Source organism: Pipistrellus hanaki (genome assembly GCF_964339955.1).
Source record: "Pipistrellus hanaki genome assembly, chromosome: 1".
NCBI lineage: Eukaryota > Metazoa > Chordata > Mammalia > Chiroptera > Vespertilionidae > Pipistrellus > Pipistrellus hanaki.
In genome coordinates this window covers 208,909,234-208,978,063 of record NC_140503.1, presented here as the reverse complement: position 1 = coordinate 208,978,063, position 68,830 = coordinate 208,909,234, and the positions used below count along the sequence as shown (strand labels likewise).

Below are 68,830 nucleotides of genomic sequence, written 5' to 3'. Positions count from 1 at the left end.
GATGTGCTAAGACCACTCAACCGCTCCCTATGTCATGCACTGACCACCAGGGGCAGACAGTCGCCCTGTAGGTTAGCTTGCTGCTGCGGCCGGCAGATCAGGACTGAGTGAGACGGGCTGAACACACCCTGGAACCCTCCTTCGTCCCTCCCCAACCCCATCCTGCAGCAGTGGGGTCCCTCGGCCTGGCCTGTTGCCTCTTGCTATCCGGGACCCCTCGGGGATGTTAGAGAGCCAGTTTTGGCCTGATCCCGAAGGCCATGTCGCGGGACCCTACTGGTGCACAAATTTGTGCACTGGGCCTCTAGTTTTACAATAAAACCACAAAACACTACATCAGGACGGGGATCAGAGTGGGGGGCAGAAACACACATGTGAGGTAAGGATTGCTTTTTACTTTTGTCAAATCCTACCCTCCGACTTCATTTGTCACAGAATCTGCTGCTGGTTCTGACCCTGCGCTGGCTGGGATCCCGGCGCTGAGGGTCCCCAGAGCTCAGCAGCATGTGCCCTGCAGCCCAGCCATCCTGCGAGGCAGTCCCTGTCCCCATCCCCTCGGGGAGGAGGCACCAGGGCTCCGTGTAACAGTCCAGAGCGGAGGGTGGAGGTGCCAGGCGGGGCCAGCAGTGCAGAGGCCTGGGCCCTGGGCCCGGGCTTCCTGGGGGAGGTGCACAGAGGCCCCCGGCTCTGATGTAAGTCAGGCCAACATGAACTCCAGGTGCTTCTCGCCTCTCATCACCGCCCAGACGCTGCTGGTCCATCTGTGCAGACGATCCAGGCTGTTAGTGGCCGTGGCCCACAGTGTGGGGGTCAGCCCCTGGGCCAGGGGGTGCAGGCAGGACCTGGGGTGCTCTCAGTGCCTGTCTGCATGCCCCGTTGTCACCATGAGCAATCACGGGTGCCTTACTCACTGAGGAAAGAAGGTCCGTGTGGAGTGGCGAGCTGTGTCCCCTGTGCCGCCCGCCTTGGAGCCAAGGCCCTCTCATCCTCACAGCTCACGCCGGCATCTTACAGGTGGGGAGACCGCCAGGTGAGGAAGCCTGCCTCTGAGGGGGCGGGCCGAGCTCAGGGGAGCCCTGGTCACGGGGCTGCCTCCATCCCACTGCACCGCCCACTGCAGACACCGTCCCCGGAATCACCTCCTCTTTGCTGGACCCACAAACACAGGTGACGAGGGCCCCGCTGCACCCCAGCTCCCCTCTCTGCTCCCAGGCCCTGCCTTCCGCCCTGTATCTGCACCTCCTCTGCCTCGGAGCCCCCCTCGGCTTCTGCCCCCACCGTCCCCGGGCGTGGTCCCCCCACCCCCCCCAGGCTCCTGGCTGAGGCCGGTAACCTGACCTGCCCACTTCTCGTCACATTTAGCAAATGACTGTATTGACCTCTGCCTGGCTGCCGCTGGGGAGGGGCTTAATGGGGACAATTATAGGATTTCCGTCATCTCGTCACCCTGGGTGAGGCCTGGGGGCCTCAGGGGCGGCTCCCAGCCTCCCAGGCAGGAAGGGCACCGAGCCCCACATCAGCTCACAGGGGGACGTCAGGCCCGATGCCCAGCTCCTCATCACCAGGTTCCGGTCAGGCAGGCGGGACGGCCTCAGGGGGAGGGAGGCGGGACTCCCGAATCCCACTGCCCACTGTGGCGGCGGCGGTGGTGAGCCAGCCTTGCTCTGTCCAGGCCCCGGGGCTGTGAGGGGCGCAGGGACCCGGTTCAGGGCTGCTGCTGTGTGTCTGCCTGGGATGGGTGGCTGTTACAAGCTGGCCCTCAGGCCCGGGACCACGGGGCCCGGGCTGCCCCTGGGTCCAGCTGGGCCTGGCCATGGAGGTGGTCACTGCCCCTCCCATCCCCCCGGGTCTCCATGTGGCCATGGCCTCTGCTGACTGGCCGCGGCTAGTGGAGGCCTCCCCACCTTCTCTTGCGCCCCAAGGGGCGGAGGGCTCTGGAAGCCCTCCAGGATTGGGGGTGCGGAGGTGGTGGGACTCCCCGAAGGCCCGCAGGAGAGCCGCCACTCTGGGCGCCTGCAGAGCCACGCCTGGACAATGGCCATGAAGTGCTCTCTTCCCTGCGGGCTGGGGTGGGGGTGGGGGGTGTAGAGGCTGCGGACCCTGCGGGAGGCCCCAGGCCGCCCTTGGCCTTGGTGGTTACAGATCTGGAGTCCTTGGCTCCTGGAGGCGGCCTCTCCTCCATCCGGGTCCCAGGTCGGCCTTGGACTGGCCCCTGTAAGAGCGGGACATCTGCCAGAAGGAGAGAGGGAGGCGGGGGATGGAGGAGCCGTGGGCTGCTGCTGCGGGCCGGGTTTGCGTGGGAGGAACACGGCCCACGTGGTCACAGGGGCCTGCGAAAGGTCTGGAGGCCCTGGGACGTCCCACAGGAGCAGGTGCGGTGTGGGGGGGGCAGGGGGCCTGGCTCCCACCCCGATGGGCGGGTGGTCCAGCGCAAGGGGGCGTGACCGCTGTCCGTTGGGGGCGGGACCTTTGGCCTCTGGGGGCGGGGCCTCTGGCCGCTGGGGGTGTAACTGCTGTCCGCTGGGGCGGGGCCTCCGGTCGCTGGGGGCAGGGCTGCTGTCCGCTGGGGGGCGCTGTCCGCTGGGGGCGTGGCCGATGGCCATTGGGGGGCGTGGCTGTTGTCTGCTGGGGGCGGGGCCTCTGGCCACTGGGGGCGGGGCTGCCTGCCGCAGCTAAGTGGCCTGCCCAGGTCTCCAGGGCTCCGGGGCGGGCGGCGCTGGCTCCCGGCCCGGCTTTGGACCCTGCTGGTGCTGATGGCCTCTCTGAGGGACAGTAATGAAATAATGTTGCGGCGACACGGCTCTTGTCGCCTGAGAGGCTCTAAGTGCTTTATGGGCAATTAATCGCCTGTCGCCCACTCCCGCGGCTGAGCGCAGGCCCAGAGGCCCTGGTGGCCGGAGGGAGGGGAGGGAGGGGGAGGCAGCCTTGGAGATGGGTCGCAGGGGCCTGGCTATCGGGTACAGAACCTTGAATATGTGGCTGTTTAGAATAATAGATACCAAGAGAGAGCCTTGCCGAATAGAGAGGTTTGGGCCTCAGGGTCTCAGAATCTTACATAAACCCTTAGCCCCCAGGGTCGTCCCCACCCAGCTCCTCACCCAGCCCGCCTCCTCCCTTCAGCCCTGGGCCCCTCGCTTATCCTCCCTGAGCCTCAGTTTCCCCATCACCACGCGGGCGCCCTTTACCCAGAGCGAGGGTGGAAGGAGTCAGGGTTCCCAGCCAGCTCAGTGCAGACAGACTTGCGAGTGTGAACTGGGGGGCTGTTAGGGTGAGTCAGAGAGCCGGGCAGGGCAGAGGGTCTCGGGGTCACTGATCCACACCCTGGGCCTGAGGCCAGGAACGGCGGAGACACTGCTGTCCAGCTGGAGCTGAGTGCGGAGAAGGTGGCCCCACACAGGGCAGCCACAGCCAGAGGAGAGACGGGTGTGGACTGAGAGGCCCGGAGCCACGCCGGCTGCAGACCCCACCTGCCCGTCCTGGCCGCCGGGCCCAGGCTCCCTCCCCAGCGGAACCGCGATGGGCCTTCACCCCCCACCCCAGACGGGAGCTCCATGCGGGCAGGGACTGCGGCTGCCCAGGCCCTCTGCGTCCTCCCAGCACCGCCAGTGAATGAATGAAGGAATGGGTGAATGAGTGAGACGGGGAGAAAGGCCCACCCTGCAGGGCTGTCAAGATATGGCTCTGCTGGCGTGGCTCCATGGTTGAGCAGCGACCTATGAACCAGGAGGTCAGGGTTCGATGCCCGGTCAAGCCCGGGTTGCAGGCTCCATCCCCAGTGAGGGGCGTGCAGGAGGCAGTCGATCCATGATTCTCTCTCATGGTTGATGTTTCTTTCTCCCTCTCCCTCGCTCTCTGAGATCAATAAAATGTATTTGCACATAAAGAGTGGGTGGCGTGGATGCCGGCGCTGTACCCACCTGGCGGGGCGCAGCAGCTCTCTCCTCCTTCGGCAGTGCGCCTCCCGGCTCGGCTGGGGCTGCCGAGGAGCCCGAGGAGCAGGGGCAGCCTTGTCTCCGGAAGGCACCTCCTACCCCCCCCCCGCCCCCAGGGAGGGCCCGCGTTGGCGGTGCCCGCTGTGCCCGCCTCTCCTAATGACCACTTTGGCACCCAGCGGAGCCGGCGCGGTGGGACGCTCGCGGCAGGAGACCCGCCCCCGGGCGGCGAGAGCATCCTGAGCCGCCGCTGTCTCCGGGGCCCTGGAGGCCCATCGGCCTGTCACCGGGCACCACACGTCCCCTGGGCCGGCGGGCGGCTGTGGGGCAGGAAGGCTGTGCCCCCTGGGGGCCGCTTCCCCCCCGCCACTGGCAGGAGGGAGGTGACCACGTGGTCACGGATGGAGTGAGATTCCACACACGTGAAGCTCCGTGTGTGGTGTGGGGCACGGACGCCGGCAGCCGCCGGCTGTTCACGGCCCTCCTGGGCCAGCAGCCCGGCTCCTGGGCACGCACCGCACCCGGCACCTCACAGGGGCAGGACACACCGTTCGGCACGGCCATCCGCTCAGGAGGCGCCCTGCAGGCCAGAGCGGGGGACACACCGTGTGGAGCGGTTCACCTCCCGGAGTCCCCGGCCACCACGGCCTCCTGAAGGCGAGCACTAACCCGGCTCCCTCCTCCCCACGGTGACATTCGGGGCCAGGCCCCACCCCTCGGGGCTCCTCCGGGTGTGTGTGGAGGAGCAGCCTGGCCTCCACCCCCCAGTGCCCGCAGCCACCCCGTCTGGACCACCACGAGTGCTTCCGCCTTTCCCCATGTCCCCCGGACGGAGCACCTGCCGGGACCGGCCCCGGAGTGGGAGGACATGGGGGCACCTGGGGGCGGGAGCAGGGGTCCCAGGCAGAGCTGGGTGACGATGGGGCCCCGATGGCAGAGCCCAGCCGCGGCAGGAGGCCGAGTCTAGGGGGCTGGCTGCTCCCAGACAGGAAGGTTCTGGGGGTGTGTGTGGCGGGGGAGACACCCCCTGGCCTGGGTTTCCCTGAGTCGGGGGAGGGCTGCGGGCACCGGAGGCTCCGGAGCCTCCTTATCGGTCCGAGCGGCCCGCCCACCCGCCGCCCGCCGCCGGCCTTGGGATCGAGCGTGCGGCCGGATCGATCGCTCCGGTGGGAGCATTAGCCGCGGCCCCGGCTAAAGTGCCGCTCAGCCCGGCCAGCTGCGGACCGGCCGCGGGGAGGAGCGGGGGGCCGGCCGCCCTCCCGGGAGGCCGCTCTCCGAAGTGCTCAGTGTCCGATGGCTCCCGGGGCCGCTTCCTCCGAGTGTCACCGCCCGGGCCCCGCCGGCAACAGGTCTGCTGCGATGCCCTCCGCGCAGGCTGGGCGTCTCGGCTTCCATCCCGCCATCCCGGAGTCCCGGAGCGGAGGGCCACAGCCACCCCGCCCTGAGACCCCACACCAGCCACTGGGGTCAGCCACCTGGGTCAGCCCCGGGCGCGGGGCAGCCTCACGCCTGCTCCTCAGCCACGTGCTGCAGCCACACCGCCCGTCCACGCCACGCGCACGCAGCCTCCGGCAGGAGCTCATGGCTGGGAAGGGGGAAGGAGGGCGGGAGGGGTCATTTGGCTGCGATTGCACGGCCCTGATTGGCTGCGGCGGTGAGGAGGGGCGGGAGCGAGGTGGCCTGGGAAGAGCTGTGCAGTCAGCAGATGTGGCCCAGTTAATGGGGTGGGTGGGGGGCGGGGTGGGGGAGGGCTATGGGGAAGGTGGCAGCTGTGTCTGAACTGTGAGGCCCCGGCCCAGGCCCGCAGGTTGCCCCGCACAGAGGCAGGCTGAGGGCTCCGGTGTGGGCACCGCCGGCCTGGGCCTGGCCCACAGGGTCCCCTGGTCTGGATGACGCCTGGGGCTGCTCCTCGGCCGCACGTGTGGCCCCCCTCGCCGGCCGCGGCAGGGGGTGCCCGGGGCCCGGGGCCCAGTGGACGTCTGTGGTCGTTGCTCCCTCACCCGCATGTCTGGGACCCCTCTGTTCCGATTCCCGATCCGGCATCTGCTGGACTGCGGGGTGTCGACGGCGGCCATGCTGCTCCGTCTCCTCTCCTTTGTCTGTGGCGGCTCCATAGCCCGTCTCAGCGGCCAGCCTTCCCCTGCGGGCAGCGCCCCCACCCTCCCTCGGAGCGCCGCTCTGCTAGCAGCCTCTGAGGGGTGCGTCTCCGCTGGCCCCCGCCTGGGCCTGGGAGTCAGCTCTCCCCCAGCCATGCCCGCATGCGTAACGCCCCAGGCCGCTCCATGTAAGCATTACCCACCAAACCTGTCCTTTTTCCTGGTCCGTTTGCACCCTCAGGGCTTTTGTTAAAACCCCACATCTTGTGGGGGCCCTTCCCTCATGGAGGAGGCTCCCTCTGGGCCGTGGAGGCTGACAGTCTGGGCCGTGGAGGCTGATGGTCCGGGCCGTGGAGGCTGATGGTCTGGGCTGTGGAGGCTGATGGTCTGGGCTGTGGAGGCTGATGGTCTGGGCCGTGGAGGCTGATGGTCTGGGCTGTGGAGGCTGATGGTCTGGGCTGTGGAGGCTGATGGTCTGGGCCGTGGAGGCTGATGGTCTGGGCCGTGGAGGCTGATGGTCTGTCCCCGTGGAGGCTGATGGTGGGCGTGGAGGCTGATGGTCTGGGCCGTGGAGGCTGATGGTCTGGGCCGTGGAGGCTGATGGTGGGCCCCATGGAGGCTGATGGTCTGTCCCCGTGGAGGCTGATGGTCTGGGCCGTGGAGGCTGATGGTGGGCCCCATGGAGGCTGATGGTCTGTCCCCGTGGAGGCTGATGGTCTGGGCCGTGGAGGCTGATGGTGGGCCCCATGGAGGCTGATGGTCTGTCCCCGTGGAGGCTGATGGTCTGGGCCATGGAGGCTGATGGTCTGGGCCGTGGAGGCTGATGGTCCGGGCCATGGAGGCTGATGGTCTGGGCTGTGGAGGCTGATGGTCTGGGCTGTGGAGGCTGATGGTCCGGGCCATGGAGGCTGATGGTCTGGGCCGTGGAGGCTGATGATCTGGGCAGTGGAGGCTGATGGTCTGGGCCGTGGAGGCTGATGATCTGGGCCGTGGAGGCTGATGGTCTGGGCCGTGGAGGCTGATGGTCTGGGCTGTGGAGGCTGACGGTCTGGGCTGTGGAGGCTGATGGTCGGGGCCGTGGAGGCTGATGGTCTGGCCCCGGGGAGGCTGATGGTCTGGGCCGTGGAGGCTGATGGTCTGTTTCCGTGGAGGCCGATGGTTGGGGCCCTGAGCACCTGCCTCCGCAGCACAGAGGCCGGTCCAAGCGGCCTGCACACCCGCCGCCGGCCGCTGGCCTTGGGATGGAGGGCGGTGAGTGCCTGTGCCCACTGTGCCCCCTGTCAGGGCAGGGGACCAAGCTCTGGGAGGGATGGGGCTCACGCAGGGGCGGGTGGGTGAGCAGATGGAAGGAAGGCCTGGCCCTCCCTCCCCCTGTGCCCACAGCCTGGGGCCAGGGTCAGCTCGGGCGACAGGCCAGCTCCGGGCTCCTCTCCCCGCCCCCGGGCCCGGGCACCCCGAGCTAATCCGTCGGGCGATGACCCGTGGTGGGATCTGCCGGCCGCCAGCCCCGGTGCACCACGTCGCTCCCGGTCCATCACCCCGCCGCCCGGGGCTCTGGCCGTGAGCACACGCCTGCCTTCCCACGGCCGCTCCAGCTGCTTCCCCCCGCGCTGGGCCGGCCTCCGAGGCCCAGGCAGGCTGCCCGGGTCCCCCACGGCCCTGAGGGTGCCCCGCAGACACCCAGCCTCCCACTCCCTCCGGGACGGCGGCTCTTCCTGGGAGCCGGTCCCCCTGCCCGCCCCGCCCGCGGTCACAGGCGCCCCCACGGGCCTCCGCTGCGTCTCGCACGGCCCGGGGCCTGTTCCTCTCGCCTGTCCGCTCTCCTCACATCACGGAGGCTCTCCCGGCGGCTCTGGGCACAGCCGGGCCAGCGCTGGCAGCCGGGCTGCACGGGGCACGTGCCTGGCAGTCCCCGTGGGACCGGGCGCCGGGCACGGCTGGGCCTTTGAGCAGGCGTTTGCCCAGTCGTGCCCTGAGCCTGCGGTGCACCCAGCGGGCCCGGCCCGTCTCCGGGGCTCGGGGGACAGCCTCTGCGCTCCCGGTCCCTCAGGCCGCAGCCCTGGCCCCGCGACGGCGGCTGCACAGTAGGTCCTGCCGGGGTTTCACATCCGCGCCCCTCCCCCACGGAGACCGGTGCCAACCGTCAGGTCCACGCCGCGTGTCATCAGTGGCCTGAGGCGGCGCTCTAATGAAATGCTCACACACATTGGAGTGATTTGCGTGTGAACATTTCATCACGATCGGCACGGCTCAGTCCCCTGCCGACCCCGACTGCACACGGAAGACCACCGCCCCCCCAGCAGCACTGGGCACCCTGGCCGTGGGCATGCAGACGTGGGGAGGTGCTCCGTGGCCGGGTGCTGGGGCGGGGCCGTGGTGTGGGGCATGTGAAGCAGCAGAGCCTGGGCCCTTGGCGGGGGCGGCTTCAGCCGGCTGGCGCTGGCGCAGTGGCCTCGGCGATGAGATGAGCGCTCAGGAGCCAGTACGTCTGCGCACCTGGTGAGGGGTGGGGCCAAGTTAGTTCGGCCTGCCGCAGCCGGCGGGCTCAGTGGGCGAGCGCTACCTGTGAACCAGGAGGTCAGGGTTCGATTCCCGGTCAGGGCACAGGCCCAGGTTGGGGGCTCAGTCCTCAGTGTGGGGGGTGCAGGAGGCAGCCGGTCAGTGATTCTCTCTCATCATGGACGTCTCTCTCTCCCTCTCCCTTCCTCTCTGACATCCCGACTTTGTGCCACTGGCTCTCCTGCCGTATCTGCCCCCCCTCTCCCCCCCCCCCCAGGGAAAGAGCAGAGATCTGTGCTTGTTGTGTTTACGGCTGAGCGCGGTGCCCACATCCGGGCGGGCGCAGCGGGCGCTCTGTCACGTGTTGGTGTGTGAAGATTGCGTGCTGTGCGGCCACGTGACCCTGCCTGCCTCATACAGCCTGCACAGCCACGGCCTCACCCACAGGGAGGGGGCTGCCAGCTTTCCTCTCTGCGGCCTCCCATCCGCCAGCTGCAGGTGCAGGGACTGGACCCCTCGGGGTGCCACCCCCCCCTCCCCCGCCCTCATCTGCTTCCCGGGTCCTTCAGGCCCAGGGCTCAGCACCTGTCCCTGGGGACCCCCGAGGACGCAGCTGCCCAGGTGTCTGGTGGGGGAGGCAGGTGCAGGCAGGGGTGGGCTGATGGAGTCCCCAGGCCCCCCTTTGGGGCAGGGGGCCACTGAGGCTCCAGCCAGGAGAGCAGAGCCAGGAAGCCCAGATGGCAGCCCCGAGCCTGCCCGTCCCCACAGGAGGGGGGATGTGGGCGTGGGCGCCGGGCGGAGGGGGTCAGCCCAGAGGGGCCCGGGCGGCCTGGCCCGGCAGGAAGCCGCCCCTCCCGGGGGCACCTCTGAGACCCCCGGTGAGCGTGGAGGCCGGAGGGCCGGGCCTGCCCGGGAGGGAGGAGGTATTGATCGGCGGCGGCTGCGGTGGGGCCGGTGATGGATGGAGCTCCGGTCCCTCGGCGCAGGCCCAGCGCCCACATTAGGCCGCTGGCGCCAAAACGGTCTGGAGAGCCCATCGCAGACGGCCACGCAGCGCCGCGCGGCAATTACAGAGCCGGCCGGCCGTTAATTAAACACGCCTGCGCTCTCAGCCTCGGCTGGGCACGGGCTTGTCGGGGGGCTGGGGGCCCCACACTGGCTGCTCCTGAGCGGCGTGGCCTGGCTGTGGCCCCTGCGCCTCACTCTCCCGGTGAAGGGCCTCCTGCAGGCGGCTGCGTGGTCAGGGTGCCCAGCGGGGCCGCACACGGAGCTCCCCGGCCCGGTGCACAGGTGCCTCAGGGTGGGGCCGCGGCCGCGTGCAGACGGCACGCACTGTGACCCACACGGAGAAGCTGCCACTCACGCCGGCGTCTGAGGAGGGCCCTGAGCTCCCACCGTCAGAGGCAGGCTGTGCTCAGAACCGGGCCCCTGCTCACAGTGTCCTCCTCCGGCCCGGGACACGGGCTGCTCCTGGGCTCAGGTGAGGAGGCCAGGCAGGAGGGCGGCGGCTGAAGGGAGGGCCACCGCGTCCCAGCGCGGCTCCTCCTGCAAAGCCTCCCTGACCTCCATCTGAGCGGGGCGCCGGCCGCGGGTCACAGGCCAGCCCTCCCCGACCTCCTCTGAGCGGGACACAGGCCGCAGGCCCGCCCTCCGAGGCCTGTCCCCCCGTTCAAGGCCCCGTGGCCGAGCGCCTGCAGCGCCTGGTCTGAGAGCAGCCCCACCTGCTGGGGGCTGGGACGAGACAGTGACACGCCCTTCCTGTCACCGTAGAATGGGCTAACACCTCCCCCCAGGACTGCCAGAAAGACTGAGTCAATATACCCAGAGTTCTCTGCACAGTGTGGGCTCACAGCCATGTCGGCCAACTGGCTGGCTGAGTGAGTGAAGGATGAGTGACTGAGTGAGTGACTGAATGAACGACTGACTGAATGGATGAGTGAGTGAGTGAATGGATGGATGAGTGAGTAAGTAACAGTGAGTGAATGAGTGAATGGGTGAGTGAGTGAATGAATGAGTGAGTGACTGAGTGAATAGATGAATGAGTGAGTGAATGGGTGAGTGAGTGAATGAATGAGTGAGTGAGTGAGTGAATGAGTGAATAGATGAATGAGTGAGTGAATGGGTGAGTGAGTGAATGAATGAGTGAGTGACTGAGTGAATAGATGAATGAGTGAGTGAATGGGTGAGTGAGTGAATGAATGAGTGAGTGAGTGAGTGAATGAGTGAATAGATGAATGAGTGAGTGAATGGGTGAGTGAGTGAATGAATGAGTGAGTGACTGAGTGAATAGATGAATGAGTGAGTGAATGGGTGAGTGAGTGAATGAGTGAATAGATGAGTGAGTGAGTGAATGGGTGAGTGAGTGAATGAATGAGTGAGTGAGTGACTGAGTGAATAGATGAATGAGTGAGTGAATGGGTGAGTGAGTGAATGAATGAGTGAGTGACTGAGTGAATAGATGAATGAGTGAGTGAATGGGTGAGTGAGTGAACGGCCCCTCAGCACCGGTAGGGTGGAGGGCCGAGGGCCTGCTGGCAGCCCAGCCGCTCTCGCAGACGCAGGCCGTGCGGCCCTCCCGCTGGCTCACACCTCCCGCGGAGCGGGCTGCGCTCCCCGAGCACCATTACGGCAATTAGGGGCCGAGTGCTCCCCGAGCGCAGCCAGCGCGGCGCAGGGGAGGCGGCGGTCGGCCGTCTCGCCAGCCTGGAGCCCCCAACTCATCTGGGCCCGAGCGCGGGCAGGCGTCCAGGCGGGGGGCCCTGGGTGTGCACGGCGGCCTGGAGGCCGCGGGCTGCGGCACAGGGGAGGGTGGCAGAGGCCGAGAGCAGCGCGGGCCGGCATGGTGGGCGCACAGCCCGCGTCCCAGGCCCCTCCGGACCCTTCCCGGGCACCATGGCTGGTGGGCCGGCCGGCGGCTCCAGGAGGCCAGGCTGGCCGTGGGCCGCGTCAGCGGAGTTCCGGCCTTAGCCCCGGAGGCTGGGCGTCCCCCGAGAGCCTCGCCGCCCCGGGCATGCACGGCACCTCCTCCGGTCCTCGCGGCCCGGCCTGTGGGGACGCCGTCCTGCTGGGTCAGGGCCGCTCCAGCGACCCCTCCGCCGAGGCACCCCTCTGCGGCCCACCCCACACAGCCACGCTGCGGCCTGAGGCCTCAGCTTCAACGGGTAACTGGGGGAAACTCACCCCAACACCCGGCCTACGGACCCCGGCGGGGTGGGGGGCTCCCTGCGTGTGCCCCTGCCCTCGGCGCCCCCACACGCAGCCTGGTGCGGGCTCAGCACGGCCTGCGGGCACGGCCACGGGGAACACTGGGCAGAGCGTCTGGCGAGAACGCGTGGCTGCCGGCGGCCTGCCCCTCCCTCTCCGCCGGGAACCCCCTCCCGGCCCCCCCTCCCCCACAGCCAGGAAGTCACCTCTTTGGGAAAGGGCGTAATTACGGGCGGATTTACCCCGCTATTAACTCTCCGAAATGTGTCTGGAGGACATGTGAGCGCGCTGACCCGCACTCATTAGCAGCCTGTCATCAGGGGGGTCTGGGCGCGTGAGCCGGTCCCCGGGCCCCCGCAGACAGGTCCTCCTGGTAGAGGCGGCACAGAAACGGGGGGCAGAGCGGCCCGGCTCTTGCACACCCCGGACGGGCGTGCGGGGAGCTCTGAGGGCGCCTGGCACTGAGATGGCCTCTGGCCGCGCCTGGCGGGCAGGGGCCTGTGCCGGACGGAGCGCTTTCTGCACGGCCCGCACCCTGCGCCCACAGGGACCCCCCGGAGCTCTCTGTGGCCACAGCCTGTGGCTCCGCAGGGCACACCGCTGCCGTGTGGCCCGGGTCGGAGCCCAGCACGGTCCCCGAGGACGGCAGGGCCCTGCAGGCCGGGTGCCCCTGAGACCTGGAGTGGGGGCGCCTCGCCCCGCTCGGCCCTCCAGGTGCCCGCTCGCCACCCCCCACGCTGGGCCAGGCTCCGGGTCCCGGCCCTCACGGCGAGGCCTGAGGGTGGGCAGGCTCGCAGGGGGCACCCGGGCCGGCCCCTCCCACACTGCCTCCCCGCCTCCTGGCAGAGGAAGTTGACTCTTAAGCTCCATTGTTTAAATCAAGAAAAAACAAAACAGACAAGGGCAGTGGGAAGGGAGGTGAGAGGGCTGGGGCGGGGGGTAATGCCAGGCTATGTGGGTGCTGTCTGAGTGCCCAGGACTCCAGGGGGTCAGCCCCCAGGAGGCCGGTTTCGGGAAGGCGGCGGGCAGCTCAGCGCGGGTCCGGGCCGTACAGAGGGCCCGTCGGCTGCGTGGATCCCGGCGTCGGGGTGCCTGCCTGCTGGGGCTGGGGGGGGCACAGGAACGGGGCCCCTGGCCGTGCCCGGTGCCTCTGGCTGCCCCGGGACAGCGATGGGGGTGGCTGGGAGGGGAAGTGGTGGCCGGGCCAGGGGAGGGGGAGGCAGGGTCCTGGGAACACTTAGGCCTGACGCTGATCAAAGCCGGGGAGCCGCGACCGGACAGGCGAGGTGTGGCCCCACCTGGCTCTCATTAGGCAGCGGCTCTCCGTTCCCAGCCCGGCTGGCCCGCCAGCCGCACCGGCACTCACCGCCCGGCCTCGCACCGCACGGGCCCCGTTAGCCCCGCCAGCCCGCCCATCGGCCTCTCACTGCACCGCACCGGGGGCCACACTGCACCGGGGGCCGGACCGGCCTCACACCACACCGCACCGGGGCCCACACCGCACCGGGGCCCGCACCGCACCGGGGCCCGCACCGCACCGGGGCCCGCACCGAACCGGGGCCCACACCGCACCGGGGCCCACACCGCACCGGGGCCCACACCGCACCGGGGGCCGGACTGGCCTCGCACCGCACCGGGGCCCACACTGCACTGGGGCCCACACCGCACCGGGGCCCACACCGCACCGGGGGCCACACCGCACCGGGGCCCACACCGCACCGGGGCCCACACCGCACCGGGGCCCACACCGCACCAGGGGCCACACCGCACCGGGGCCCACACCGCACCGGGGCCCACACCGCACCGGGGGCCGGACTGGCCTCGCACCGCACCGGGGCCCACACTGCACTGGGGCCCACACTGCACCGGGGCCGGGCCGAGGCGGAGCCGGGCAAGACTGCGGGCTGAGCCTGCACTCGCCCCGTGGGCCGGGCGCCCGCTCCGCCTGCCTCTCCGGCACCGCCCGCCCGCCCGCCCTGGCACTGGCGGGTCTTCCTGGGAGAGCCCTCCTCTCCCTTTTCCCCGCCTGGGGCGCCCCTCCCTGTGCCCCCCCCCCCCCGCCGCCGCCTGGGGAGGGGCCCACCGCAGGCTGCTCCCAGTGAGAACCCTACCTGCCTGCTCCCCCTGCGGCTCTCAGCTTGGCCTCACCCGCTCACCTCTGTGGTCGCCGGTTACCCTTCTAGAATGATCTGCCAGTCTCCCCACGTCCTGACCCGCAGAGCCCGGCGGACAGGGCCCACCCAGAGGCACACCCGCCTCTCCTCCTCCCCGCCCGTCCCGGGCCCTCCCTCCGCTCCAGCTGGGTGGGAGGCTGGGGTCACCTGCAGAGCCTGGGCCTGGTCCCCCCACCGCAGCCTGCGCTCCCCGTGTCCGCTAGGGGGCACTGCCACAGGCGCCTGGTGGTCGGCCCGGGTCTGAGCCCCAGCCGGGCCTCGGGGTGCCCTGGGCAGGGGCACAGCCGCCCTGGGCGTGGTGCCGGCTGGGCACCTGCCGGGAACGGCGGTCTGGCGGAGTCGCAGGCCCATTGTCACCGCGAGGGGGAGCTGCGTGAGCGCCCCCGGACGGACCGCCTCTCCCGCCCGCAGCCCAGGCCCTCTGGGCGCAGCGCTTCCCCTGGCCTGGGGCCCCAGCTCCTGGGACGTCCTGGGAAAGCACGTGCCCCAGGGCCCAGGGCAGCCGGTTTGCAGAAGCCGGGCGGTGCAGGTGCCGGGCGGGGGGCGGGGGCCACGCGGGCACAGGGCAGGGCCAGGGTGGGCCTTGTTTCAGCAAATGAGAGAGAAGAGCGTAATCTCCACACGGTTCGGGCTGCAGCGGCTCCGCCTGCCCCTGGCACCCCACCCCGGAGCCTGGCTCAGGGCCGCCCCACAGGCGGGCGAACTGTGTCAGCCATTCACCGCGGGGGCTGTCTGCGGGGCGGGGAGGAGGGGCACACAGCCGGGCGGGCAAGGCCACACATCCCGGACACGCCCGGGGCAGAAGGAGGAAGCAATGGCCACTGGGAACGCTTCTACGGAAAATGGATTTCCTTCCAGACCGTTCCTCACAGGGTCTTTTACGATGACCTCGCCACGTGCCCGTGTGCAGCCCGTTGGGTGTTTCACGCTGTTTGTGGTGCCGACGTGGACTCTGGACAGCCGTTCTGGGCGGGGCCGACGGGAAGCAGAGGCACTGCCCGCTGTGCTCACGCCGTGAGGACATCCAAGGCGGAACCTGCTTCCTGCTGTTCAGTACGCGGTTCTGAGCCTGCATGCCAGAGCATGTTCACACATGCCACAGAGCGTGCTCACACGTGCCAGTGAGCATGTTCACAGTGCCACGGGGCATGTTAACACGTGCCACGAAGCGTGTTAACAGTGCCACGGAGCGTGTTAACACGTGCTCACACGTGCCACGGAGCGTGTTCACACGTGCCACGGAGCATGTTCACACGCACAATAGCCGCCAGGGTGAATGAATCCAAATTATACTTTTTTGTGTGTGTCTGACGGCAAAAAAATATATGTTTTGGTGTACCGCGGGGTTTTGGTAATGAGTTTATGTGCCATGAGATGGAAGAAGTGGAAAATCACTGGTTTAGATTACTTTATTTTCTGAAGAATTTATTTTGTTATTATTTTTCTAATAAATGTTTTCATTGATCTCAGAGAGGAAGGGAGAGGGAGAGAAACATCGATGATGAGAGAGTCGTGGATCGGCTGCTCCTGCACGCCCCTCACTGGGGATGGAGCCCAAACCCCGGGCGCGCGCCCTGACCGGGAATCCAGCCGTGACCTCTTGGCTCCCAGGTCGGCGCTCTGCCCCTGAGCCGCCCGGCGGAGCCAGGTTGTTCTGGAGACGGATTCTGCTGGGGGAGCGATGGGTCAGCCTGCGACCCCGGAAAAGAAAGAACACAAGCACACATAAGGCAGCCACCAGGAGGTCACGCGGTGGATGGAGCACACCATCCTCCCTCCCCACGGGATGGACACGGAGCCGGAGGAGGGGCCGCGTGCCCGGCGCCAGGTCAGCCCTCCAGCCGCCCGTGCTCCGGGCCGGACGCCGGCGCCAGGACCCGCTCGGCAGTGGTCCGGTCGGCCAGGCGGGTGCAGGCGGCCTCGCCGGAGCCTCGCGCGCTGGCGGACGGGAACAAATGTTTGGCGTTAGGAGCGGCGTGGGGAGAATCTCATAAGCTATGATTTATGGGTCCGTCATCCCTAAGTAAGAAAAACGCCGGACGAGGGCGCGGAGAGGTGTCTGGTCTCCGCGAGGAAGATAAACGGCGGCCGCGCCGGGGGGCGCTCACACTCCCCATTAGGGAAGCGGCTCCGCGAGATGTAATCGCAGGCCCCACTCTAATGCCTCCGTATCGGCTTCTGTTTTGAATTTGCCTCCGTTCGCGTAACATCCAGAGAGGCTGTCTGTCTTCTCTCCGCGTGGGTAAGCCCGCGCTTCCACCGTAATGTGTGAGAGATAAGAGCCATCCATCAAGCCCGCTCCCGGGCGGCCCAGCCATCGGGCTTTCCCTGGGCCAGAGGACACACACACACACTCACACTCATACACACACTAACTCATATATATACACACACACACTCATACACACACACACACTCATATACACACATACATACACACACACACTCATACACACACACACTCATATACACACATACATACACACACACACTCATACACACACACACTCATATACACACATACATACACACACACACTCATACACACACTCATATACACACATACATACACACACACACTCATACACACACACACTCATATACACACATACATACACACACACTCATACACACACACACTCATATACACACATACATACACACACACTCATACACACACTCATATACACACATACATACACACACACTCATACACACACACACTCATATACACACATACATACACACACACTCATACACACACACACTCATACACACACTCACACACTCATATATACACACACACACTCACACACACACACACTCATATATACACACACACACACTCACACACACTCACACACTCATACACACACACACTCATACACACACATACACACACTCACACTCATATACACATACATACACACACACTCTCATACACACACACATACACACACTCACACTCACACTCATATACATACATACATACACACACTCATACACACACACTCATACACACTCACACATACTCACACACTCATATATACACACACATACACACACACTCATACACACTCACACACACACTCATATACACACACACTCACACACTCATATATACACACACACACTCATACATACACTCACACACTCATATACACACACACACTCATACACACACACACTCACACACACTCACACACTCATATATACATACACACACACTAATATACACACATACTTACACACACACACTCACACTCACACACTCATATATACACACATATGCTTACACACACACTCACACACTCATACACACACTCATACACACTCACACACTCATACACACTCACACACACACTCATATATACACAGACACATACACACACATACACACACTCATACAAACACATACACACTCATACACACACTCATATACACACACATACACACACATACACACACTCACACACTCATATATACACACACACACTCACACACACACACTCATATATACACACATACACACACACTCATACACACACACACACTCACACACACTCACGCACTCATATATATACACACACATACACACACTAATATACACACACATACACACACACACTAATATACACACATACTTACGCACACACACTCACACTCACACACTCATATACACACATATGCTTACACATACACTCACACACTCATATATACACACACACACTCACACACACACACTCATACACACACACACTAATATACACACATATACTCCCACATACACTCCCACACACTCCCACACACACTAATATGCACACATATACTCACACACACACATACACACACTCACACACACACACATACTCACACACTCACATACACACACAAACACATATGCACATAAATACACCCCCACATACATATACACACATACACACACAATCATATACACACACACACACACATACACATAAACACACCCACACTCACACACACTCACACACATACACCCACATACACACCCCCACATACACACACCCATATACACACGCTCATACACACATATACACACACAAATTGGTTATGAACAAATAATGAACTTGTTACGCTCACACATTATGTGATGTATTTGTTGTAGATATGCCCACGGAGTCGGCCGGGCCTCCAGGCCGCAAGGTGCAGGGCAGAGCGGCCGTCCCCGGTGTGGAGCGGCGGGCTGGGCGGTGGCTCCGCCGGTGAGGGCAGGGCCGGGCCCTCAGGGGCCGGGCGGCGGGACCATTCCTGCCGAGGCAGACGTGTGGCTGTGGCCCCAGAGTTTCGGTGTCCTTCGCGGGAGGGCAGCTCCGAAATGCCACCATCGTTTGCCGAGTGTCTCCCTGAGCTGGCGCAGGCCCTCTGGTCCAGAGGGCTCAGGGGGCAGCCAGAGCCCAGCGGTAACGGAGGGTGTGTCCTTGTGGCTGCTGCAGAGGCCCTGGTGCCAGCTACGCTGGGCCCTGTGGATGGGCCGAGGGCTGAGGGCCGAGGGCCGAGGCTGATGGCCGAGGGCTGAGGGCCGAGGCTGATGGCCGAGGCTGAGGGCAGAGGGCTGAGGGCTGAGGGCCAAGGCTGGGGACTGAGGGCTGAGGCTGAGGGCTGATGCTGAGGGCTGAGGGCAGAGGCTGAGGGCCGAGGCTGAGGACTGAGGGCAGAGGCTGAGGGCCAATGCTGAGGACTGAGGGCCGAGGCTGAGGGCTGATGCTGAGGGCTGAGGGCAGAGGCTGAGGGCCGAGGCTGAGGACTGAGGGCTGAGGCTGAGGGCTGATGCTGAGGGCTGAGGGCAGAGGCTGAGGGCCGAGGCTGAAGGCTGAGGGCTGAGGCTGAGGGCTGATGCTGAGGGCTGAGGGCCGAGGCTGAGGGCTGAGGGCCGAGGCTGAGGCGTTCACCTGTCCCTCCCAGTTCGTTCACCGCTGACCCTCCGCCGGGATGGACGGAGATAAAGACGGAGCCGCCCAGTCACTCCCGTTTCCCTGAGTCGGGCGTCTAGACCCCTCTTCTCGGGCTCGGGTCTCAGGCCGGACCCTCGGAGGGTCCTTTCTGGAAACCGCCCAGCGACAGAGACAAATGCGGCCGGTTTCCACGGACAGAGGGTCCTCGCGCGGCGGAGAGGGGGGAGCCCCAGGGGCAGGTCAAAGTGCCGCCCTGAATGTCTCACAAAACCCGGAGCCGCGGACACACAGCGATGGCTCGGCCCCACTGCGAGCAGGACGCGCCCGGCATTCCCTCGGCATCGCCCACGGCACCGCCCACGGCACCGCCACGGCACCGCCCACGGCACCGCCACGGCACCGCCACGGCACCGCCCACGGCACCGCCCACGGCACCGCCACGGCACCGCCCACAGCCTGCCGCAGCAGCTCCGGCGCCTGCCCGGAGGGAGAGGGGCCGTATCACCGGGACCTGGGTCTGGGTTTGGGGAGACACATTTCGCCGTCTCTGCTTGGCCTCTCCCTCCACAGCGGCTTTGCCCCGAGTCCTCGCCCCCGGAAATGCTGAGTCACCGGTGACAGCGGCCCCCTGCTGGGGTCTGCCAGCTTTACGGGGACACCAGCCGTCCCGATCGCTCCTGGGGATCCCGCGTGAGGGGTGCTTTCCCCAAGGACAGCGGAGAGGGGGCCGAGCAGGCGTCGGCATGGACAGCACCAGACTCCGCTGGCCCGGCGGCTCCTCTCCGTCCGCCTGCGCCCTCCGCGCGGCCTCCTGGCTCCGGCCCCGCACACCTGGCAGAGCAGCTGCCGCTCTCCTGGAGGAGAGGTGGGGGACCCCTGTCATGCCCCGTGCTGACCGGGCCTGGAGCTGGGCCTGGCCCCGTGCTGACCGGAGCTGGGCCGGCCCCGTGCTGACCGGGCCTGGAGCTGGGCCGGCCCCGTGCTGACCGGAGCTGGGCCGGCCCCGTGCTGACCGGGCCTGGAGCTGGGCCCGGCCCCGTGCTGACCGGAGCTGGGCCCGGCCCCGTGCTGACCGGGCCTGGAGCTGGGCCCGGCCCCGTGCTGACCGGAGCTGGGCCCGGCCCCGTGCTGACCGGAGCTGGGCCCGGCCCCGTGCTGACCGGAGCTGGGCCCGGCCCCGTGCTGACCGGAGCTGGGCCCCGGCCCCGTGCTGACCGGAGCTGGGCCCGGCCCCGTGCTGACCGGAGCTGGGCCGGCCCCGTGCTGACCGGAGCTGGGCCCGGCCCCGTGCTGACCGGAGCTGGGCCCGGCCCCGTGCTGACCGGAGCTGGGCCGGCCCCGTGCTGACCGGAGCTGGGCCCCAGCCCTGTGCTGACCAGGCCCTGTGCTGACCAGGCCTGTAGCTGGCGGTGAGGCAAGCGGCCAGAGGCTGAGGGACACAGCCTGTCCGCCCGTTGGCTGGCGGCGGCCTCCTGCCAGGAGCAATCAGGGCTGGGTGAGCCGGGTACTAAGCAGAGTCCCCAGGAGGCTGGGCCTGGGAAAGGGGGTGTGGCCAGGGACCGGGCCCCTCTCCCCCTTTCAACTCGGGGAGGCTGTCTGAGCGGAAACGAAGCCGCTAATTGCTGGCCTTTCCCAGAGCCCGGCCCGCCCGCGGCTCAGCGTTTAAAGTGTTTCTCGTGCCCTCTGCCCCCGGCACCCCCGCACCAGCACATCAAAGGGAGCGAGGGAGCCGTGACACCCGCTTCCCGCCCCCACCCGTGGGGACCTGCCCTTCCCAGTAACCCGAGCTCCCCCCCTCACTGCTCTCCCCCTCCCCGTCCTCCCCCGGGACATGCTCTCCTCTTTTCTGACCCGAGCCTGAGCTCAGAGAGGTTAAGCTCCTCGCCCAGGTCATACAGCTGGGGGGGGGGGGCGGGGGGATCAATTGGGAGCCAGACCATTCGCTTGCTAGGGCCACACTGAGCCCACAGACAGGAGCCCCAGACAGCACACACTCCCTCTCCCAGTCCGGCCTCAGTCCTGGGTGCCCACCCCCCGTCCCTGCCTCTGGTCACAGGAGCTGCCGTGTTTGTGTCTGAATCTCCCTCCTCTCACAGGGACGCTGGTCCCTGCACGCCCCCGCCCCCCCCAGGCCGACCTCCTCTGGTGACGTCACAGAGACCCCGTGTCCCCGAGGCACAGCCCCAGCCCCAGCGCCCGGAGGCCGCCCTCTGTCCGCACCCCTCTCATTCTAAGGGGGGCGGGCAGGGGGTGTGTGACCCCAGCCCCTCGGAGCAGCCTGGGGCTCTCCTCTCCCACCCGGGAAACGGGGTGACCCTGGCCCTCGGGACACCCTCCAGGGTCCACCCAGCGCTGAGTGCCAGGTGGGAGGCCTTGGACCCCCTGAGCCACAGGTCACAGCCAGAGGTCAAGTGGCTGCCCCAGGCCCGTCTCAGCGGTGCGGGCGCGGGCCGGGAGGGAACCGGCTGACCCCGGGCCCCGAGCGCTTCCCTGTCTGCACAGCCACGGCCCCAGAGCAGGCTGGGAGAGCTAGGCAGAGGTGGGGAGGGACGGAGGGACTGGGGACGGATGGGGAGGGCACCGAGGGACTGGGGACGGCGGGACGGAGGGTCAGAGGGACGGAGGGACGGAGGGACAGGGGGAGGCCTACAGGGGCGAGGAGGGGGCTGTGGGAGGCGCGGTCGGCTCGGCTGGGGGCATGTTAACCAGCCGGCTGTGAGGGAGGTCCCCGGAGAGGGGTGAGCTCCCGTCACAGCAACACTCCTACAGGCACCGTCTGTCTGCCCTCAGACGCCGGCGGGTCCCTTCCCGCCCGGTGGGCGCTGACCCCGGGGCGGGATGAGCGGACGGCTGAGCTTCCACCTAAAAGCCTTTGCTCAGGAGCCCAGAGCCGAGCTCTGACCCAGCAGGTGAGGGGCCTGCAGGGGGCTCCACCCTCACTCCCTCCCCTCCCCCGGGGGGGAGTGCTCTGTCCTCCACTCGGGCCCCTCGGGGAGCACTGCCCCCACGCGGAGTCCCCTCTGCATCCCGGACCTCTTAGACCCGCCCAGTGACAGCCGCGGCTCTGTCCCAGGCCCGAGCCCGCTCCTCCAGGAGCCCCGCCCGCCCTCCAGGACGCGGCTCCCGATCTGATCCACACGCTGCCCCTCCCGTCCCTCAGCAGGCCACCCAGCTGGAGTCGGACCCTGACCGGCGGGCAGCTGCCTCCCGCTGGCCGAGTGCCGGGGTGGGAGCCAGGCGCGGCCCCTCAAGCGGGACCCGAGGGCCTTCACAGCTCCGGCGGCGGAGATGCCCCTGCGACGGTCCCTCAGGCCCCCCGGATGACGGTCCCTCACGCTCCCCGGACGACCACCAAACAAAGACCAGAGGGACAAGCGGACAAAGCAGCCGCACCCCCGCCAGGCCCAGAGCAGCCCTCCCCGCCGGTGCGGCCCGGCCCGCTGGCTGCGCCTGGCCGCCGTGGCCTGGACCCCGGCCTTGGCCTCCCCTCTCCCCGCCCGGGCCCCGTGGTGGGAGCTGCTGTGCAGGGGGCACGCGGCCACACGCACCACACACACCACACACGTGTCACTGTCATCGGCCGGAGCACAAGGCATCTGCACAGAACCCCCTTCACGAGGCTCTGGAATGGGGGAGCCCGAGGGCCTCAGGGGCTTTGAGAGCACACACACATGCACACAACACACAGTCACAGACACACACAGTCACAGACACACACAGACACACTGACACACACAGACACATGACACACTCACAGACACTCACAGACACATGACACACTCACAGACACTCACAGACACATGACACGCTCACACTCACAGACACACTGACACACTCACAGACACTCACAGACACACTGACACACAGACACATGACACACTCACAGACACTCACAGACACACTGACACACTCACAGACACTCACAGACACACTGACACACTCACACAGACAGACACACTGACACACAGAGACACACTCACACTCACAGACACACTCAAACTCACAGACACACTGACACACACAGATACACCCAGACACACACAGACACACACTCACAGACACACACACACTTACACAGACACACTCACAATCACAGACACACTCACAGACACACTCACACTCACAGACACACTCACAGACACACACTCACAGACACACACACATAGACACACACATAGAGACATACTAACACATACACAAACATACACTCATAGACACACACACTCACACAAACACTCACAGATACACTGACACACACGGACACACTCACACTCACAGACACACACAGACACACACATGCAGGCACGTTTTGCGAGCAAACCAATTCCTAGGAGGTGAACCGTGCGCAGACATGCTGCTGCCGCGTGGAGGACCTCAATCCCCCCGACCCCCAGGGTGGGGTCTGCATCGGGGTGCCGGGAGCCGGGCAGAGGGTGCCGGGAGCCGGGCAGAGGGTGCCGGGAGCCCGGCAGAGGGTGCGGGAGCCCGGGCAGAGGGTGCTGGGAGCCCGGCAGAGGGTGCGGGAGCCCGGCAGAGGGTGCAGGAGCCCGGGCAGAGGGTGCGGGAGCCCGGCAGAGGGTGCAGGAGCCCGGCAGAGGGTGCTGGGAGCCCGGCGGAGGGTGCTGGGAGCCCGGCGGAGGGTGCGGGAGCCGGGCAGAGGGTGCCGGGAGCCCGGCAGAGGGTGCCGGGAGCCCAGGTGCTGGGAGCCCGGGCAGAGGGTGCCGGGAGCCGGGCAGAGGGTGCCGGGAGCCGGGCAGAGGGCGCCGGGAGCCCGGCAGAGGGTGCCGGGAGCCCAGGTGCTGGGAGCCGGGCAGAGGGTGCGGGAGCCGGGCAGAGGGTGCTGGGAGCCCGGGCAGAGGGTGCGGGAGCCGGAAGAGGGTGCGAGAGCCGGGCAGAGGGTGCCGGGAGCCGGGCGGAGGGTGCGGGAGCCGGGCAGAGGGTGCACGGAGCCCGGGCAGAGGGTGCTGGGAGCCCGGGCAGAGGGTGCTGGGAGCCCGGGCAGAGGGTGCCGGGAGCCCGGGCAGAGGGTGCGGGAGCCGGGCGGAGGGTGCGGGAGCCGGAAGAGGGTGCGGGAGCCGGGCAGAGGGTGCCGGGAGCCGGGCAGAGGGTGCCGGGAGCCCGGGCAGAGGGTGCCGGGAGCCGGGCGGAGGGTGCGGGAGCCGGAAGAGGGTGCGGGAGCCGGGTGGAGGGTGCGGGAGCCGGGCAGAGGGTGCCGGGAGCCCGGCAGAGGGTGCGGGAGCCCGGCAGAGGGTGCGGGAGCCGGAAGAGGGTGCGGGAGCCCGGCAGAGGGTGCGGGAGCCCGGGTGCTGGGAGCCCGGCAGAGGGTGCGGGAGCCGGGCAGAGGGTGCCGGGAGCCCGGCAGAGGGTGCGGGAGCCCGGGTGCTGGGAGCCCGGCAGAGGGTGCAGGAGCCCGGGCAGAGGGTGCGGGAGCCCGGCAGAGGGTGCGGGAGCCCGGCAGAGGGTGCTGGGAGCCCGGGCAGAGGGTGCCGGGAGCCCGGCAGAGGGTGCTGGGAGCCCGGCGGAGGGTGCGGGAGCCGGGCAGAGGGTGCCGGGAGCCCGGCAGAGGGTGCCGGGAGCCCAGGTGCTGGGAGCCTGGGCAGAGGGTGCCGGGAGCCGGGCAGAGGGTGCCGGGAGCCGGGCAGAGGGTGCGGGAGCCGGAAGAGGGTGCGGGAGCCGGGCAGAGGGTGCCGGGAGCCGGGCGGAGGGTGCGGGAGCTGGGCAGAGGGTGCCGGGAGCCGGGCAGAGGGTGCCGGGAGCCCGGGCAGAGGGTGCTGGGAGCCCGGGCAGAGGGTGCCGGGAGCCTGGGCAGAGGGTGCGGGAGCCGGGCGGAGGGTGCGGGAGCCGGAAGAGGGTGCGGGAGCCGGGCAGAGGGTGCCGGGAGCCGGGCAGAGGGTGCCGGGAGCCCGGGCAGAGGGTGCCGGGAGCCGGGCGGAGGGTGCGGGAGCCGGAAGAGGGTGCGGGAGCCGGGCGGAGGGTGCGGGAGCCGGGCAGAGGGTGCCGGGAGCCCGGCAGAGGGTGCGGGAGCCCGGCAGAGGGTGCGGGAGCCGGAAGAGGGTGCGGGAGCCGGAAGATGGTGCGGGAGCCCGGCAGAGGGTGCGGGAGCCGGGCAGAGGGTGCGGGAGCCGGAAGAGGGTGCGGGAGCCGGAAGAGGGTGCGGGAGCCGGGCGGAGGGTGCGGGAGCCGGGCAGAGGGTGCCGGGAGCCCGGCAGAGGGTGCGGGAGCCCGGCAGAGGGTGCGGGAGCCGGAAGAGGGTGCGGGAGCCCGCAGAGGGTGCGGGAGCCGGAAGAGGGTGCGGGAGCCCGCAGAGGGTGCGGGAGCCGGAAGAGGGTGCGGGAGCCGGAAGAGGGTGCGGGAGCCCGCAGAGGGTGCCCGATCAGAGCCTCCCGCCTCGCCCCCTCCGCAGGCAGCCCCGCCATCTCCCCGCAGGAGGAGGAATCCGATCAGATGCTAATCCTCTCCACATGGAGAAGGTTCCAGATCGCCCCGAGCCCAGCGCGCCTTTTGAACTGCGAACAGAAATTGATTCAAGGTGACGAATTTGTAATCAGCCTATGATTGATGGGCCGCTTCCCAGAGGCGGCCTGTCCCCCCTCCCGGCGGGCGGCGGCAATGTGTTTCACTTTATCTCCCGCCTGGCCGGCCGCGGACCGAGAGTCAACCGCCTGGTTAACCGGGGACAGAGGCCACGTAATGGGCTCGGGCGGAAGCGCGCGGCCGGCCGGCCCGTCTGGCCGGGATCGGATGCGGCCATTAGCGTGATTAGGCGGTAATGACTTTGGAGGCCGTTCCCGGGCTGGACAGAGCGCAGGGCCGGGCAAAAACAGAAACATCTGCCCCGCTCCCCTTTCAAAGGGTAATTGCGAGGGCCTTCCCCGGCCTCTTCCTCTTCCTCCTTCGCTTTTCCTTAAGCTGAAGGGCCTCGCAGCCCCTCCGAGCCCATCCTCGGAGTCTGGGGGAGATTCCAGGCGGAGCGGGCAGCGCCAGGCGGAGCCCGTGCCCAGGATGCCCGCCCGCCCGCCCGCCCGCCCTGCGGGGAGACGCCGGGCTGGCCCGCAGGGGGCAGGGGCGCGGGCAGACAGGGCCTCCACCTTCCCGGCTCGGAATGCCTTTGAGACTCTGATGAAAGCCATAAGCCACCGTCCCTGTGATAAAAGAACCGGCCCGGCCCTCCCCGCCCCCTCTCCGCCCCCTCCCCGCCCCGCACCCCTGCCTTCTGCTCGCTTCTCCTCTCTCTCCTGGCGAAGGCTGGCGAGCCCAGGCTCAGGGCAAAGCCCAAAAGAACCCCCTTGATGAGCAGCATCTGCCCATGACTGTGGTGTAAATGCCCCTGCAAGGCCATTGCCAGCCGCCGGCGCGAAGCCCCCGACAGGGCGGCAGGGCTGGAGCAGCCGGGAGGGGGAGCGTCCTTGGCAGGTGCCATGAGGACACGGAGACAAAGAGAGTCAGACCGGCCGCCAACCAGAGCCATTCCCAGCCGCTAACGGGCCTCACCCTCACCCAGGGCCAGGGAGCCGACGGCTACACCTCCAGACCGTCCGGGCGGACTGGCCTCGGTCCGGCCTCTCCTCAACGGCGTTCTTTCCAAATGACCCTCACCAGCCCGGCCCCGTGGCTGAGCGGCCACCTGTGGCCAGGAGGGCAGCGTTGGATGCCCGGTCGGGGCGACGCCCAGGCTGCGGGCTCGATCCCCAGGTGGGGCGTGCAGGAGACGGCTGGTGGGTGCTTCTCTCCATGGAGGGTGTGTGTGTGTGCGCGCGCGTGCGCGCACAGGTGCACCAGGTGTGCCCGGGCTTGTGTCTGAGACAGAGAGGAAGGACCTGACCCGTGGGCCCTTTGCTCCCGCGGGGACTCCGCCTGGATGTCAGCACGTGAGCAGGCGGGTGCAGTGGCTGCGGGCCCCGGTGAGCACGGCCCTGACAGAGGCCGAGTGTCCACACCGGCACCCCGAGCCTCGGCCCCGCAGTGTCCCGGGGAAGAAAGCCTGGTCCCCCTTCTTATGTCCTGGCGGGACGGGGGGTGACAGGTGGGCCAGGAGCCACCAGACTCAGGTCCTGGCTGCCCCCAGGCCTCATGCCCTCACCCACAGGCTGGGCCCTTGTCCTGGGCACCGACACCCACAACCAGAGGCCATGCGGCTCTCTTGGGAGGGGACCCCCCTGCCCCCCACATTCCTGGTCTGCTGGTCCCCAAGCCCTGCAGCCCCTTTGAAGTTGGCCCTGACACCTAACAAGGCTGCCCCCTCTGCTGGTCTCCCTCTGGGTCCTGCCTGCTCTGCCTCATCCTGCCCTCGGAAACAGCACACCCATGGTGGGGGGTGGGGGTGAGGCTGGGCAGGAGGGGCCCTCACTCCCGCCCCACCCGCTCCCGCACACCCTGAGGACGTGTCTGACCTTGAGGTCAGAGTCAGCGCTCGGTGAAGTCCCACCAGCCCCACACGCCCTCTCCCCTTCCCCCTCCACCTGACATCTCTGTCCAGTCAGCCTCCAGCCCTGGGACCCCGTCCCCTAGCCTCCCGAGCCACATGCAGCTCTTTGGCCCCTGGAGTGTGGCTCTTCCACAAAACACCACGGCCTGGGCGAGTCTATGCTGAAGAAGTGGCGGTAGAAGAAAAGAAATGTCAATCATTGTGCTGTCGATATTTGGCTCTGTGGACGGATGAGTTTGCCGACCGCTGTCCCCCAGCCCCTAGCCCCTAGCCGGTGGTCTGTCTTTCCGCGCCCCCCCCCAGGCCCCTGTCCACAGCGGGCCCCGCCCAGCCCTCCCGACGCCTCCGGCCCCGTCACCTATTCCACAGCATTTGGGCTCCCGCTCTGATGGAGACCTTTGTGATGGACCAACACCAAGAACCACTCAAAACCCTTTGAAAACAGGCGTGGAGGCCCAGAGCGTCTCCCTGGGACCCGCGATGGCGGGGCGTGTGCCCATCTTTAGCTTCTCCGAGGAAAGCAAACCGCGGCCAGCGGCTGGGAACCCGCCTGGAGCTCTGGCCTCACCGCCCTAAAGGCTCGGATTTGCTCTTCGAGGTCCGCCGACGAGGGGGGTCCCCGGAGGCACCTGGTGAAGACGGCCTGGGAGCAGGGTGAACCGGGGGAGAGCCAGGCTTATGGAGACTGTGACCCAGCCTCGGCGCTGGTGCCCTGGCCGCGCTCAAGCTTCTGCCTCCCACTTGGCTCACCTCTCCGAAGTGACCCCAAGCCTTCACAGAAATCGGGCACCATCCAAAACCTCTACTGGGGGCAGTTCCACACACACCATTTCTGGTGAGACTGTCCCTCAGGGTCTGTGACCTGGTGGTGTGGGGAGAGGACCTGGTGGTGTTACCAACACCACATTGTCATCCCAGGTGGCTCTAAGGTCAATACTTTGTTTGACCCATCTAACCATCGCCCATCCATCTACCTATTCACCCATCCATCCACTCACTCATCTACTCACACACCCATATAACCATCCATCCCTCCATTCACCCATCCACTCATTCACTCACCTAACCATTCATTCATCCATCCATCCATCTATCCACCCACCTATTTACCCATCCATCTACTCATCCATCTAACCATTCATCCAACCATTCACCTAGTCACTCATCCACCTACTCATCCATTCACTCACCCACCCGTCCATACACCTACTAACTCATCCATCCACCCGCCCATCCATCCACCTACTCATCCATCCATCTATCCATCCATCCATCCATCCTTCCACACACCCACCTATTCACCCCTCCATCCACCCATCTATCCACCTACTCACTCATCCATCCACCCACCCATCCATCCACCTACTCATCTATCCATCCACCCACCCATCCATCCATCCATCCACCCATCTATCCACCTACTCACTCATCCATCCACCCACCCATCCATCCACCTACTCATCTATCCATCCACCCACCCATCCATCCACCTACTCATCTATCCATCCACCCATCCATCCATTCATCCACCTACCCATCTAACCACCCACCCATCTAACCATCCATCCACCCACCCATGAATTTATTCAACAAACTTCCCCTTGAAATCATCAAAGTCAAGATCCCTGATGGTCTTCATCAAGCTCAAGTCCATCCTCAGAATTCCCAACTGCCGCTAGACCAGACCTCTCGGAGGCCTCACGGCGCCTGGCACCAGGGCCCTCCATGACCATCGTGCTGGCAGTGGGCACAGGAACCAGGCTGCGGTCCTGCACAGACACGCTCCCCTCCCCCCCCAAGCAGCTGTGTCTCCACCCGGAGCACATTCCCGTCTCTCCTCTGACTCCCGGACCCCGTCTCAGCCCCGGGGCCCCATGAGAGAGAACCCCTGGGGGGCCGCAGGCCTTTCCTCACGCCCATTGCTCGGTCTGCTGGGGCTTGAAAACTGATCTCCCGTCCAGGAGGGCGCGCTGAGCCCGAAATGGAAAACAGACCTGGGCAGCCAGCACACCGGCCGCAGCGGGGATCAAAGCTGCGGAGCTGTCCGCGCGCCCCAGCATGGCGTCTGGTTGTCAAATTTGCACTTGGCAGTGTCTCTCTGCTCGCTCTCCTGGGGGAGGGAGATCCGGCCAAGCCCCGAGGACACCCGCACGAGGCCGGCAGGACTCCCCGGGCCAAAGGGCGCGGCCTCCGGCCTGAACCCGCCGCCAGGCCCTTCCCCAATGCCCGCGTGGGCCCAGCCCTAGGCATCAGCACGCGTGTCTGACCGTGGCTCCTGCACACGGATGCCAGTCCGCATCCGCCCTCCCCCGCAGGGAAGGATGTGGCTGCCCACGGTGTGTGCCGTGTGCCGTGGCCGCAGCTGCGGGGCCGGGCCCGGCCTTCCACGTCCGAGCTCTGCCCTGCGGCTGTGCGTCCTGCAGTGGGAGGGCTGGGTAGGGTCAGGCCGAGAGCCGGGTGTCCTGAGGGGAATGGAACCCAAAGGGACCGGGGTCTGTCCGGGCCAGGGAGGGGGTGGGGAGGGAAGAGGCAGGACAGAGGTGCCCATGCTCGCAGGCCTCTGGCCACTCAGTGTGGCTGCTCGGCAAGCCCGAGGCTCGGGCGCCGGTGCCTGTGGCCGCTGCAGACCGGAGCTCTGCACCCTGCCGGCCCTCGGGGAGCCGACGGGGACTGCGTGCTCCGCGTGTCCCTGGTCTCCAGGTGCCCCTGGCACGTCCCCACGGTGCGGGGCGAGGCCGGAGGAGCGGCCGTGGCCCTGCAGCCAGACTAGGAGCCGACACAGTCACTTCCCGCATCCTGGGGCAGGAGTCCCGGGGCTGCTGGACACGTACGGGCGTGCCGCCGAGTCCATGGCACAGTGTGTGTGTGTGGGGGGGATGGGGGGAGCAGAGGATCAGGCCGCGGCCTGCGGGCGCCAGCGGCAGAGGCGCTCTCCCTGGTTCAGGCCGAGAGCGGTTTCCGTCCTCGTCGGCCCGGGCTCCGTGTCCGGGTCCGTGTGTGAACGTGTTCTTCCAGACGCGTCAGGCCCCTTCGCTGTCCTGTGCTGACATGTTCTTGTATGTATCCACACTGCTCCTTCCTTCTGTGTCACGTGTCCACATTCCCCTCGGGTGAAACAGGCCCATGGAGCTGGGAAGCGTGTCTTTTGCCTCCGTTGGCAAAGCTCGTCCATCGGCCCCCTGTGGCCGTCAGGCGGACCCTGCGGGCCACGGCCAGGCCCGGCCGCCGCTGTCCCCTGCTCCTTCCTTCAAATGCCGGGAGGCGGCTGGCGTCTGAGCCTGCGGTCACTCAGCCTGCAGCGACCCCTGCCCCGTGGCACGGGGTGGGCCTCTGTCCCGCAGCCGGGTCCCGGTCCCGCTCGCAGACGGCGGCCACTGTGGGCTCCCGGTCCCTGGCCGGCCGCAGCCCCTGGCCGCTGGCTGCGCAGCGGCAGCAAGACGGATGGCGGGTGGCTCACCTCGCGGGCCGGCCTCGTCCATTATCGGCCAGGCCGCCTGTCAGCACGGCCCGGGCAAATCAGAATCAAATGTGGCCGACGGCGCGCGCTGCACACGGGGCCCGGGAGGGGCGACTTGAAAGGAAGCGGAGGCCGCGGAGGCGAGAAGCTGCGAGGATCCTCCGCTTTGTTTCCCGTTCCCCTCGCTCCCTCCGCTCCTCCCTCCGCTCCCTCGGCTCCGGGCCGTCCCACAAGAAAGGCGCTGCCTAAGCAAAGCCACGTGTCCGCGGAGCTCAGATGTCTGATGGCTCCAAACACCGGCCCGGCTCTCAGTGTGTCTGCTGGGAGCCCCCGGCCGAGGCGAGGGCGCGTTTCTCCGAGGGAGGCGCCGGCCACATGCCCCTCAGGGCCCCCTGCACCCCAGCATCCCAGGCAGACCAGGAGCACCAGGGCTGCATCACCCCCCAGTACCTCTGACCACCTCACTCACCCCCCTCGTCCGGCCCGCCGCGCCCCACCCGGGGGGAGGAGCCAGCGGCAGGAGGTCTGGGGCCGGTACCCCAGCCCAGGGCGCCCCCAGCCTGTCCCCTCAGCCCTGGGCCTCTGTTCCTTCTAACGCCTCCTCCTCCGCTGGGAGGGGCTGCCTCCCGCCAGCGGCCCCCCCCCCACGTTGTTTGTAAGTCTGGGGGTGACACGCAGGCCAGCGGCCGAGTCCCTCCCCAGTCACACGCTTGCCTCGGCCTCTGGGACCGTTCTCCCCATGCTCTCCCGCCCCGGAGCGGCCTGTGGGGCGGCGTCCATGGCCTGCTGGGCCCCTGCACCCCGCGTCCTCCCTGGGCCCACACACAGCTGCTCGGTGAGCAGGGAGGGACCAGGACGGGTCTCCAGGCTGCCGGAGCGTCATCCGCTGCTGTGACCTCGGGCAGGGGCTGAGCCTCTTTCCGGGCACCACAGGGCGGAGTCTGCAGGGGCTGCGCAGGCCCAGTGCGGGGAGGGCTTGTGTTTGTGTTTGTGTGTGGGGGGGGAGGGGGGGTGTCAGGTGCTGCTGGGAAAGTGGCCGACACCATCGCTTCGGACGGTGGGTCCGTGATCACCCGGGACTCCCCTCCTCCCGCCTCCTGGGCCACAACCAGCTCAGGGAGGCCCTGCCCTGCCTGGTCGGCACCACAGGGCCCGTCGGTGGCCCCGGCTCAGCAGCCCCTCCCCACCGCGCCTTCCTCCCGCTTAAGCACGGCGGAGCCGAGCCTAAGAGCTAAAACAACACAACTTCCCCGTCAGCTGGGACCAGCGAATTCTTAATAGGACACAAAAGCACAAACGGTAAAACAAACCAAAAAAATCAATGTATTGACTCCATAGAAGTTTTGCTTTTGCAAAAGAGGCTTTTAAAGAAAGTGAAAAAGAGCAGCCACAGACCAGAAGGAAAAACCTGCAAAACGTGTGCCCGGTGAAGACCTGCTCCCGGATGAATATCTATATCTCAGCTCTGACAAGTCAATAGGCTGACAAATCTATAGGATGACAGCTTAAAGCCGGGCAGAGGTCAGAGAGACCATCCGCGCAGAAGACGGCGAACGCCGAGCGTGGGGAATGGGAGCGTGGGAACCCCTATCCCACTGCGGCCTCGCAGCCGTGCGGGGTTCTGGGCCTCCCTGGCGGGGCCTTCGCGGTCCTGACACCCCCCTGCCAGCACGCGTGACGAGATGTCGGTCATGCCCAGTTCCTGCCCAGCCCTGGGACCAGCCCTGCCTCGTGAGCCCGGGGCCTCCGGGAAAGGATGTCTGAGGCCCCGCCAGGCACCAGAGCAGACACTCCACCGCCACCTCCCCGTGGCTGCCGCCTCCCGTGGCTGCCGCCTCCCGTGGCTGCCGCCTTCCAGGGACGGGGTCAGGGATTTTTTTTCTTCTTTCAGATGAACTGTCTCATGAGGTCACACTGACACTGCAAACACGGCTCAAGAGAGTGTTCCTTCGTCTTTCCATCTCGTCCGTGCTCCTCCTGGCTCAGGTGCTGACTCCCTCCTCCCCTCCCCCCCACTCAGGGAATCCCGTGACGTGGAAGATCACACAACAGTCTCCCAGCAGCCCTGGCCAGTGTGGCTCAGTGGTAGAGCGTCGGCCTGAGGACTGAAGGGCCCCGGTTTGATTCCAGTCAAGGGCACAGGATTGCAGGCTGGATCCCCAGTCAGGGGCGTCAATATTTCTCTCATCATGGATGTTTCTACTTCTCTCTCCCTCTCCCTTCCTCCCTGAAATCAATAAAAATACATATTTTTAAAAGTCTCAGAGCAGCTGACCCCGTGGCTCCAGAGTGCAGTGCGGGGTTCCTGAGCTGGAGCGATGCCCTCTGCCCCAATCCCACAGATTGACACCCTACAATCCTTTCCATAACTTTGTGTTTCTATATGCTTTTATTGATGTCAGAGAGGAAGGGCGAGGGGGAGAGAGAGAAACATCGGCGATGGGAGAGAAGCATGGACCGGCTGCCTCCTGCACGCCCCCCACTGGGGATTGAACCTGCAACCCAGGCCTGTGCGCTGACTGGGAATCGAACCTGACCTCCTGGTTCAGAGGTTGACGCCCAGCCCCGGGCTCTCTGCATGCCTTCAGTGCCTGGTCGTCCTCTCCGGGTTCGGGGCCGTTCCCGCTGTGTCTGTCCCCGCTGCCTGCTGGTGCCGGCGTGTTCCCGGAGGCCCCGGTCCCTTCCCCCGCACCTCATCCTGCCTCAGCTGTTCTCTCCTGTCCTCGGCGGCTGTCCGCACGTCTCGGCGGGCCTGGCCGGTGGGTGAGCAGGATAGGACGCTGCGCCTGGCTCAGGAGGACGGGCCAGCGATCGTCCGGGTCTGGGACAGGGCCCGCCGGGCGGCCGGAGGGACGGCAGAGGGAGGGCGGAGCTGCAGCGCCCTCGGCAGGAAGGCCCAGCGTGGGGCCGGCGGGGCGGGCGCTCAGGGCGAGGCCACCCTTCCCCCGGGCCCGCACGCCTCGGTGAGGCCCGTGAGCGGGGTCTAAGGCGCAGGCACGGAGGGACCAGCCCCCGGGGGCGTCTGGGCAAGAGGGCAGAGAACAGCTAAGTGTGCTCGATATATTCCGTTAACGTTGCCAGAACGTACGATGTCGGTTCTGACTCAGACTGTTCCCCTCGTGTGGGGCTGTGCAGCATCTCAGACGCCCCGACGCCTGGCACTCCCTCTCCCAGCGCCCCCCTCTCTCCCCCCGGTACCCCCCGCCCCCGCCCCGCACCAGCACAGGTTCCGGGGACTGCGGCCCCCCAGGCGGGAAACCGAGGCTTCCTGTCACTCACGGCCCGAGGCGGACACGGCCTGGGGCCTGAGCGTGGACAGGGACACCAATTGCTCCGCGCACACGTGACAACCAGTGGACCGAGCCTGGGGCTTGGCAGCAGCCGGCGTGGCGGAGCAGCCTGGTGGGCAGGCGCCTGGCGGCCGTTTTAGTGGAAGAACGACCGGAAGTCAGGGTTCTGGACCTGCCGCTGCCTCTGTACCGCTTCCTGCTCCCAGCCCGCGGCCTCACCCACGTTACCCACCGGCTCGCCCCCAGCACCTGTGAGCTCCCGAAGGGGACGGTGCAGCCATGTCCTCCTCCCCCAGCTGTGTGGCCGCAGAGGGGTAGGGGCGAGCGGGGCAGGGGTGGGTGATGGGAGCTGGGGAGCCAGAGGCCTGGGCAGGGCCGAGGGTGGGACCACAGGGGCAGGGTGTCTGGCGGGCGGAGGAGCCCGTGGTCAGCACCACGGACAGCGCCAGCCCTTCCTCCAGGGCTTCCTGGCCCGCCTCCCGCCGCCGTGAGGTCCCCTGGCTGAGAGCTCCAGCTCCGTGCAGAAGGCCCTCTGCTACGTCAGGTTCTCGCAGTCATGGTCTCCGGTCCCCTGGGGCCCAGGGGCGTCTCAGACGTGGCTCGCCCTCCGCTTGGAGGGTGTGGGCTCAGCTGGCCAGCTGCAGCCTGGGGCTGGAGGGTGGGGGAGCAGTGGGGGCTGGTGATGGCCAGGAGGGCAGGGCAGCCTGGGGTGTGCATGTCGCTTCCTGGAACGGAGCCGGGAAGGGCGGGGCCGCCCGGGCCCTGCAGGGCCCTTCCCCCAGGAGAGCACCGGGGCGGGCTGGGCAGGCAGGGGCTTGGTCTCGGGGCACTCCAGGGTGTGGGAAACTTACCCGACTTCTCACCTCTCCTGGTGCCATCCCTGAGCCACATCCTGGGACCCCTCGGTCTCCGCCGCTCGCTCCTGTCGCTCAGCTGTGCCTGTGTGGTGCTGGCTCTCGGACCGGCGGTCCCAGCTCCCGTTCCAGGTTCCGTCTCTGTCTGGGGTCGGCGTGGCCGGCGTGGTGACGGCTCCTCCTTGGTCAGACCCTCAGCAGAACGCTGAGCTCTGCGGACATGGAGCCCATGTATTCTGCACCCAGCGGTTCCCGCGGGCCGCTTTCTGCATCGGAGGCTGCAGGCGGTCAGCTGTGTAACGTGCCCTCAGGGCGCACATTCCTTTGTAATTTCACGTTCCAGTCACTTCCCAGGCAGGATGCTCCCCAGGCCCCGGCTTGAATGGGTCCCCTCTGCTCGACACCTGAGTCCCAGCATCCCAGCCCTCCACATTCGAGGAGGAAACCTCGGTGGACAGGAAGCGCCTAGAGAGCACCTACTGTATCCTGGAGGTGCGGCTGGGGCTGCGCCTGACTGAGGGCCCTGGCCCCGTGGGGAGCAGTAGAGCCCAGACAGACTCACAGAGGGGCCCACGTCCCAGGGACTGCGGTTTGCATTTGAATTTGAGGCCATGGAAGCAGTGAGAAGTGCCCACTTCCGGAAGGCTCACAGGCTGGGTGCATGGGGCCCTGGTGCATGGAACTCACTGCATGGGGCCCTGGTGCATGGAGACCTGGGAGCAGGGAGACATGGGTGCTCGGGGCCCTGGTGAATGGAACTCACTGCACAGAGACCCGGGGGCAGGGAGGCCCGGGGGCAGGGAGGCCCGGGGGCAGGGAGACCCGGAGGCAGGGAGGCCCGGGGGCAGGGAGGCCCGGGGGCAGGGAGACCTGGGGGCAGGGAGGCCCTCGAGCAGGGAGACCTGGGTGCACGGGGCCCTCTGCACAGAGACCTGAGGCTGAGGCCGTGGACTGAGGCACTAAAGGCCCGGCGGTGACTGCTGTGTCCTGGGACGTGTGTCTCCTGCTCTGGGAGGCCTCCCCTGCAGGGAAGCAGCCACTGCCCCGGAGGCTGACGGAGGAGCCGAGCAGCCTAGGCCGCAGCCCAGAGACCCGTCTTCAAGGCCCAGCCTGTCCCCACCGTCTGGGCACTCGGTGATTTACGGGCCCTCGTTAATGCGCCGGAGCTGGGAGGGCCGGAGTCGCAGCCAACAATTAAGACGCCATTGATCCCACTCAGAGCAAGTGGGCAGTTGAGGGGCACTTGAGAGGGGCCTCCGGGGAGGCGGCGTGGGGGCCAGTGGGTGAGCAGCCTGGTCTGCGGGCGCAGGCCCCGCCCTGACCCTGAGCAGAGCCGCTCTCCCTCCCACCAAGGTGTGTGTGTGTGTGTGTGTGTCCCCGGCGGCTGCTGGGAGGAGCCAGGGGGCCACGTTGCCTGGGAGGCGGGTCACTCGGTGCTGTGGCCGGGGGTCCATTTGCACAGGTGGCGGGCAGGGTGGGGGCTTGTCAGGGCCGTGGTCACAGGGCGGGAGCCGCCAGCGGTGATGACACCTCACGTTGTGACATTATTCACCGAAGGCACCGTGCCCGCTGGCCTAGGAGGAAAGGAGAGATCTCTCCCTGGACCGGCCGCCCGCCGGCCGCCCGCGCGGAGAGAGGGCCCGGGCCCCGTGACGCGGCTCTCGTCGCCCATAAATCCTCAGCACTCCGAGCGCGTCAGGCCCGATCGCCATTTAAGTGTCTCCAGCGCTCACTGCTCTGGTTAATCGTCGGCGGTGATGCGTCTAGACTCGGCTGTTCTATTGATCTGGTCCGGGAGGAGGGCGGGGGGCGCGCTGGCCGTCCGCCGGGTGCTCCTCTCTGGGAAGGTTACTCCCCGTGTTGGGGCCCGAGGTGGAGCCCAGTGCCGCCCACCTTCTGGGCGAGGGCCCCCCGCTGTTCTGTCCTCGCTGGTGCCGCGGGCGCCGGGGGCTCCGGTGGAGGTGGGCGCCTTGGAGGGCGCTGAGACCCACTCCGCCGTCTGCGGCCCCGGGCTGGCCACCCCCTCCGCAGGGCGCCCTCGCGTCCCGGCGAGGCGTGCGTGGTGTGGACACGCAGCCCGCGGGGGGGCCGTGGGGGCCAGCCAGACCCTCCCTGCCAGCACGCGGGTGAGACGGGCCACCGGGAGCTCTGAGGGCACCGGGCCTGCACGGACTCCCGGCTCCCAGCCCAGCCCGCCTCCCACAGCGCTCTCCCCGCACCTGCCCGCCCGGCTCCGCCAGGGGCCGTCCCGCTGCCCGCTCCTGCGCGGACCCCACCCGGGAGCTTGTGGCCACAGAGTGACTCTCCGATCAATGCCAGGAACCACACGGAGTCCCCGCGGGCGGCCGTGATCCTGCTCCGGAGGGACAGGGAAGCCCGGCGTCTCGCCCGCCTGCCCGCCCGCTGCCCGGCCTCCCCTCCCCTCCCCTCCCCGCCCCCGCCTCCGCCCGAGGCCCGTGTCCTCCGTGCCTCTTCCGTGAAATGTGGAACCACAGAGAAGCACAGGGACACAGGCCCCGCCCCCAGCACCCAGATGCTCACATCCGGTCACTTACTGACCTTTATTGGGACACAGACAGAAACTCGCTGCCCCCCGCCCCCACCACTGGAGGCCACACTGCCCCAAAGCGGCTTCTCCCGGTCAGCGGCCAGGCCTGCGGGCCTCACCGCACGGAGATGAGGCTGCCGTTGGCGATGACCGTCGCTGCGGTGTGTCACCGCGGGAACAGGCCCCGGTACCGCCGTCCAGACCATGGCGGCAGGCTGTTGGCGGGTTTCTTCCGGGGTGTCCCGTGTGCCCGGTGTGCGTCCTGGCCCTCGGGGACCTGGCACCATCTGTCTGGGGAAGCCCGCGTGGCGGACAGCCGGCCGTGGGAACTCCCGGGCGGCAGCTTCTGCCTCCGGGCCGCGTGCTCTGAGAGCCTCACTGCACCCCGGCAGCCAGGGTGGAGCTCCCGGAAGTGGAGGCGCAGACAGTGAAAGGCAGCGGCCTCTGGAGGACGCAGTCGGCGTCACTGACGGGGTGGAGGCCCGTGTGAGGGGGAGGAAAACGTGACTGAAGGGTCCCCTCCGCTCAGTCCATCTCTAGCTGCAGCCACCCCAGCCACATCCGTGTGCGCCTGTGCACACGTGTGTGTGTGTGTGTGTGTGTGTGTGTGAGAGAGAGAGAGAGAGAGAGAGAGAGAGAGAGAGAGGGACTTAACAAGCTGGTCCTCCGTGTTTAGAAAAGCCAGCAGCCAGTAGCCACGGCGCTCATAAATAGCACCCTCCCCGGTCCCGCCATGTGCTGGTTGCAGGGACGCAGGCCTGCTCCCCGTAATGCACCTCGGCTGTGAAGAGGAGGGGCTCGGGCGTGCTGCCCTCGGACACGGTGCCACGTGAGAGACGCAGACACTGGCCACCGATTCCGTGACCCCGTGTCTGTGGCGCGGCCGGAACAGGCCAATCCGAGGAGCCAGAGCAGGGGGCCGGCGGGCTGAGGGGAGGGAGGGGGGCTGGTGCGGTGGCGTTTCTCTCCGCTCCACAGAAGGTCCTCGGTGGCCGTGGCAGTGGATGGCGGGTTACTCGTAATACGCGAATAGCCACTGCCGTGCCCGCTTTAAACGGTGAGTGGTAGCCGGGCAGCGTGGCTCAGGGCTGAGCATCGACCTAGGAACCAGGAGTCACAATTCGCCTCCCCGTCAGGGCACAGGCCCGGGGTGTGGGCTGGATCCCCAGTGTGGGGCACGCAAGAGGCAGCTGGCCCATGATTCCCTCATTGTTGATGTTTCTCTCTCTCGCCCTTCCTCTCTGAAGTCAATAGAAAATATATTTGAAAGACAATAAATTAAAAAAATAAAGATAAAGGGGCGGGTTTCATGGGGTGTGAGCGCCATCTGGCGGGCAGGCTCCTCACGGCCCACGGCCCTCACAGCGCACCTCACTTTGCCAAGGCTGTGAGCCGCTTCCAGGATGCTGCCCTGCGCCTGCTCCTGAGCCGCCTGCCCCCATCAGCCTGCCCCCCGAGCCGCCTGCCCCCCATCTGCCTGCCTGCAGGCTGTCTCCTAACCTGCACATCAGTGCTCACTGCGGACCCTGCCTTCCAGAACCGCACTGGCACCTGCAGGGCTCAGTGAGGCCCTGGGTGGAGGAGGGGGGAGGCAGAGGATGGGCGGAGCAGGCATAGGTGCTGGCTGCCCGGGCCGTGCTGAGGTGCTCTGGCGGGCTCGCGCCCCTTCCTGCCTCCACATGGACCCGGGGGCAGGCCTGGGGCCCAGGGCTGACCAGGCCCGGCGGTGAACGGGGCTGGACAGCCCACAGCGGCTGAGCCGGCACCCGGGGAGGCGTGCTCAGGGGAACGGTGCAAACCCCCTTGTCTCAGAGGATCAGCGCGCCTGAGAGCCGTGAGGCAGTGACTCCCCGACAGGGTGCTCCAGGGACCGCCCCCGGGCCCCCACCCGCCCCTCCATCCCCCTCCTCCCTCCACCACCACGGCGGCCTCCCTCCCAGGAGCCGGGTGGGGCCGGGGCCGCGGGGCCTCGCTGACGCTGATGCGCTCGGGCAGCCGAGAGCGGCTGCAGACAACCGCCGGCTTTCCCGGGAAGCTCGCCGCCCTCCTCCTCCTGTGCCGTCTGAGCGCGGCCGGCAGCGCCCTGGCCAGCCCGTCTGGCTGCACGCTCTGACCCCCGCCCCAGGGAGCAGCCTCTGACCCCGGCCTGAGGCCCGACCGGCCCCCGGGGTCTGTTTATCTTGCACATTAGCTCGGCCACGCGGGCTGACCTGGCCGGGGTAGCCTCTGCTGTCACTTAAGGGGACGGCTCACTGGACAAGCCAGACAGGTCCGACCTCCCGCCTCCCGCCTCCCTCAGGCCTGGAGCCTGCGGGCCAGGCCGTGCTGGGAGCCTGGGGGTGCTGGGGGTCTGGGGGTGCTGGGGGCCTGGGGGTGCTGGGGGCCTGGGGGTGCTGAGGGCCTGGGGGTGCTGGGGGCCTGGGGGTGCTGGGGGCCTGGGGGTGCTGGGGGCCTGGGGGTGCTGGGGGCCAGGGTGCTGGGGGCCTGGGGGTGCTGGGGGCCTGGGGGTGCTGGGGGCCTGGGGTGCTGGGGGCCTGGGGGTGCTGGGCCGCTCAGCCGAGGGGGGTCACGTCCCTCCTCCCTCCTCCCCCCCCAGGCTGTGTCCAGCAGCCGGCCCTCGACCCAGCCTCCTGTCCTCTGACCTGGCAGGGCCCAGGGGCCGCCCTGCCTGTCACATCCGTGTCTCCGCTGAGGGAGAGAATCGCAGAGCAAACACATTACTTACATTCCGCTGCCCGGGCACCGCGCTCAGGGCGTCCGGGCCCCCCTCCACGTCTCCCCGGATGACCTCCCCCAGGGGACAGCGCGGCACCGGCTCCTGGCCTGGCTCTTCTGGACGCCCACAGAGCAAGGGCCTCGGGGGTGGCCGGTCGCGCAGATGGCGGCTGGGGCAGGGACACAGACCAGCGCCTTCGAACCAGGGAAAGCCGCCCGCTCAGTCCGGGGCGGAGTGCAGCCAGGGGTGGGCAGGCCCTCGGCTGTCTCCTGCCCCTCCTGTGCGCCTCTGGCCTGGCCTCAGGAGGACACGGGCGCTGGGCCTGGCCACCCCGCCAGCAGGACGGCTAACTCGGCCACAGCTCAGACCCACGGCCACAGTCACCTGTGGGGAGGGGAGAGGGGGCGGACGGACGCCTGTCCCTCAGGGGACAGCAGGGCCCTGTGCGGGACACGGAGGGCGGGACACGGAGGGCGGCACACAGAGGGTGGGACACAGAGGGCGGGACACAGAGGGCGGGACACGAGGAAGACCAGAGAGGGAGTTGTTTCTCTGAAGCCACGCTGGCCCTTCCACCAGGTTTCCTTCAGCGCAGCAGCCACGCACCGAGGGGGGCCAGTCCCCAGAGCCCCAGCCAGGCACGTGGCTGGAGGGGCACAGTTCCCGGGGTCCCAGCCAGGCACGTGGCCGATGGGGCTTATTCCAGAGCCCACTCTGCCGGCTGCAGGCGGGGCGGCCGTGGAGCCAGGCAGGCGCAGGCTGGCACTGTCCTCGGGACTCTCCCTCTGGAGAGGCCGTCCTGTGCCCACCCTGCCGCTGCCCTCTGGCCGCGCTGCCTCTTGGTGAAGCCCTGAGCTGTTTCAGCGGAGACAGACTGGCTGAACCCACCCGATCCCCCAACTGAATGGGCGACGGGGGATTCATGGGCTCAGCTTCCCGAGGACAAAGACGGCCTGAGTGGCCACAGAGCCCGCAGCTCAGGCCATCGAGCGGCCGCCGCACGCCCCGCCCCGCCCCGCCCGGCGGTGTCATCGCACCCGTGTCCTCGCGGCTGGCTGTGCGGTGCCGAGTCCGGGCGGCCATTAGGGAACTGTGTAAATCCAATCCCGCGGAGAGGCAGAGACAGCCCACCGCCCGGGGCAGGGCCGCCACCACTCGGCCCGCTCCCTGGCCATCAGCCCCCGGCGGGCACGGCTCCGCACTAATCAATTCTCTCCGTAATTGATCGTATATTATTATTGATGAAAGCCCATCTCATGTGCGTTAGGAGGGAGTCGGTTCTCCAAAGATTAGATTTGGACGCGAAAATGGATGGGAACAGGACTGTCTCACTCGTTTGAGAGGTTTTACGGTCTGATGCCCGGTGGGCCGGGAGGGGCTGGGGGGGGGGGGCTTTTAGCAGAGGAGAGGGCGGGGGGCGAGGAGGGGGGGAGGTGAGATGGGGGAGCCGTAGGATGTGCCGAGCGGCGCCCAGCAGCCCCCGTGTGCCCTGGGCCCCTCCCTAACTGTCCACCCCTCAGCGAGATGTCCCACCAATGCTGTCCCCGATGCCCTCGGTCATCTCCGGCTGCTTCTTCTCTGCTTCTAAGGACAGAGATGACAGTCACATGGCATGGAGCTCGCCACTGGACCCATTCGGAGCACGGTTCCTGACTCAGCACTACCCAGAGGGTGCGCCCTCATCATGGTGGGGGGCGGGTTCTAGGCCTTTCCTCCCTGGAGCAGCCACCCCCACCCGCCCACAGCCCTCCCAACACCCCTGTGCCCCACCCATAGCCCCCCAACACCCCCCTCCCTGCCCGCAGCCTTCCCAACGCGGCCGCCAGACCTGTGCACGTGACCCATTCGCCTATCCCCTGCTCCCTCCACTCCGGTCTGTGATTTGTGTGTTTTATGCGTTTGATTCGCATTTTCCCAGAAGCCTCTCTGTTGGCGGGTCTCCCGTTTTGCGGCTGCGGTGGCATGCCGTTTCCCCAGCCGCCTCTGGGGTTTGGTTCTGCCTCTTCCCCGTTCCATGGGGCCTGGCGCTCTGCTCCTTCGTCTGCTTCTTTCCGCAGAGCCGGCTCTGGGTCTGTAACCGGTTGGTGTGGGTAGTTTGCTGACTGTCCTCTTTCTCCTCTACCACGTCCCTCCTTACGGCAGCATGTCCATTCCTTCTCGGTCATGTCGGCTCTCAGCACCTGTCCCCGGCCCTGCCTCCCGGCGTCCATCGGGGGCTGCCCGCCCACTGCCCTCAGGGAGCTCCCAGTCTCCCGTTTACTCCTGTCCACGCCGAGGGGGCGGTGCGGGCTTAACATCTCCTGAACTCACGTCCTTTTACAGAGAAGGAGACCTTCCTCTTAGCAGCACAGTCCCACCCCCATAAAACTACAACTCCCAGCATGCCTTGAGCTGGGTCTGATCATGTGACTGGGTTATGACCAATGGGATGTGAGCAAAAGTGATGGGGGGCAATCTTGGGGGACCATGTGGGTGAGGGCACCCCTGGGACTGTGGGGCAGCGGGACCGTGGAGTCTAGGTTCCGCTGCCTGCCCGGCGCCCAGCCCAGTGCCTGGGTTCGAATGGGCTCCCACCGCGTTAACCCGCGGTTCTGTTGGTTCAGAGACAAAGCGTCATTCAAGGGTGTGTTTATTTTCCAAGTGGTAAAGGGATGGGGGGGGGGGGGCGGTAAAATTTAATTTATTATTTCTAATTTTTCAAGAATATGGCTAGAGAAAATTTCAACCTTTTAAATTTTTCTTAAGGTTTTTTTTGTTTTTTGTTTTTGTTTTTTAGCTAAACACACTATCGATTTTGAGAAATGCTGAAGGGGTCTTGGAAAGAATGCATAATTGCCCGGCTGGCATGGCTCAGGGGCTGAGCATCGACTGGGGACCAGGAGGTCACGGTTGGATTCCTGGTCAGGGCACAGGCCCGGGTTGTGGGCTCCATCCCCAGTGTGGGGCGTGCAGGAGGCAGCCAATCAGCGATTCTCTCATCATTGGTGCTTCTATCTCTCTCCCGCTCCCTTCCCCTCTGAAATCAATAAAAATATATATTATTTTAAAAAAAGAACGCATAATGTGAGGTCAGAAATGTTTTGTGCACGCGCTATTAAATTGAGTTTGTGGATGATGTGATTCCATTTCTCTCACGGGATGGCCGCTCTATCGGCTCCGGAGCGGCTCTGAGCAGTGGTGCTGTCAGAACCCCGCTCTCACCCCGTCCTTCTTGTCTCTTCAGTAACTTCATAGAGTCCTCGGCTAAGCTGATTAGCGTGTAGCAGAGTTATTGCTTCATCGATTCACAAACTGTTTAATCCTCCAGCTGGTCTTCCTTTCCCTCCGCCCCGCCTCCTCTGGACTGAAGAGGCACCCTCGCCTTCTCCCAGCACCCCCTCAGCACCCCCTTTTCAATCCCTCTTTATTCCTGGCCCCCACACGCTTCCCTGAGCACACACTGCACTGCCTGTTCCTAAACCCCGACCCGTGGTCTCCCCTCTGCCAGAGGCTCCGCCCAGGCCCGCGCCTGGAGGAGCATTTTACTGCTCGAGGCCCTCACGCTCTGCCTCCCCGGCCCGGCTCCCTCGCCCTCCCCTCGCTGTGCTGCTGCTTGGGGTGCTGCTCACCCCCTCTCCTCCTCACGCCTGGGAGGGAGCCCCCGCGAGGTCACTTTCCCTCCCCGGCCGGCAGGCCAGGCCCCCGTTCTGGGTTGTGACATGAAACTGGAACAGCCACCCAGTTTCTGCAACCCAGGCAGGCAGGCAGGCCCCTCCTGCCAGCCAGGCCGGCTCCCGTGGCTGCAGCCACGGCTCCCGGGAACCCATAACTCCCCCGTCTCCTCGGCCCGGCCCCGGGCCCCGCCTCTCCCCGGCTCTGTCCTGAGTCCGTGGTCCTTCGCTCGGACGGGCTCTGGCCCCGGACTCCCTGGTCCTTGCACATCACGACCCTCAAGGGACCGACGGGGCTTAGGTTCTTGCCCGTTCTCCTGCCCTTGAGGCCTTGACCCTGAGGGGCCACCTGCTGCCCCCCCCCCCCTCAGCCAGGCACCTGACCTTCCCACCCTCCCAGACACACAGCCCCCTGCGGCAGGGCACAGCCTCGGCTCCTGCTCGGCCGGCATCACCCCCTCCCGGCGTGGCCGTGGCTGTGGCCGTGGGTGTGCCGTGGGCTCGTTCTGTAAAGCAGAGGCCCCTGCTTTGGGACCACGCACAGACGTGGGAATGGCAGCCCTGATAGCGGCCACCAGGGGGCCTCACTCGGCAGGCCCTCACACAGCAGGCTTGTCAGGAGACAGAAGACTTTAATGAAGTGACTGAGGCTCTCCACTGGAGGCAGGAGCCAGAGCGGGAGCCGGGCTCCGGCCGTGGCCGTGACGGGCTCGGTGGCCCGGCAGCCCTAGTACTTGAGCAGCCAGCGCGGCTTGTGCTGGCTCAGCGCCGTGAAGTAGGACCACCACCAGGGCTTGCCGCCGGCCCCGGGCGGCCTCCGCCGCGGCTCCTGGCCCGGCTCCTCGGGCGCCCGGTGCGGGCCGGCGCCTCCCGGCGGGTCCCGGGTCCCGGGCCTGCCCCGCCGAGGCCCCTGCAGGACCTTCGTGGGCCCGGTCCCCAGGGGCTGCAGGATGAAGTCCACGCGGCCGGCCCTCCGCAGCCGGGCGGGGATGGTGACCCTCTTGATGACCCTGGCGTAGCCCGGGGCCTGGGCGATGACGATGTGGGTCCCCGGGGGCAGCAGCCGCCAGTAGTCGCCGTCCGGGGCTGGGCCAAGAGGAGGAGTGGACTCAGGCCTGGGCTCAGAGGCCCCCTGAGCGGGGGTGTGGGGATGGGAGTCCGTGGGGGGCGGCCCGGAGTCCAGAGAGACCCCCGTTTACCCTGGCCTCGGTGACCACCTGGAATGGTCCTCCCACCCCCTCCCTCTACCAGGCTCCTATTCATCCCTCAAAACCCTGCCGAGGCACCACCTCCTCTCTGACGCCTTCCCGGACCGTCCCCGCCCTCTGTCCCCACACCCCACCGTTCCCCTCGCTCTCTCCTCTGGACCAGGTGACACGGCCCAGGGCATCACCGATCCCCACTCCGCTGTGGAACCCCAGGACACGGAGCCCACCCCGGACGGCCAGTGTCAGGGGGACCTGAGCTCTGGGACCGGAGCCCAGGCCCCTTGCTGGAGGCCTCGCCCTATGGGGCGTGAGAGGCGGCTTTCCCGCAGCCGTTTCTCCAGGAGCAGGGAGCGCCGGGCCCTGAGCCTGTCCCCAGGCCGGATGCCCAGGAGACACAGCCGGCGGGGAGCAGATGGGAGCACCCTCACCGCCCGGCGGGCGGAGGACGGCTAGGCCAGTGGTCAGCAAACTCAGTCCACAGAGCCAGATATCAATAGGACAACGATTGAAATTTCTTCTGAGAGCCAAGTTTTTAAAACTTAAACCATATAGGAAGGTACATTGCTATTAATTTAATTAGGGTACTCCTAAGCTGGCTCAAGGGGCCAAAGAGCCGGGTGTGGCTCGAGAGCCGCAGTTTGCCAACCACGAGGTGTGGGACCCCGGGAGCCCCCGGGAGCCGGGCCAGGACGCGGGCGCTCACCTGCGGTGATGTCGTGGCGAATCCCCTTGACCGAAATGCGGGCGTTCTTGACCGGCTTGCCGAACTTGTCCATCACCACCCCTTTGATGCCCCGGTGCGCCTGCGGGGCGGAGAGGAGGGGTGGGTGTGGCCGCCCAGCCGGGCCGTCTCTCCCCGGAGCCTGGGGTCTCAGTGGGCTCGGCCACCCCTCACGCTGCCCACTTGGGCCAGCCGCTCCCCTCTCTGGGCCTCGGGGTCCGCGTCTGAGAAGTGAGGGCGACCTGGGCCCATCTGTGAGCAGGCAGACGTTCTGGCTGCGGCCCACGCAGAGGCCTCTGCCCAGGCTGACCCGCCATCACCGGGGCCGGGCGGGTCTGCGCTCCTAAAGGCACGCGGGCACCGGAAGGACACCGGCCGGGATTTGGGTGCTGGTGTCAGCCTCTGACCTTGGGCATGCTGGTCTGTGACCTTGGGCAAGCTGGTCTGTGACCTTGGGCAAGTACCTGCCACCTGTTAGGCAGGGCCTCGCGGCTGCAGGGAGCTGGGGAGTAACACAGAGCGATACGGACCGCCCAGGGCAGGCACGGGCCTGCCTCCCGCTGTGCACAGGCCTGAGGAGGCTGGGGCAAGGCTCTTTCCTGAAGCAAAGCCCCTCCCAGAACCGCCCCTCCTGCCAGCACGTCTCCTGGGAAGACAGTGGCCGGGACAATAAGGCACCTGCTCTGTCGCTGAAAACAGGCTGGGACCACGGGGTGGGAGAGGAAACCACGCCGTGAGGCTGGTCTCCTGGGAGGCCGTCGTGTGTGTCCGCCCCTTCCACCCCCCGGCCACAGAGCGGCCCCGTACCGCTCAGCTCCCTCTCCTGGCAGCTCCTCTCCCCTTCCAGGCAGGGCACATAGGCCTCCTCCTCCAGGAAGCCCTCCCTGACCGGCCACCGCAGGGGCCGCCCCTGGGGTCCACGGTCCTGGGCTTCCCTCTCCCAGCCCCAACCTCACGGAATGCCACTGGCTGCCCTCCCCCTGCAGCCCGACAGCAGCGGCCAGACACATAGTAGGGCCACATGCAGGGTCAGCTGGCGCTGGCTGGGCTGATTGGTCCTTGCTCTCGGGGGAGGAACCGGGATGTGGTGCTCTCTGGCAGGGAAGGAGCGGTGGTGAGCACCCCTCCCCGCCGGCTGGAGCCGCCCCTGAGGCCTGGTCAGGATCACTGGGCAGGAGGCCCGAATGGCCCTGACAGGCCGATGCTTATCTCAGGCCGCCGGCCTTCCTGAGGGTCGCCCTCGGGGGCGGCCACGCCCGGCGCTGCCCGGCCTCGCAGACTCTGCTGCTATTAAATCTTCATCTGCTTCCCAGGCCATCTCCGAGCCAGCCCAGCGCGTTATTTATTATATAAGCTCGTCTGCACCAGACGGCCGTAAAATGAAACCAGCCGTGATTGAATGCGGGCGCCCCACGCAGCCAGGCCGGCCGTAAAACAGGAGCTCGGCCTAATGACCGGCGTCCAGCTGCCCTCTGCCTCCCCTGCCCCGAGCCGCTGCCCGCTGCCTGCTGCCCGCGCGTGCCCGGAGGAGGCTCCTGCTCTCTCTGGAAAGGAGGCCTGGGCGCCGGGGCCTGAGCTCGCTCTGGGCAGCGCTGGCGACATGGACGCCGGGCCCGTCCGCTCTCCGGGCGGTCACACGGCCGCCGAGCGCAGGGCGGGAGCGCGCAGGCCTCTACTGGGGATCGAGCCGCAACCGGGGCACGTGCCCTGACCGGGAATCGAACCGAGACCTCCTGGTTCATAGGTCGACACTCAACCACGGAGCCACGCTGGCTGGACAAGTGAGGGATTATTGTAGCCACGTTCTCCCAGGCGCCCACTCACGGCCCACCCAGCTATTCCTGGGTGACCGCAGCCCCATGGTGACAGGTCCCTCCCCCTCCCCACAGCCCGTGCCCTCCCGTCAGAGGGGGAGTGCCCTAGGCCCTGGGCCACAGTCCCTGCTTCCAGAGCCATCGGCCCCTCACTGACCCCGGCCCTGCCCCAGCTCTCCTGGTCCCGTCGCCTTCCCTGCTCCTCAGACACAGGCCAGGCCCGCCTCCAGGCAGCCCCCGGCCTGTGGGCTGGTCAGGTGTTTGCCGTGGGCCGCCCAGGCCCCTCGCTCCTCCGTGCTCACGGTGCCCCGAAGGCTGAGCGCCTGGCTGTGGGGGTGGGGAGCCTTTTCCTGCCGGGGGGCCACGTGGTGTTTAGAGAACCTTCGAGGCCACACAGAATCACCACTCAACGTCAGCCGCCGTATGTGGTCAGCACGTAACTAGCTCACCCCAGGGCCTCGCAGGGCCAGACCTAAGGGCTTCGAGGGCCATATAGGGCCCTGGTTATAGGGCCCCGGGACCGGACCTTCCTAGCCCTCTATACGGGGACCCTACACCCCCCCCCCCCCCCAACACACACACAAAGGCACACCTCTGGGCGGAGGCCAGTATGAACCGGGCGATTAATTAGCAAACAGGTGAAACACGGCTGCACCCGTGGGTGTGGAGTCCGTCATGTGGGTCCGGACCAGGCAGAGGAGGCCGCCCCTACCCCTGCCCCCAACCCCTGCACCTGCACCCAGCCCCAGGCCCCCTGGCCCCAGGCCCCAGCCTCCCAAGCTCCAGCCCCAACCCCCGGCCCCCCACCCCCCGGCCCCCAGCCCCCGACCCCCCCGGCCCCCCACCCTCCAGCCCTCAGCCCCCGGCCCCCAGCCCCTGGCCCCCGGCCCCCCGGCCCCCCGGCTCCCGGCCCCCGGCCCCCAGCCCCCCGGCCCCCCAGCCCCCGGCCCCCGGCCCCCCGCGGAGCCAGCCGCTCACCATCTCCACGAAGCGCAGCAGCGGCTCCTTGTTGTGCTGCCACAGCCCGTACAGCGCCTCCGCGGGCGGGAACTTCACGCAGCCCAGCTCCACCGTCACCTCAAAGCAGTTGCTGTGCAGGTAGTTGAAGTCGGACATGCCTGCGGCGGCGGCACAGCCGTGAGCGCCACGTCCCGGGCCCAGGCCACCACCCCCTCCGGAGACGGGCGGCCGAGGCCGGGCGCTGGGCCCACAGGGCAGGGCGGGTGTGCCGCCCGCGTGGGTGAGGGACCGGCCTCCACGGCAGAACCCGACACGTGGCCGAGCCCCTGGCCGGGCCCGAGGACAGCCAGCGGATTGGCGGAGGAGGCTCGAGGCTCCCGCAGCCGTGCCGGCCAGCGCCCAGCTCTCTGAGCAGGGCTGGGCCCGCCTCTGAGCCAGGCCCTGACGGCAGCCCCGTGCCCGGAGCAGGGCCTCCTGGGAGCCCCGTGCCCAGTGCCGTGCCAGGGGCTTAGCATCCCAGCCCGCAGTGCAGCCACACAGCCCACGCCCCACCCCACCCCGCCCCACACTCCCCCGGGAGACCCCAAAGACGAGGTCCTGACTGAGATCGGAGCCTGGGGGTGGGGGGAGCCGGGCTGCTCTGCCAGGAGGGAGGCCACGCGGTGGGGAGCAGGGGGAGGGAGGCCGCGTGGTGGGGAGCAGGGGGAGCGCCCTGCCCATGCAAGAGGGGGACAGGCTTGCGATGCGCCCCAGCTCTGCCACCTCATCGGCCAGTGGCACTCGCAGCGAGGGTGCGGGGCCGAGCAGAGGTGGCAGGCAGAGCGCAGAGGCCGTGGCCCAGCCCCGCGGGGCCCCCCATGGCGCAGGGTGTGGGGGTGCACCCCGCATTGCTCTGCGCCCAGTCCTCCGCAGCTTAAGCATACAGTGCAGACTCCCAGCTCAGGCTGAGCTGTGGAGAAATAACGAACGAGTGTGAGTGGATTCCTGCAAACGGGCATCGACAGCGCGGCCAACCTTCACTGCTCCCCAAACTCGCCTCCCAGAGAGCCTTGTCCCATCGGCAGCTGCTGACCTCCGAGGTCAGCACCAGGCGCCCCAGCGGGCCATGGGACAGACCTGCTCCAACCAGGAAGGCAGCGGGGCCCAGGTGTACCGCCAGCAACCAGGACTCCCTCCCCTGAGCGGGGTCTCCCCAGCAGGGGATCAGAGTGCGGCTCCAGAAAAAGCTGAGGTCAGGGCACCAGCTTCGCCACAGCCAGGCCCCTCCCTAAGCCCTGCCCACCCGCCTTAGGCCCCTCCCATTTCCCCCTCCCACTCCCCTCAGGCCCCTCCCCTCCGCCCGCCCAGCCTCCCAGGCCTCTCCCTTCGCCCCGCCCCTCCCAGCCCCTCCCTCTGTCCCGCCCACCCCTCAGACCCCGCCCCTTCCCCGCCCACCCCTCTCAGCCCCTCCCTTTGCCCCCGGCTCACCCTCTCAGCCCCTCCCCTCCGCCCCGCCCTCCCTCCCAGGCCCCGCCCCGCCCTTGCCCCAGGGCCCACCTCCGGTGAAGCTGTACCAGTCGGCCCCGTTAATGATGCTGCCCCTCTTCAGGAAGTTGCCCCCACACCTGTTCTCCGACTTGTCCATCATCATGGGGTGGGCGTCCGCATAGGCTCTGGCCAGCAGCTTGAACATCTGGAGAGGAGCCCGAGAAGAGGTTCCCCAAGGCCCTCTGGGGTAGGTGGGGTAGGACACCACCGGAGGCGGTGCTCTGTAGGACCCCGGAGCCCGGAGACGGAGGGGCCTCCACACGGACCCCGGCAGCGCAGTGAGACAGGGAGCTGTCCTCGCCGGGGGCACAGCGTGTGCGAGGCCCGGGGTGGACGGCCCAGCTCAGGGCACCGTGAGGCACCCGCATCTCGGAGCCCCTGCACGCCAGGCAGCGGGCCGGCCTGGGCTGGGCGCCGGAAGGAAGGCTCAGGCGCTCCGGCCGCAGGAGGCATGGCAGGCAGGTCAGTGAGAGGACCGGCCGGGCCGTGGGGAGGCAGCCTGCCCGCCCTCCGCCCGGGCCCTGCGGAGCCAGCTCCTCCTGCGCGGGCGGGGCCGAGGGGTGGTGGGCAGCACCGGCTGGAGCCCAGCTCAGGGCAGGCCTTCCTGGGAGCAGGTGGGGCCGGCGGAGAGATGGGGCCGGCCTGGGGGCCTCGCATGCTGCCCTGAGGCCCTGGCCCTCGCCCACGGGTGCCATGAAGTCTGGGGGTGACTTGGGACACCCTGGCCAGCCTCTCATCAGCGCCCCTGCTCCCCAGCGCCTCTCCTGGGACCTGCTTCCCTGAGGCCACCGTGGGCTGCAGGGCTGAGAGCGGATGCTGGCTGCTGGCGGAAGACGCTCCGTTCTGGCTCTGCGGGGCTCCAGAGGTGAAGGCCCCCTGGGTACCTCTGAGGCCCAGAGACCGTGCCCAGAGCCCAGGCCGCCCGCCGCCCAGGGACCAGGCTCCCCGGGCATTGGCCCTGAGCTCCGACAGCCCAGGGGAGCCAAGGCCAGGGCCCCAGGAGCCCGCCCCCACCCGGCACTTAATGGGCACAGCACAGAGCTGGCACCCCTGCGGGCTGGGCGGCGCTGCTCCGGGGGCGGGTCCCTGAGCTACTGAGGGGTCAGCGCGGGCAGCAGGTGTCAGGGGCGAGGGCAGCGCCTCCCCACCCCTCCCCCTCGACTCAGATGTTCAGCCACCGAACAGGGAGGGACCACTCCCACCCCTTCCCAGACTGGCCTGTGAGCCCAGTGCCAGGCCGGGAAGGCACCCAGATGGGGGGGGGGCTGTCAATCTCACAGGCCCTGCCTGCCCGCTGTGGGAGGACCAGTAGGGCAGAGAGGCCGGGAGATGCTGGTGCCCAGATTCCTCCCCATCCTTCCACCCAAAGGCCCACAGGCGGTGTCATGAGCGTGGCAGCACTGCCCTCTGCTGGCGGCTCCCAGAACTGCCCTCCCGTGGACAGGACACACCCGGGGCCTGGAGGAGAGTAGGGGGCAGTGGCCACAGGGCCCACCAGGGGCTCCGGCCGGGCACTGACAAAGCAGGGGCTGTGTCCGCTGGGCCGGAAGGCTCCCCGGAGGGGGTGTGGGGCTGGACTGGGAAGGCTCCTCGGATCCGGGACTCTGGGCTCAGAACAGCCCACACCGGCCGCCCCCAGGCCTCGCCCCGAGAGCTTCACCTGCGCCCCCCGCGCGCCCACCCGCCCGGCCCCCGCACAGCTCCCCCTGCGCCCCCCGCGCGCCCACCCGCCCGGCCCCCGCACAGCTCCCCCTGCGCCCCCCGCGCGCCCACCCGCCCGGCCCCCGCACAGCTCCCCCTGCGCCCCCCGCGCGCCCACCCGCCCGGCGCCCCGCACAGCTCCCCCTGCGCCCCCCGCGCGCCCACCCGCCCGGCGCCCCGCACAGCTCCCCCCGCGCAGCTCCCCCTGCGCCCCCCGAGTGCCCACCCGCCCGGCCCCGCACCTTCTCGTCGGGCGTGGGGGAGAACATCTTCTCCTCGTGGGGGGGCCGGGAGAAGTCGAAGGGGTAGGACACCACCAGGTCGCCCCCGTGCAGGCTGGCCGAGAGCACGAAGGGCGCGGTCCGCATCCACTTCATGACGGCCTTCGTCTCGGGGGCCACCTGTGGGGGGGGGGGCTCAGACAGGACACCCTGCTGCCCGCGTGGGGCGGCCACCCTCCAGGCAGCCCCCAGCCCGCCCTGCGCCCGCCCTGCACCCGCCCTGTGCCCGCTCTGCACCCCGCCCTGTGCCCGCCCGCTCTGTGCTCCCCACGCAGGCCCAGCGAGGAGCTGACCCCCAGGGCCAGGCTGTCCCCCCCGGGTCCCCTGTCCGGCAGGCACCACCTGAGGTCCTGGGTCACTGAGTCCCCGCCCCCGGGTGTCACCTGGCCGGCGGGCGGCCCCTACCTTTCCCCACCAGTAGTGCGGCGGGATGGCCAGGTGGTCGGTGCGCGTGCCGCGGGCGGACACCAGGCAGTAGAACTCGGAGGTGAGGTCCGGGAAGTTGCGGTTCAGGTCCAGGTTCTGTGCGTTCTGCCTTCCGCTCGTCCATCCGTTGTAGCCAGCACCCTGGAACACAGGCCCCCCTGAATACAGGCCCCCCAAACACAGCCCCCCCAAACCACAGGCCCCTGTAATAAAGGCCCCCTCAAACACAGGCCACCCCAAACACAGACCCTCCCCAAACCACAGGGCCCCCTAATACAGGCCTGCCTAAACACAGGCCCCCCCCAAACCACAGGCCACCCTGAAACACAAACCACCCCAAACACAGACCCCCTGGCTATGGCCAGCACCCCGCCCTGCTCCTTTGGAGGCGCTGTGGCTTCTCTGGTTTACCTGATGAACTTGGGAGCATGTTTACACTTGACCTCTGCCCTCTCTCCGGCCCCTCCCACCTGGCCTCCTGCTGACCTCCAGCCTCAGGGCCTGGCACTGGCTGCTTCCCCTGCCTGGAGGGCCCCCCACCGCTGTGCACTGCTCCCCCCTCCTAGGCCCCCCCACCGCTGTGCACTGCTCCCCCCTCCTAGGCCCCCCCACCGCTGTGCACTGCTCCCCCCTCCTAGGCCCCCCCACCGCTGTGCACTGCTCCCCCCTCCTAGGCCCCCCCACCACTGTGCACTGCTCCCCCCTCCTAGGCCCCCCCTCCCCCACTATGCACTGCTCCCCCCTCCTGCAAGCCCGAGAGCCACAGCCTCCAGCTAGTCCACTCGCCCTCGTGACCCCCTTTCCCATCTTCCATTCTCTCCGGAGCGACCACCTCTGTGACATGCCACCGGGATTCTCAGCGTCTGTCCCTCTGCCCGGGAAGGACCCGCCAAAGCTGTGGCCCTGAATTCCTGTCCCCGCCCGGGGCACACAGACCCCCCCCCCCCCCCCCCCGCACACACACTGCGGACGGCCGGATTCCCGTCCCCGCCCGGGGCGCACAGACCCCCCCGCCCCCCCCACACACACACTGCCCACGGCCGGATTCCCGTCCCCGCCCGGGGCACACAGACCGCCCCCCCCCCACACACACACACACTGCGGACGGCTGGATTCCCGTCCCCGCCCGGGGCGCACAGACACCCCCCCCCCCCCCCCCACACACACACACACACTGCGGACGGCCGGATTCCCATCCCGCCCGGGGCGCACAGACACCCCCCCCCCCCCCCACACACACACACACACTGCGCACAGCCGGATTCCCGTCCCCGCCTGGGGCACACAGACCCCCCCCCCACACACACACACACACACACTGCGGACGGCCGGGAACGCGCTCACCTCGGCGGCTGCCACCTCATAGCCGTCGGGGTTGAGCGAGGGCAGCAGGTGGATGCGCGTGGTGTTGAGCAGGCGCTGCACGCGGGCGCTGCCCAGCAGGTACTCGGCGCACAGGTACTGCGCCAGGTAGATGAGCAGCTCGCGGCCCGCCACCTCGTTGCCATGGATGTTGCCGATGAGCTTCACCTCGGGCTCCACTGGGGGGACAGCGACCCTCAGCCTGCGGCCCGTGGGGGCGGCCGTGGTCTGGGACCGCTTCTGGCCCGGTGTCTCATGGCTAATGAGGGCTCTGTCTGCCCTAATGAGCAGCAGGCGAATTGAGGACGTTAGTTCATGGCACACGGCAGGGCTGTCTGTACGAGTGTCACTGACAGCCATGCCTTAGTTTGTGTAATTAAGGTCTGCTTTGTGCTTAGTGGGCAGGCAGACAGCCAGTGAGTGATGGGAAAGATGGAAGAAGGAAGAAGGAAGAAGGAAGGAAGAAGGAAGGAAGGAAGGAAGGAAGAAGGAAGGAAGGAAGGAAGGAAGGAGAGTGAGTGGGTAGGTAAATGTGTGGATGAGTGAATTCATAAATGGATGTTGGATGGATGGGTGTATAGGCAGAAAAATGGATGGATGAACAGGTGGACAGATGGAAAGATGAGCAGATGGATGAATGGATGGGTAGGCAGATGGATGGGTAGGTGGATGGATGAATGGATGGATGAACAGGTGGGTGAGTGGATGGATGAGTGATTGGATGGGTGGGTGGATGAATGGGTTGAACGCACAGACGGATGGACGGATGGACAGATGGATGGACAGATGGATATGTGGGTGGGTGGATAATGGATGGATGGGTGGGTGGATGAATGGATGGGTAGATGGATGCCTGGATGAATGGGTGGATGAATGGATGGATGGGTGAATGGGTAGGTGGGTGGATGGATGAAGGTGTGGATGGATGGATGGATGTGTGGATGGATGGTTGGGTAGGTGAATGGATGGGTGGGTGGATGGACGGGTGGATGGGAGGGGGCAGGTGGGCATCGGAGGCTCGGCTGCGTGACCTCTGACCCTGTTCCGGCTGCCCCGCCTCTAGGATGAAGGCTGGGCTGAGGGCGGCCAGCGCAGCACGGTGCCGGCTGCCTGATGAGATGAGGGGTGTTTGTTGGTGACGTATGAGGACCGAGGGCTCAGAGGGGCCTGCTGGGCTGGGGACAGACGATGCCCCATGCCCAGGGAGTGGGGGCGCCCGGGGAGTGGGGGAGCCCGGGGAGTGGGGTGTCCGGGGAGTGGGGACCCCGGGGAGTGGGGTGTCCGGGGAGTGGGGGCCGGGGGAGTGGGGATCCCGGGGAGTGGGGTGCCCGGGGAGTGGGGGCCCGGGGAGTGGGGTGTCCGGGGAGTGGGGTGTCCGGGGAGTGGGGAGCCCGGGGAGTGGGGGCCCGGGGAATGGGGACCCCGGGGAGTGGGGGAGCCCGGGGAGTGGGGGCCCGGGGAGTGGGGTGCCCGGGGAGTGGGGGACCCCGGGGAGTGGGGAGCCCGGGGAGTGGGGAGCCCGGGGAGTGGGGACCCCGGGGAGTGGGGAGCCCGGGGAGTGGGGATCCCGGGGAGTGGGGACCCCGGGGAGTGGGGAGCCCGGGGAGTGGGGACCCCGGGGAGTGGGGAGCCCGGGGAGTGGGGACCCCGGGGAGTGGGGTGCCCGGGGAGTGGGGTGCCCGGGGAGTGGGGTGTCCGGGGAGTGGGGAGCCCGGGGAGTGGGGACCCCGGGGAGTGGGGTGTCCGGGGAGTGGGGGAGCCCGGGGAGTGGGGACCCCGGGGAGTGGGGACCCCGGGGAGTGGGGTGTCCGGGGAGTGGGGGCCCGGCAGACGCAGGCTTACTGAGCTCGTGCTGGCCGGGGCGGCCCGAGAACTCGATGACCAGCAGCTCCCGGCCCTCGAAGCTGCGGCCGATGCTGTAGGTGCGGGCCACGTGGGGGCAGCGGGCGGCCGTCCTCCGCAGCACGCGCGCCATCTGGGCGTACGAGTGGTGGCTGAAGTCCACGAAGCTCGGCGGCAGCCCGGATGGCGGCGCCTCCCCCTCGTCCAGGCCCCCTGGGGAGAGCGGAGCGGTCAGCCCCGCCCGGCTGCCCGACCCGGCCCGGCCGCCCGGCCCCCCGCCCAGCTCCAGGCCTCACGCCCCGCCCCCGTGCAGCCGGCCAGTCCGCGGTGTGAAGTGAGAACCCGCTAGCTCTCAGCGCCGCAGCCAGCCAGCGCCCAGCAGTGTATAAAGCACACGGTGCCGGCGGCTGTGAATGCAGGGACGGGTCACCACCTGGGAATGTTCCAGAACAGAGCATGGAGGACGGACCCAGCGCTCTCACCCGGGACACCTGCTGCTTGTCCTGCAGCCTCTGCTGTGACCCCACCCACTGCAACCCCCACAGTGACCCCTGCTGTGACCCCCCTGTGACCTCTGTCCATGCTGGTTCCCACCTGCTGTGACCCCCGACCCTGGCTATGACCCACCTGCTGTGACCCCTGTCCACGTGGGTCTCCCGTGCCCAACCAAGTCCCTGCAGGCTGATCCCAGGAGAGCTAATGGTTAGTGCTTCTCCCTGAGTCTCAGCTCCCTGAGGTTTGGCTTCTGCTCAGAGTGGTTTTCAGGAGGAAGAAAGAGGGCGGAACCGGCAATTTGGCGGCCGAGTTGCCCAAAATAATCTCGTTCAGGCCCAGTCCTCGGCTTTCCCGGGCAGGCACGGCCCTCAGCGTCTGGCTTCCTTCCTCTGGTCCCTGCCACCCACCGCCTCAGGGCGTCCCCGCCTCTGCACACCCAGCACAGCCCAGGACCTGCTCCTGCTGGCAGCCCCTGGCGGAGGGGCCCCCCCGGGGCGGCTCCGGTGAGCGAGCCCCTCGGCAGGGAGGGCAGAGCCGGGCAGCCCAGGTGCAGCCGCCCTCCACGTCCTGGTACGAGCCCCCAGCGGGTGCTCCAGGCCCGCCCACCCGGCAGCGTCTACCCCCCCTGTCCCCTGCACCCTGGGGTGGTGGCCAACACTCAGCCCAGGCCACAGGCCACAGGCCTCCCCGTGGCTTCATGGCGTGAGCAGCGGGGCCAGAGCAGGGTCCTGCACGTCCAGCGCTGGCTGCACGGGGCTCCCTGTGCTTCAGCTTAACTCAGTTAAAACGAAACAAAGGCTTAGACCCGCCGCCCCTCAGCCACACTCCCAGCTCAGGGCCACGCTGACGAGGGCATCTGCCCGGGCTGCCCAGAGAGCTTCAGCTCCCGCCCCTCAGCACCACCGCCAGGAAGCCCTCCAGGACTTCCTCCCCAGCTCCGGAGACCAGTGCTCGCCAGCGCCCAGGGCTGCCCACCCCCTCTGCTGTGTCCACCGAGGAGCCAGAGCCCTCTCCACAGGCCCTTCCCCAGCCGCCTTCAGCTCGCGGGGTCCCAGAGACCCCACTCCCATGGTCCGGCGGCCGGACAGCATCCTCTGTGCCATCCTCAGGCAGTGACGGGCGCTGCCTCGCAGGCCTGCAGGGTCACGCCCTCCCCAGGCCAGCCTGGAGCACAGCCCTGGAGCACAGGGGGGAAGGGCAGCAGGGGCTGCAGTCCAGCCCCGCCCCCAGCCGTGCTCTGACCACATCTGCACTCCTGCTCTGCCCCAGCTGATGACCTCCGCCCTCTGCTCAATGTCCTGTTGGGCCACCTGGACAGCTGACTGCGCAGCCCGGGGCCCCGCCCCGCCGGCCCCGCTCCCCGCTCACCTCGCTCCCCCCGCAGCCTCTCCAGGGGGTCGTAGCAGCCCTCCTCCTCGGCGCCGAAGTAGCGGGCGCAGTCGAGGAAGTAGGGCCAGGCCATGTCGATGGCGTCGAAGGCGGGCAGGCAGGCCTCCCGCAGGGCCTCGCAGACGCGCCGGCAGGGCCTGGGCGCCCGGCCGCCCTCGCAGCGGGGGGCCAGCACGGCGCAGCCCAGCAGCCGCAGGTCGGGGTTGCACTGGCCCTCCAGCAGGTGGTGCAGCACGCTGAGCAGCACGTACTCGGCGCTGGCCCCCACCGCCTCCTGGGACCGGTGCGCCAGCGGCGTGGGGAAGGCTGTCCGGTTGTAGGCGGTGTCGCCGCACGTCCGGAGCTGCAGGTCCACGCACGCGGCTGGGGGGGCAGGGGGCCCGGTCACTCCCTCCCAGGAGGACCCGCACGTCACCTGCCATTCCGAGCAGGGGTCACGGCCACTCCGCTCCAGGCCAGGCCCGCACGGAGGGGCCCAGCAGGCTGGCCTGGGAGGGGCCGGGCCAGGGCTTCTGCAGAGGAAGTCGGACGGGGTGGGGGTGAGGGTGGGGGTGGGGGAGGGGGGGAGGACCAGGGAAGGCTCCTGACGCCAGCTGGCTCTGCCGCTCCCTCCTGAGCGAGCCAGGCCGGCCGCCTGGGCCTCGGCTTCCACATCCGTGAAACGGGTGCAGGAGAGCCAGCCGGGCCGGGTGTGCGGCCTAGGGCACCCGCCCCCTGCTGCAGTGAGAGAGCAGTCTCCGGCTTAAGGAAAGGTCTGGTCCCTCTGCTGGGAACCCGATGCCGAAGGGGCGGGGAGACGCGGAGAGCTGTCCGTTCTCCCGCAGACACAGGAGCCCCGCGTGTCCCTCAGCCCCCAGGAGAGGGCACCTCCTCGGCGCTGGAAGGCAGGGCCCAGAGCGGGAGGCCCCGCCCAGCCCGGGCTCAGGTGTAGGCGGGGCGGTGACAGGGACCCGGGACCGGGAGGAGGGGCCGCTGCTGAGGGCACCGGAGGCCGGAGGCCGGCCCGGCGGGTGCAGCCCCCCGGAGGCAGGCGGCGAGGGGCCGGGACAGGGCAGGGCCGGCCTGCAGGAGCCGGGCCTGGCGGGGCCCAGCCTGGGGCGAGGCCCTCCCCGTCCCTGGGGTCTCGTTTCCAGCCGCTTAGGAAGCGCTGGGTGTGGTGAATGGGCCATGATGCTCATTACACGTCAGAGCCACGGGTTCGGCTCTTTAAGAGGCTTCGATGGGGTCGGGGTCTCCTCGCTCCCACACCCGAGGGCAGCCCACGCACGTACGTACCGCTGTCTGTGGCCGACGGCCGGGGGCAGCCGCCTGCAAAGGGAGAGCAGCTCGGTGAGGGTGCGGGTCCTGCCGTCAGTCACCCCTGAAACTGGTGCTGGCCTGGGCGCCCCCCCCCCGCCCCCACTCGGGCCCCACAGGCTGCGTCGCAGTCCTCTCAGCCGCCCTGCCCCCGGGCCCGGCCCCGCCCCCCGCCCCCCGCCCCCGCCATGCACAGGCGCGGACACTGAGACACAGGGGTCCGGCGGCCCCAGGAAGGGGGACAGCCAGGGCGTGAGGGGATCCCCAAGCCCAGCAGCATCTGGCAAACCTGCTCCGCAAGGACAGGGTCTGCCCGGCGTCCGCCCGCCGCCCCCTCGCTCCGTCCTCCAGCCTCCAGAGGCCGCGCATCAGGTTCATAAACGCCCAACCGTCTGCAAGGGCCTGCGGAGCCCACGGGAGTCGGGGTCCCCGGAGTCGGGGTGCGGGCTCCCTGCCCTCAGAACACTCGGCAGGTGCGGCGTTATCCCGCTCCCCGGAGGACACACAGTATTTAGGGGCTCAGAGGCCCCCCTCGAGGCCCAGGCACGTCGCCCACCAGAGAGAACCCGGGAAGGCCTGTCCCACAGCCGCAGCCAGCGCCACCGGCGAGCCGTCAGAGCAGGTCTGCGGGGCCAAGCGGGAAGGCCCGACCCCAGGGACTGAAATCGGGGTGCACTTAAGCCCAGACAGGAGTCCCAGGAGGGAGGAGGGGGCGTGGGTTCAGGGAGGCTGGGGGTGGCTGGGACCAGGGGAGAAGGCCGAGGCCTAACCCTGTGCCCTCACCGACCCTGGGTAAGCACGGCGTAGGCAGAGCTCACTTCGCCTGTTTTTAGCGTGGCCACTTGACATGTAAGTTACATGTGACCGCCGGCCAGCATCTCGGAGGCTCAGGTCCACACGGAACCGTTATGCCTCTCGACCACCAGGTGTCAGTGTTTCTTCCACGAGGGATGGGCCGACCGGGGCTGCCCTACAGACCGAGCTGGGTTACCCCTCCTGCCGGGGCCGCCGCCAGCTCGTGAGAGGACAGAACCGGGTCAGAGAGGTCCAGCCGGCGGCCAAGCCACACGCGAGGGCAGCAGTCAGAGTCTGAGCCCAGGCTGCCGGGTCCCTGGAGCATGGAGTCTCCGCAGACCCCGGCTCCCCATGGCGGCCTGCAGGCCTCCACCGGGCCAGGGAGCGAGCGGAGGACAGAGGGTCTGGGCTGGCCTGAGCCCTCGGGCAGGGAGAGGAGGACAGCTCCGTCTGGATATGGGAGCCGGGTTCGACTGCCCGGCCTCCCCAGGCCCGCCTGCAGGGGGCACGCAGCGGCCTCTGGAGTCCCCATGGCACGGAGGGCGGGTCTGGAGGAGGCACTGAGGCCAGGAGGAAGGAGGGGGCTGCAGTCCCCCTGGGAAGGCAGGTCCGAGAACGCTTCCCAGAAAGAGAACTCCAACAAGCCTGTGATTCCAGACATCGCTGAGGGGTGCAGGCCCTGTGCACGTCCGGTCCCCACCCGCATGCGCACACACACACACACACACACACACACACACACACACACCTGTGTGCCTGGGTCTTTCTGCAGAAACGAGGGAAGGAAGAGGTGAGGGCTAAGGCCAGAGGGGAGAGAATGTTCAGGCTGAGGCCTGGTTTCTCCAGGCACATTCACTGGGCAGGTGCACGCCCACTCCGGGGCACGCCCACTCCGGGTGCCTGCCCACCCCAGGGGCACGCCCACCCCAGGGGCACGCCCACTACGCAGGTGCAGCCAGGGCTCAGACATCCACCTGCCCCTGCCTCCTGGGGGCAGGATGTCTGCTGCTGACCAGGCCCGGAGGACAGTGGACTGGATGCAGGAGGGAACAGGCCCACTTCAGGAGGGGGTGTGACCCGGACCCCAAACTCCCGCACGCCCCACACCCTCAGGCCATACGCAGGCAGACACCCCCCCGTAACGGGGGTCCCTGGATCCGCACCCTGACCAGAGCCCCCAGGAGCCCCCACCCTTCCCAGCACCCCCTGCCAGGGGATCCCCCGGGCGGTGCGCGCACTTCCTGCGGGTGTCCTGCCACATCACAGAGCAGGGAGGGAGGGTCCAGGACACCCTGTTCCTGGAAGTACGACTCTGACGGCTCCCTTCCCCCTCTCCTGTCCCCCAAGTCCTGGCTCAGGCTCCTTTGCTCCACCTGCAGGTCGCCCCTCGCTGTGCCTGAGCAGAGGACCCCACGTGGGGGTACAGTGTCCCTCCGCTGCCCCCAGCTGGCTGCGCCCACCCTGGGGTCCAGCCTTGAGGTGCCCCTCCTGGGCAGACCACCAGTCCAAGGCCATGGCAGTGACCCTGGGCCCTGGGTCGTGCTGTGGGGGAGGGGGTTCCTGGGCGCCCTGTCCCCCCAGGGTGCGGTCCAGCCTTACCGGCAGGGTCCCAGGAGGGCTCGCACCCGGGCCAGGCGGCGGCGACCGCCAGCGCGGCCGGGAGCAGCAGCAGCATGGTGGGCGCGGGCGTGTGATGTGGCACTGCAGCTGGGACAGGCGGCAGGGCGCTCGCTCCCGCCCCCCAGGAGCCGGCGAGCGGAGTCGGGTTACAACCAGGCGCCGGACTGCGGGGAGGGGAGGGGGCGGAGGCCGGACGGCCAGGCCCTCCACCGCCTGTCCCGCCCCCGGGGGCTGTTTCCAGCTCCTACCTGCCAGGCTGCAGCTGTCTGGGCCAGCGGGGCACTTGGACTGGGACCCCAGCTTCGGGGAGTCCCCAGCTCCGGCTCCACCCCCTGAGGGAGGGAGGGAGGGAGGGAGGGAATGGCCGCCCCCTGCCCACCTGCCAGGGTGTGGGGGCCCGAGGCGGCCCCCTGTGGCCTGGGCTGCTTGCACCTCGGAGCCTGGCCTCGGTCCGCACCCTGGAGGAGCACCCTGGTTGGCGCCCAGCGGGGCCCCGGGCCTGGCACCAGGGCTTCAGAGAAACGGGGGGGCACCAGCCCTGGGCACTGAGGGACTATGGCTGGTCCAAGGGGTGGCACAAGGCTCACTGGGGCGCGTCTCCCCTCACTTCCCCTCCCTCCCCCCAGCTGAGGGGGGAGACGTGGAGGGCCAGAGAGCCCACGCAGACAGGCCTGCCTCCACCTCCACCTCCACCTCCACGCGCCCCGTTCTCCCCTCCCGCCTGCCTCCCCTCCCCCTGCCATGCCTGCGTCACCCAGCCATCTGGGCAGGAGGCCGGGGGGGGGGGGGAACGGGGGCCCCTGCTTGCTGTCTGCTTCTGAAGCCCCTCGTGGTGCTGGCCGGGAGGGGGGTCCAGGTGTGCACACACCTGCCACCGGGCCGCCCACAGCCGCAGCCTCTGCAGCCTCCACCTCTGCAGCCTCCGCAGCCTCCGCAGCCTCCGCAGCCGCGTGCGCAGCCTGAGCCTGAGGCCGAGGCCGCCAGACAGCGAGGCCCAGCCGCGTCGCGCGCCCAGCGGTCCCCGGAGACCGCTGTCCGGGACCCACCCGCCCTCCGCCCTCCGCCCAGCGCCCTCCTCGGAGCCCTGGGTGCTCCAGCCAGTCTCCAGCCCTGCCTCCGGGCCGCCTGAGGTTTCTGCCCTCACCGAGAGGGAAATCCAGGCCTCCCTCCGGGTGCCAGGCGGCACAGGTGTCGGTAGCTGTGCCTCCTGCAGGGGTCCAGCTCTGAGCCTGCTGCCTGGGTGCCGGCTCTGCGCCAGTTACAGCCTCCTGGGGGGGGGGGGGTCTGAGTGGCACCTGCAACGCCGACACAGCTCTACGCAGGCATTTCAGATGCCGTGGGAGGGTCAGTGCCGCTGTGGTTCGCTCTGAAGGCCGGGCGAGAAGAGCCTGGTCGCCCGCTAGGACCCCCTGTGCCCCCTGTGCCCCCCTGTGCCCCCCCACGAAGCCGGAAGGAGCAGCTTGGCCCGGAGGGTGAGTCACAGGGCTCACCCCCCACGAGGCCCCGCGGAGGGCGAGTCTTCCCCTCCCCTCCCACCCCCTCCCCTCCAGCCAGCCAGCGGGGAGTGGGCCAAGGGGACAGGGCCAGCCCCAAGCAAGGTCAGGGGCAGGTGACCCGCAGGAGCCAGCGGACCTGAGCCAGTGGGGGGCTGGGCGGTGAGCCCACCGTGGCCGCCCGGGGAACAGCCGCACGTTCGCGGCAAAGCACGGCCGTCTCTGCGCCATGTGCCATTCACCCCCGTGTTACGCCGCTGGGCACTGCCGCTGGGCACCACGAGACCGCGTCAGCCCCACAGCCCACTGAGGCCAGCTCAGGGCCCCCCCAGCACCGGGCATGCTCCCCGCCTCTCCTCTCTACTCCCCCCTCCCCCCAGGAAGGAGTGTCACAGCCCGGCTCTGGGGCCCCCGGGCCCCCGCCCCCAGGAGCCACATAGTGATGGCGCCTCAGTCTCACACCAGAAGCCACGCCCAGGGGAGGCTGGAAGGAACCTTCCAGAACTGCCTGGGGTTGGACTTGTTTGTTTAACTTTTAAAAGCCACCTCCTGCCACACATGCCTGGTTCCCAGGCCCAGCCATAATTACCGCGTTTGACTCACATCTTACAACCACCTGCCTACAGGGGCCACTAAAGACAGCCCAAAGCAGCGAACAGCGCCCGCAGTTGGACGGACGGACAGACAGAGCTACTGACTGGCGTGCACCGGCTCACCCGGCCCTGGGGTGGGATCCAGGGGCCGCTCAAAGGCCCGCGCCCCTGCTGGCCCCAGTCGTGCCCGCCCTGCTGCGGGGCACAGCCTGGCGGCAGGACGCAGGAGGGACCGAGCATCCGCTTCCCCGCCACACGCTCCCTGGGTCCAGCCTGCAACCCACTGGGCCCTCCTGGCCCTGAGTGATGACAGGAGACAGGTGTGCAGAGCCAGACATGCCCCGGGGCCACTGGGCACGTGGCAGTGGCCTCAGCCACCAGGGCCCTGGGGACCCTGCTGTGGCCCAGGAAGCGGCCCTCTCGCTCCCCCAGGAGTCTGTGGGCAAAAGGAAGGGCTGCACACCTCCTACTGGGGATGTGCCCACAACCAAGGGCGCCTGGCTGAGCTGGGGAGGGAGTCTCCCCCCCCCTGCCTGGCCGCTGCCCCGACGCCCGGGCTCTGCCCGCAGCTGGAATGATCTTGACCCAGAGGCCCGTGTGGCCGTGGGGAGGGTGACAGCGTCCACGTGCTCTACTTTGTCACCAGGAAAGGCTGGGTCCTCCCGGGAACCAGGACAAGGCGGCGGGCGCGGGCGCCAGGGAGCCCAGCACGAGCCACAGTGAACAGACCTGGACACATGTGTCCTCAGTGGCCGGTCGGCCAGGCCAGCCTGGACCTGGTGAACTGCTGGAGGAGCAGGGGTTGGTTCAGCAGCAGCAACCACACATGCACACATGCACAGACACATACATGTACACGCACACATGCACGTGCACACACATACACACATGCACATGCACACATACACGTGCATGCACACACATATGCATGCCCGTGCTCCAGAGGGCTGGAAGGCCCTCGCACCGCAGGCAGGTGCGATCGCCGCCATGCCGGTGCTGGCTGAGCCTCCCTGCAGGGTCTCTGAGCCTCAGGCCGGAACGCCAGGCTGAGCCGGGACAGGGAGGAGCCGGGGAGTCTTGGCGGGTGGAATGAGAGAGACGGAGACATAATTAACCAGCCAATCAGCCAGGGCGCTTCCAGCCAGCTGGTGAGGCCCAGGCCCTGTCTTCCCGCCCAGGACACGGGGAGCGAGGAGTGTACACTCCAGACTGTCCGGGCAGGCCAGCCTGGGTCCCGCTCCCTCTCAATAACGTCTTCACAAAGGACCTGGCCAGACAGTACCTGCCCCTCCACCCCGCTGCGATGGGTGCCACCGGAGGCCACACTGAGCGCTGAGGGCCAGCCCGCTGGGCCCTCCCCGGGGACCGGCCTGAGGCTCCCGGCCGCCAGGGAGATAAAACCTCCAGACAGAGGCCTCCTGGCCGCTCACCGGGACCTGCTGCTTTCTCTGAACGCCAAGGCTCCCCACGAGACCAGAGCCGGGGCGCAGAGGGCAGCAGCAGCTTGTCCGGCTCATCTGAGCCTGTCTGCACCCCCTTTCCTCTGGCTTCCCCGGGAGCTGACAGCAGCCTGCCCGCTCGCCCTCCGTGCCTTTCTTTCTCAGGGCACCTGGCCAGCCCGTGGGGCCACGGCTTCCCCATAACGTTTCTGAAAACCAAAGCCACCGCCCGTCCCCCTCCTGTGCTCCTGTCCGGCCTCCTTGTCGCCGTCCCTGCCATCCGTCCCCTCAGCACCAGCCTTGGCTGTGCGGTCTTTCCTGCACCGAGCCCAGAGCCCACACCCGGCGGTCCGGGCAGAGCCACTCGGCGGCAGCGCAGACCGGAGCGTGGCGGGTGGAGCTGGCAGCACCGGGCCCGTTGGGGGGCGGGGGGAGGAACCCATCGGAACCTCACAGTCGCGTGGGTGGGGAGGGCTGCGGTTCGGCTGCTGATCGGCCCTGACAGTGGCCCTGCCCCAGAGGCTGCCCCTGTTTGCTGGGAAGGTTCTCGGGCCTCCTCCCTGGAAGGTTCCGCACACCTGGGCCCGTCCACACACCGGGCCGCGTCCTCCGTCTGCGCAGCCTGGAGGCGGGCCGCCCGGAGAGGAAGCAGCACCGCAGAGGCCGGAGCGCGGTGCGTGGAGAGGGGAGGGCTGGGGCCGCCGCGTCCTCCCTGCTTCTCGGGGGCCGCCCTTGGGTTCTATCCACCCAGGACGGTGTGGGTGATGCCCAGGGTGGGGCACACGGACCAGGGCCCCTCCCCGGGCAGTCTGGGGAAGGAGGGGTGGGCCCAGAGGGTGAGACAGTCACGCTGCCCCCCCCCATCCCCGATGCCCTCCCTCCGTGGTGACACCTGCCTGTTCTTGCTGACCCGCGTCTCCTGCCATCAGAACCAGGAGCCCATCGCGGGGGCCACCTGGAACGGGGACCTCAGAGGCCTGCCCAGCGGTCGCGTATCACGTATGGGGCAGAGAGGATGAAGGAGCCAGTGAAGATGCTGGTCTTGGTGGAGGCGCGGCCCATGGAGGCACAGCCTGTGGAGGCGCGGCCCCTCTCACGGAGGCATTGCTGCCCCCCCCCGCTGCGGGAGAGGGGAGGGCAGCAGCCGGGGGCCCGGAGGGCAGGGGAGCCGAGCCCTGAGCCGGAGCCGGACCGGCAGAGCCGGGATGTCCAGCTGGAGAGCCGAGGGGAACAGAGGGACCAGGAGGAGAGGAGGAGCCATGCAGTAGGCGGCTTTCTTCTGCAAACGTGAGGTAAGGTGTGGGGGCAGCACAGAGAGTGGCACGGAGGGCAGCCCCCCCCCTGAGCCCCTCACCTCGTCAGCAGCGCCCGCGGGGCATCTGTGGGAAAGGCATGCCAAGTGGTGAGCAGACAGAACCGGGGAAACCTCCCAGGACTGGAGACCGTGCGGCCAGCAGGAGTGTTCAGACCCATGTCCCAGGAGGAGCCGGCTGGCTGCCCACACAGCTGGGCGGTGGCACTGACCTCACAGCTGGGCACACCCTCCTGGGTGCGGGTACATGATCCACAGTGAAATGCCCCCCGGGGAGCCGACGCACGGCTCGTACCAGCGGGCCAACGGGGGACCCGGGGGCAGCTTGCAGAGCGAGCCCCCCGCCTGCCCCTGCCTGCTCCCGCCTGCCCCCGCCTGCCCCCTGCCTGCCCCCGCCTGCCCCCGCCTGCCCCCGCCTGCCCCCGCCTGCCCCCTGCCTGCCCCCGCCTGCCCCCCGCCTGCCCCCGCCTGCCCCCCGCCGGGGCGGGACGATGCCCTGAGCTCCCTGCAGCCCTGCGAGCACATCCTGTGCCATCACCCGGCGCCTCCCGGGCTGGAAGGAGGTGAAAGGAGCTCGGAGCTCGGAGACCCACAGCAGAAGCCCGCGGCCGGTGTGGAGGGGAAGAGATGCGGGCACTGGGCTCCGGCGTGGGCACAGAGGCAGGACGGGAAGGTGTGTCATAGCCAAGACCTGAGCAGGCGACCTTGGCAAACGGAAGGCCAAGACAGTCTCCACGCAGTCACCGGGGAGCACAAGCACCGGGCCTGGTGCAGCGGGAAACCCGCCTGCCTCTCGGAGGACGCGGGAGGGGTCCAGTGCGCCGACCGCTGACGCCCTGGGCCCGACAGCGCGGCCTGCGCAGCGCCCGGCAGGTGAGGGGTGCCCAGTGCCGGGGAGCAGGTGAGGGGTGCCCAGCGCCCGGCAGGTGAGGGGTGCCCAGCCGGCCACAGGTTCACCAGGAAGACTCCGGGCCGCGCGCAGAGGGCAGCACTGGCGCGTCGGACAGCGGCGCCCCCGGCACCAGTGCCACAGCCTTGCGCGGGGCCTCTCCGTGCCAGCGGCTCTCCGTGTGCCCGCGGGCTGAAGCCGCAGGGGAACTCCGGGAGCTCAGGAGCCTCAGGGAACCCCCCGGGGGTCTCCGGGACGCGGGGCCGGCGGGCAGAGGCAGAGCGGCGCGCACAGGGTGCCGGGCGCCCAGGTCAGTCCCAGCCCCCCGGGCCGGAGCAGAGGCCGCGCTCTCTCCGCCCCGGCGCTGTCCCTGGTGCTGAAGGCGCTGCTGACCGCGCAGGCGCAGGCTGCCCCGGGCTGACCCAGGGGGGAGGGCGCGGGTGCAGGTGCATCGAGGTCTCTTTGCAGCAGCCTCGCTTTCTCTCCCCACTCGTGGAGTGGCGGGAGGGTGCTCTGCGCCCCAATATTCTGAACCAGGTGGGTCCCTGCAATGGTCACCCCTCTGTAAGGGGTTTGGCGCTGACCCACCTGCCCCTGAGGCTGAGGCTCTAGCGGGCGGGTCTGCCCTGGGAGGCGCAGCCTCTCACCTTGCGCCTCGCCCTCCCCTAGGCTGGCGCCACATGGGAGTGATCCCAGAGGTTTGTGGGGGGCGGGGAGCCGTGCAGGGCGAGCTGAGGGAGCTAGAGAGAGAAAGATCTTCCCCTCCCCCAGCTCAGGGCCCGGGACTGATCCAGACAGTAAGGAAGACACAAACCAAACTCAGGGTCATGGCACATCTAGAGCTGATGAGCAAGCTGGGCGAAGAGGAGGGAAACAGGATCCACACCCAAACTGGGCTGTATTCTCAGACACTGGTCCCAGACAGTCCCCAGGCCTTACACCAGCCACAGACAACTCCAAGGTCAAACACCAGCCACAGACAACCCCAAAGTCATACACTAGCCCCAGAGCACCCTCCTGCCACTCAAGAAAATTCCACAATAGCATCAGAACAAACAAAAAATCCTGAAGAATAGATTTAACCAAAGACTTGTAAGACATGTATGCCAAAACCCACAAAACAATGTTGAAAGAAAGTAAACCCCAAATAAAGTGGAAGGCATCTTGGGTTCAGGGACTGTGAGCGCTAACATCTCGCCAGGATGGCAAAACCGCCCAGCCGACCTGCAGCACCCACGCAGTCCTGTCAGAATCCCGTGGCCTATTTGGCAGAAGCGGAAGCACTGACCCTAAAATCCACGTGCGGTGGGAAGGGAGCCAAACAGCCAAGACCACCTTGAAAAAGAGCAAAGTTGGGGGACGGGCACTTCCTGGTTTCAGAACTTGCCATGAAGATGGAGTGGTTTCCGTGAGGAGAAACGTGGATCGATGGAGAAGAACTGAGGACCCAGAAATAACCGGCACTGTTGTGGCCAATTGGTGTTCTCCAGGACAAAGGTTGTCCACGGGGACCGGTCTGTTGGACACACAGAGCAGAAACTATAGGCTACCCACAGGCAGAAAACAAGTACTGTGGATCCCTACCTCACACCCTATACAAAACGAACCCAACACGAACTCCGAGACCCACCTCCGTGCCAGGGCTAAAGCTATGAACTCCTGGGAGGAAACAGGTGTGAGGTTTTGTGAACTTAGAGGTGGCAACAGCTCCTCATATAGGACATCAAAAGCATAAGCAGAAAAAGGAAAATGAAGAGGACTTCATCCACATCAAATACGTTTGTTGCAATGAACATGCTCAGGAAAGCGGAAGGAGAACACTCAGAATGATAGAAATATCTGCAAGCCATAAACCTGATGAGGGCATAGTGTCCAGAATCCATATATATAG

The 68,830-nt window shown here is 67.8% G+C and overlaps 1 protein-coding gene across 2 annotated transcripts; it reads right to left on the bottom strand.

Annotated features, from left to right (window-relative positions):
• Positions 1 to 44,397: 44,397 nt before the first annotated feature.
• CPZ (carboxypeptidase Z) lies at positions 44,398 to 61,314 on the bottom strand. 2 transcript variants are annotated; one of them, XM_084889415.1, is made up of 11 exons: positions 61,193 to 61,314; positions 58,778 to 58,810; positions 57,482 to 57,865; positions 55,619 to 55,831; positions 53,759 to 53,955; positions 52,394 to 52,555; positions 51,950 to 52,108; positions 50,016 to 50,151; positions 48,498 to 48,637; positions 45,688 to 45,787; positions 44,398 to 44,862 (listed from the first exon to the last, which is right to left on the bottom strand). In XM_084889415.1, the coding sequence occupies exons 1-11, from the start codon at positions 61,266 to 61,268 to the stop codon at positions 44,504 to 44,506; spliced, it is 1,959 nt and encodes a 652-aa protein (XP_084745541.1). In that variant the 5' UTR covers positions 61,269 to 61,314; the 3' UTR covers positions 44,398 to 44,503. The 2 variants fall into 2 exon arrangements, with proteins under 2 accessions (XP_084745541.1, XP_084745542.1); XM_084889416.1 differs by having other exon boundaries at positions 44,813 to 44,908.
• Positions 61,315 to 68,830: the final 7,516 nt, after the last annotated feature.

Excerpts from the sequence above, each read along its gene's own strand:
- CPZ (XM_084889415.1), bottom strand. The coding sequence starts at position 61,268 with ATGCTGCTGCTGCTCCCGGCCGCGCTGGCGGTCGCCGCCGCCTGGCCC. Across the intron at positions 53,956-55,618 it reads CCCCGGCCAGCACGAGCTCA|TGGAGCCCGAGGTGAAGCTC; the intron begins GTAAGCCTGCGT and ends CTGTCCCCCCAG. Across the intron at positions 52,109-52,393 it reads CGCACTACTGGTGGGGAAAG|GTGGCCCCCGAGACGAAGGC; the intron begins GTAGGGGCCGCC and ends CCCCCCCCACAG.